Source organism: Vitis riparia, chromosome 13 (genome assembly GCF_004353265.1).
Source record: "Vitis riparia cultivar Riparia Gloire de Montpellier isolate 1030 chromosome 13, EGFV_Vit.rip_1.0, whole genome shotgun sequence".
NCBI classification, from domain to species: domain Eukaryota; kingdom Viridiplantae; phylum Streptophyta; class Magnoliopsida; order Vitales; family Vitaceae; genus Vitis; species Vitis riparia.
In genome coordinates this window covers 22,050,929-22,111,876 of record NC_048443.1, presented here as the reverse complement: position 1 = coordinate 22,111,876, position 60,948 = coordinate 22,050,929, and the positions used below count along the sequence as shown (strand labels likewise).

General features: G+C 33.5%; 6 protein-coding genes across 11 annotated transcripts in view; 1 reads left to right on the top strand and 5 right to left on the bottom strand.

Moving 5' to 3' along the window:
• Window positions 1-3,361: 3,361 nt before the first annotated feature.
• On the bottom strand, window positions 3,362-13,972 carry LOC117927971 (glycine-rich RNA-binding protein RZ1C-like). 3 transcript variants are annotated; one of them, XM_034847709.1, is made up of 4 exons: window positions 13,862-13,972; window positions 13,662-13,788; window positions 4,001-4,488; window positions 3,362-3,831 (listed from the first exon to the last, which is right to left on the bottom strand). In XM_034847709.1, the coding sequence occupies exons 2-4, from the start codon at window positions 13,770-13,772 to the stop codon at window positions 3,594-3,596; spliced, it is 837 nt and encodes a 278-aa protein (XP_034703600.1). In that variant the 5' UTR covers window positions 13,773-13,788; window positions 13,862-13,972; the 3' UTR covers window positions 3,362-3,593. The 3 variants fall into 3 exon arrangements, with proteins under 3 accessions (XP_034703600.1, XP_034703601.1, XP_034703602.1); XM_034847710.1 differs by lacking the exon at window positions 13,862-13,972 and adding an exon at window positions 6,101-8,090 and having other exon boundaries at window positions 13,662-13,750; XM_034847711.1 differs by lacking the exons at window positions 13,662-13,788; window positions 13,862-13,972 and adding an exon at window positions 5,739-6,094.
• Window positions 13,973-14,769: 797 nt separating this feature from the next.
• On the bottom strand, window positions 14,770-20,063 carry LOC117929132 (uncharacterized protein ycf45). The gene is made up of 9 exons (XM_034849350.1): window positions 19,384-20,063; window positions 18,834-19,048; window positions 18,164-18,314; window positions 17,863-18,054; window positions 17,419-17,581; window positions 17,095-17,324; window positions 16,561-16,737; window positions 16,317-16,478; window positions 14,770-15,223 (listed from the first exon to the last, which is right to left on the bottom strand). Exons 1-9 carry the CDS (start codon window positions 19,858-19,860, stop codon window positions 14,927-14,929), a joined length of 2,064 nt encoding a protein of 687 aa, XP_034705241.1. The 5' UTR covers window positions 19,861-20,063; the 3' UTR covers window positions 14,770-14,926.
• Window positions 20,064-20,758: 695 nt separating this feature from the next.
• Window positions 20,759-25,856, bottom strand: LOC117927654 (ACT domain-containing protein ACR10-like). Its single transcript, XM_034847283.1, has 6 exons — window positions 25,424-25,856; window positions 24,828-25,052; window positions 23,942-24,047; window positions 22,311-22,647; window positions 21,641-21,925; window positions 20,759-21,516 (listed from the first exon to the last, which is right to left on the bottom strand). Exons 1-6 carry the CDS (start codon window positions 25,581-25,583, stop codon window positions 21,379-21,381), a joined length of 1,251 nt encoding a protein of 416 aa, XP_034703174.1. The 5' UTR covers window positions 25,584-25,856; the 3' UTR covers window positions 20,759-21,378.
• Window positions 25,857-41,383: 15,527 nt separating this feature from the next.
• On the bottom strand, window positions 41,384-46,194 carry LOC117929288 (ACT domain-containing protein ACR10-like). Its single transcript, XM_034849561.1, has 6 exons — window positions 45,807-46,194; window positions 44,972-45,196; window positions 44,430-44,535; window positions 42,384-42,720; window positions 41,855-42,139; window positions 41,384-41,765 (listed from the first exon to the last, which is right to left on the bottom strand). Exons 1-6 carry the CDS (start codon window positions 45,964-45,966, stop codon window positions 41,628-41,630), a joined length of 1,251 nt encoding a protein of 416 aa, XP_034705452.1. The 5' UTR covers window positions 45,967-46,194; the 3' UTR covers window positions 41,384-41,627.
• Window positions 46,195-57,386: 11,192 nt separating this feature from the next.
• Window positions 57,387-58,992, top strand: LOC117928429 (probable cysteine protease RD19D). The gene is made up of 4 exons (XM_034848315.1): window positions 57,387-57,878; window positions 58,002-58,121; window positions 58,281-58,524; window positions 58,606-58,992. The coding sequence occupies exons 1-4, from the start codon at window positions 57,387-57,389 to the stop codon at window positions 58,875-58,877; spliced, it is 1,128 nt and encodes a 375-aa protein (XP_034704206.1). The 3' UTR covers window positions 58,878-58,992.
• A 1,911-nt stretch (window positions 58,993-60,903) lies between these two features.
• LOC117929176 (serine carboxypeptidase-like) overlaps window positions 60,904-60,948 on the bottom strand; it is a 7,741-nt gene continuing 7,696 nt past the window's right edge. For all 4 annotated transcript variants that reach the window (XM_034849406.1, XM_034849407.1, XM_034849408.1 and 1 more), the window contains one exon: window positions 60,904-60,948. This exon is cut by the window's right edge and continues 349 nt beyond it. The gene's annotated coding sequence lies outside the window, so the exon portion shown is untranslated.

Below are 60,948 nucleotides of genomic sequence, written 5' to 3'. Positions count from 1 at the left end.
TGCCCATGGTGGCACTTATTAAAAATAAATATAAAAAAAAAAAGGCAAAAAAGAAAAAGAAAAGTAGAAGCAGAAGAAGTGCTTTGATAATGAGTATTCATGAATGTGATATCAGAAAATGATGTAAGCTGGTGACTCCATATAAGTGAACAAAATTGGTTGCTTTCTTCTTAACCCTTGGTCAAATAAATGCAACAGTTTGGCTATCATCCACCACCCCATTTTTCCTGCTGTTTTCATTCTAATATATGTATGGTTTGCATCATTCTACTTATAGAAAAACCCAATCATTGACTTTCAAAAGCATTGCTGTAGAGAAGAAAAACAAAGCATACAATATGTAAAGAAATTGAAAATATTATTAATCGGTACATCCTGTTCACAAGTCACAACTAGCTAATTAGAAAAAGTGGGATTTCTTTGTTGAATTTTGCATTCAATCAGCATCATGTAATTAATCAATCTTTTTTTTTTAATTAACAACATGCATGATGTCACTATTCAATGGTTGAATTTTCCTTATTTTCTGGACCCACCCATTTGTCATCAGGACCACCTAAGCCAAAAATAAATAGACAAATACAGTAAAATATCTAGTCAAGTATCAGAGTGTGATTGAAATCATCTATGAGTACTTGAATAAACTTTACCCATGTTTCCACATGAATAAACTTTAGGGTTTTAATGGTTTGAATGATTCATCACAACCCCCAGATCATTCACTCCCAAATCAATTAACAAGAGTGCTGACTTGAACAAGCTCCATGTGATGGGCTCATCCCAACCCACTTCCCGTTCCAGAATAATTGGAATATCAACTCCACATAATGGCATTTTAAACAATCTTAATTCATTTTTTAACAAAAAAATGTGTCATATGAGCAAGTGGTGATATAAGCCACTGTGCTTAATACTAAATAATATAAGAAACCCCCAAGAAAAACCATGCTGGATTATCATCTACTTTACGTAGGGTTTTGGTTCTTGTTGACCAAATTGTTCTTTAATCACACAATGCATGTGCACGCGTCTCACATGTCTGCAACACTTTTCTGGAAGAGACTTTGATATATGTATATTAATATGTCATTAGTATGATCGTTTGAAGTTAGTTTCCTCAGTTGCATTATTATATTAAGAATGAAATGGCTAAGTTAACCGAACATGGGTGATAAGTTTTCAAATTCAAAGGAGGAGGTAACTGCCTTTGATTGCAGTATAAGGAATGGATCTATTGAAAATGAGCACTCCAAAGGATGGGGGTACTGTGGGCTTTGGATGAGAGGGAATAAGAGTCAACCCCGCGTGATTCTTAAGAGTGATGTCCCACCATCATGGGGCTTTTCCCTTTTGGCTGGGCAGATGGGTGTGAAGGGCTACATTTATTCTATGAACATGAGCGTTGGGTCAACTGAATATCGAGGAAAATTTGGGGTATAGGCATCTGTAGAGACCACATGCAGTGAGTGGAGCCATGCACCAAGAATTTAAAAAAAAAAAATCAGGAACCCAGTTGGAGATGCCAGAAATCCCAAGATTTATGGACCTAACAGACAATACCACATGCTTTTCCAGCTGATATTTCTTTCCTGGTTGGTCTTGGCCTACCAGAGGTTATGAATTTTGGTCAGTATGCTAGAAATCATAGATGCCTATATATTTTAGGCGGTGACCAGAGCCAATCACTAGCCAACTACAGCCTGCAAACCCCCAAGCAGATCAACATCAGTGAGGATATGGGACTGGCAAGAGATCGAAGGACATCAACCTCAGCAAGAGTGGTTCTTTTGGGGGTGTAAGTTGTCAGTATCCAAAAAGATAGGACTGCTATCTACCATTCTATATATGGATTCTTATTTATTGGGCTGAAGAAATTAGCTAGCGGTGTAATGAAAATTTTAGATGTGGGTTTGTCCTTAAACTCCAAAATTAGGCTCTTTCACTATATGCATTTGCGGATCATACGATACAAGTCCAATGAAGGCTAGGAGTGAATTTGACAATGAGAACAAGGGTTCCTTGGGAAAGCAATAAAATACGGTTCCCCCATTAATACGATGCTTTAGATGACGCAGAGGAGGGATCAGAGTCAATCCATAGCGCATCGACTAGGGGGGTTTGAAGATTCAAAGAATATTATATTTTAAAGGTTGAGGGACCAGCAAGATTTGGAACTACATCACCCACTTGCAAGTTGGAAAAGAACTAGTGTTTTCTTCCCAACTGATTAAGGCAGAGACATCTTTTGAATGTTCTCACTTGTGATATTAAGTTCACTACCAATGGTCCAGGGTCTAGGGTCCGGCCAACCCTGGAAATATATTCCTCCATTTTGCCCACACTTGCTACGTTGCCGTCTATAATTTCCCTCTTTGTCAACACCCAGGGATGTCCGGCACTGTAATTCAAAAGTTTGCTTTATTGCAAGAAAGAAAAAGGAGGAGATGGGGACGTAAGGAGGGGAGAAAAGCAAGTCAAACATTACTTTGGAGTCCAGCCTTCTCAAGCAAGCGTGACCTCCTTGGTCCATCTGTTTACACTGGGACGATATTTAAAAATTAAGCGAACCCCACGAGTAACCCTATAAAAGAAAGGTCAATTCCTTATTTTGGGTCGTTGGATTGGCTAAAATTTGACTAGAGGTGCGGTTGTCGATCCTCTCCTAGGCGTGATCAGACAATCATAAAGTTGATTTAGATGTGTTGGTCCATGGAAATTGGTGTAACATATGATTCTAGAACCCTTTTTTTTTTTGTCTAATTTTTGTGTGGCTTGTATTGTTTATGGGAGACGGGGTCGGATGGGCATTGGCGTCTACTTATCGTGTATCAGTCCAATACGTAGATGACAAAATATAATTGACAAAACACAGAATATGGTAGACTTCAATGACATTCATTTGTCATAATTCCAAAGATTAATCAAAACGCGAATTTTAGGCATCCTAGGGAAAAGTGGTGATCCACTAGAAGTCATCGCATACCATTGCCTAATTATCCAATTACATGTCAAGTCGACGGTTGATTCGCTGGGTCTTTTCATTTTCATTTCTATTAGACGTGACACATCCAACCCCAAGAGCCACCAGCACAGTGGGCAAAAATAAGAAAAATCGAATTCCCAGTAATGATTTTACAATTCAATTGAGATTTGCTGAACTTAAGGCTATTTTAGCAAGTGTTAAAACCAATCAAAAGCTGAGATTATTCAAAGGCAGCTCTTGCTGCTCTCTCCACCCAGAGAAACCTGTGACCTGTTCCTAGCCAAAGAGTATATTGGAAAAGGATTTTTAAAAAAGGGTTGGTGGAAGGAGGGAAGGAAAGAGTGTCAAATCTTGACACCACAATTCCAAACCAAAATATTTGAAGATTCCCAATTTCCCTTTCCATTGCTCCATGTAAATTTGAAGGATCCATTGGATGTCAACCAGGAAAAAGGGAGCAAACTGGCAATAATAAATCAAGACTGCAACTATCAATCCTGCTGCTCGTTACAACTGCATCATCCTACATAAACAGACATCCAAAAACAGGGTACCTAGCATATACTTATGTCAAGAAGTTTCTTGTTAACACAAAGCAGTCTTCGAATGTCTAATAGCGGTCGAATGATGAGGGGCGCCCTCCCCTGTTAGGGCGGTCATAAGGACCTGGCCTGTTCCTGTAGCTCCTACCCTCATTACGTGCTGAACCCCCACCTGCATACCTGTCCCCACCCCCTCTTGGGGCAGCATCCCGATCATAGCCTCTGTCTTTGCCATAACCATTTTGAGGGTAACGATCTGAACCACCATACCTATCGCCTGAGAATCGATCTCCACTGGGTGCATACCTGCATGGTTTCAAATAGCTGTTACAGTGGTCTGTTGCTAAAAGCTAAGTATAACGAGACCAATTGCTTTATGTGGGCGGTTGACATCACAAAATGGCAGCCATGTCTAAAAATAATGTAACAAAGTCATTCCAATGTCATGACCATGGCATTATAACCAAACGGGTACCTGTCATTGACATAGCGATCACGGGTGCCATATTTGTTGTCTCTGCTCTCAAAACGATCTCTATCTCCATAGCGTCCCCCATCATAACGATCCTCCATGTACCGATCCCGTTCCCCGCCAAAGCGGTCCCCACGACCACCACTAAACCTAGAACGTGAAGGAAACGGAGCACCACCTCTACCTCGGCCACCACCTGATGAAGGGCAGTCCCTTGCCCAATGCCCAGGGCGACCACACTTGAAGCAGTCATCTTGGCCTGCAGATCTATCTCCTCCCCCATAGCTTCCCCTGCCACCTGATGAGTAACCTCCATTGTAGCCATGGTCTGGATCCTCCCCCATTTTGGGTTGGGCCTTGTTCACTGAAATGATCCGATCACCAAAATCCCGTCCATGCATCTCTCTGATTGCATCTTCCATTCCCCTACGGTCTGCATAGGTAATAAACCCAAATCCACGTGGCCGGCCTGTATCTCTTTCCAACATAATCTACATGAACACCAGACTTGAGAAGCTGATGCACTAATGCAACACTAATAAATGGACATTTAGAAATTTAGATTTAGAAAGATTTAACATGAATATAAAAGGATAAAGTGCCACAAACTCCGAAGTTGCTGCAGTTAATGTAACGTAAAACTATTTTGAGAAAACACCATAACAGATTCAACATGAATGCTAAAAAACAAAATTAGCATTATGGCACCCTACATAAGAATTTAAAACACCAACAAAAAATAACACCAGTCATGCCCCAAATCCTATTGCCTATTGAAGAACTAAGAAAAACACAGTTTATATACAAAATTTGGGGGCTCCAAATACGACCAATGAATGCCAACAATTTGACTCTTTTCTTTTCCAAAGAACATGGGTTCAATAGAAAAAAAACTGCATCACCCTCTTACAAGCCATAGACATTGCAAAAAAAATTCCCAAAACACTCTCATGTTGAACTTTGAAAACAAATAATAGCACCATGGTAACTGCTTCATCATATGACCAGATAGAATCAGGGCCTATAAATTGATATTTTGGAACAGCTTGAACTTGCTGGTGCCAATACCACAAAAAGTTGACAAGGGAGAATCCTTACAAGAGGCCAGAACATCATCTAATTCTCAGAATTGAAATACCAGTTACATTTGCTAGTTGATAATACCATAGAATCACTTTCCAGTCACATGGGTTTAGTTCATAGAAGCTCCAAACCTATCTTGTCAATTTTTATTTTTATTTTTGATAAATAAGAAAATATATTTAAAGTGCCAAAAGAACTAGCAAACCTGTCTTGTCATATTTTATGCAGGCAAAACAAAATGCTATGCAAGATTGGATGCCTTATTTGTTTTTTCACATTCTTAAGCCAGGAAAAGGCAATGCAAGATCAGAGATAACATGCATATAAGAAACTCTAAATGGTGTGCCGTGTCCCAAAACCATATTGCTAAGACAGGGAAGTAGCAAGTAAATATTAATGTCAGTTTTCAAGAAGCAGCATGAGACAACACAACATGATATAGAATGGAAAAACCAAAAAGAAAATACTTTCAAACATCAATAGAACAAAGGAAAATTTTATTTTAAAGATAACTCATTGGCCAAAACAGTAGAAAGTAAAACATAGACACTAAGATTCCATCTGCATGACACATTTCAAAACAGGAAAGCAATACGCTGATTAAAATAACTTAAAAAAAGAACAAAAGCAAAAACAAGCACGCAAAGAGATAACTTACAATCTCTTCATCATTCAATGTAAATTGAATATGGGAAATCTTGAGGCATGATACTTTCAGCAACAATACAAATAATGCACCATCACATTTTGATATTGCAAAATCTCTTACTTAAAGCAGAAGAATATGGCAAACTGCATGTATGTTGCCCGACATAATATGCAATAGCTGGCTTCAGTTATCCATGGAATCCACTTATCAATTCAAGCATAAAGCAGTACATACCCACCACACAGGAAATTCCTCTAATCTGTCTTAATGTAATTATAACATGCCACTTGAATTAATCTTCTTTAATAGCATTCTATTCAATAGCTATGTTTTGATCAATAGGTCAGTAAATCTTATCAATGAATAATTACCAAGACATATTGGAACCCAGACAGGATATATCTTGCAGTTGGGCAGCTCAGCAACCAAGCAGAGAAGACCAAATGGGGAAGATCATGTGAAATCAATCTTCACAAAGTTCAAGATTTTTACTTTTTCTGTCTCCTTCAGGGACTCATTGACCCAGTCAGCACAGTAGGAATTGGCTTCACATCTAATCATGAAATGATAAGTTTGTCCATACATTTGGTCAGACCAGCAGACTGATTCATAATCAAGGCAATTCCATCCAACAAAAAAACTTGGCTGATATGCATCCTATATAGGTGAAATTCATCCTCTGAGATATAAGCTAAAACGGAAAATTTTCAAGCCAGAGCCCATCTATTATGAAGTACTACCAAAAAGCATGCCACAGAGAATAATCTAGAAAGATAGAAAGTAGGGGATGAAAGAGTTTGACCAGATACCAGCATAAAATATCCAGTCTCTGAATCCAATATTCTAACAATTCAGAGTTTTAGTTAGCGAAAAGAAAGTCTCTTCCACCATAACTTTTCTTTAAAGTTCTCAAGGTAATGATCCAACTTCTAAGCACCAAAATTCAAAATGTAATAAAAATATTAAATTAGTGTTGTTGATACAGTAATATTTCTGCCCTCGGCCTTGCAGAATATAGTTCTCCAAAATTGTAGAGTTGGATAAAATTTCCATCACAGTCTGACATTAATACAGTTTCTGGCACCTGAGGTTTCCAACAGACACAAGTAAATGTGGATGAATAAAAAAAATTTCCCTGAATTGGTTCATCCTAAAGTTTCCTGAATATCACAATCTGAAATGAGATGGCCAGAAAGCAGAAATGCAGTTTAAGCCTCTACAGATGATTTGAAGTTACTTAAGCTGGTTTAGAATGTTAAGAGGAAAAGGTATGATCCAAGCAACCGTATCCACACTCTGGAAGCAGTAACAAAACTTTTCCTGATCATATTTACCAACTATAGCCAGCAGTACTAGCTTGATCATTTTGACAACTTCAAAGAAACAAAATCTCTAGGAGACAGAAAAGCAGGAGCCTTGGAGATGAAGAACCAGTCATCTAAACTTTCTTCAATCTTGAGACCATTATCGATGTGCTTTCTTGCGCAAAAACAAAACACACAAAATCAAACCGGATTCATGCAGACTCTTTTACTTGAAGAACAAGCACCGTTTCTGCAAGTCAACCTAAAGAGTACTTGTTAAATCAACAAACGTTACTATGCAGCAGCCTTTAAGAAGAGACCGCACCATATAAAATGATACTTTAACAGCACTAGATGAACTCTCAGGATTCTGTGAGAAGGGAAATCACATGAAATTAGACCAGCATTTACCCCCACGTCCATAGAACACCAACAAGGATTCACCATCAAGCTTAATAGTTTTTCTCGCATAACCAACATGCAAAACCTTTACCACCATGTTTCAGTCGGACAATACAAAATTAGAATTCTGCTTGAAACACTAGCAAGGTTTCATTTAAAATAATAAACAAAATAAATTCGTCAAGTAAATGAACAATGATATCATCTGATCAAATGCAGATCGGTTTAGACTCTTCAATTCCTTAGATAATCCAAACAGCACATCTGTGAGCTGTAAAAACCAGTAAATTTCCCTACAAAGAAAGCTTCTCAAATTTTTCTAAATCGTGTGACCCATTGATTATTCAACCTTTTTCACAACATTGGATCACATTCCAAACTTATGATTAGGCTTTTATTGTGAACCCGAAAACCATCTCATTTCATCAATGATAACTCTTTCCACGAAATAGCAGATTCCACAAACACCAGGCATCTAAATCTAGCTGCCTTCTGTGAACCAGACTCCACATACCCAGACACCATCTGTTTATGTGAATACTTCCTGGCTTGAGAATCTCAAAACAACCATCTGAATGTTATAAAATCACACAAATGACATTGAGCTTCAGCAACTCGATGCATCAATCTGACCAAAAATTTCTCACACTCAAATCTACGGATCTCAAAAGATATAACCAGCATTCCAAAAAGACAACAAAACAGATAAAGGGCATTAATATGATGAAAAGGAAAAATTGAACAAATAAGAAGATAACTAATACTGTCACAAATTTGTAGGATGAAGACAAAGTTATTGAAAAATACAGAATGTAAAGCAACAAGATCAACAACTACAGATAAGCAACAGTCCACATGTCAGTTAACAATAAAATCTTTCTTAAAAGAGCAACTCTTTTTCCCTTTTATTGTCCTCTTTTAGACAGATACACCTCAGAGAGCAACCAATTGGTGATTGCCTGCAACAAGGCATGTGATGTCCTGGAATATTACTTGGCAGTGAAGGCATTGCCTAAAATGTGAATGATAATTGACACATCAAATAGTGATGGCAATGACCTAACAAATAAGTAGGCAGCATCCTTTTTCCCTGATAATGTTAACCAAGGTCCCAGCAGTGTCTCATTGATATAAAAACTGATTTATATTTAACATATTAAAAACCATCCATAAACTGTGGTTTTAAGTTTCAGCTGTGGTATCAAAGATCTTTGAGGTAGCTAGGTCAAAGATGATACAATAGGTAAGATACTAAGATGAGTTTAAAAGGCCAGATAAAGATTGTTTCACATAGTCAATATTGTATGGGTTCCTCCTAGAGGCATAGCAAAGATGATGGGAATCTCCTTTAAGGGCGGCTTTAGAACCCTTCCAAAATGGAAGACTCTTTGGTAAGTGGTTGTCTTATCCTTAACATGGTTTATTTGGCTGGAAAGGAATGCAAGGATTTTTAAGGACAGATGGAAATATGAGAATTCCATGTGAGCATTGATTTACTTTCCTTCCTTTGGGCCTCAATCACCAAGCCTTTTGCAAATATTCTTTTGTTTCTTTTAATGCTAGACTAGAAGAGTGCTTGCTACTCAAACAAGTTGAAGAAAGCCATGATTGGTTGATCAACCCCTTAAGTAGTTTCGTAAAGTTAAACATTGATGGATGTTTCTGGGGAATCCTGGTCATATGGATATCGATGGTGTGATCATAGATGACTCAGGTACAATGTTGAGAACCTACTCTAAGCAAACAGGTGAGGAGTTGACTATCAAGGCAGAGATATTGCCATTGTTGGAGGTTTAACTGCAGGCCAAAAGCTTTAGACCTTTCCAATCTAATTGTAGAGGGAGATTCTACAACTTTAATATCTTGGGTGAATAAGAAAAGAGTTTCATGGAAGTTTGACAATTGAATGCGCAAAATCATCGAGGTAGCTAGTGAGTTGGGTTACCTATTCAGCCAACCAAGTCACATATCAGTTAGCCAAATAAGGAGCTAAGCTTTTGGCCCCCTTTTGTTAGAGATTCTTGTCCCCCCCTTGAGTGTACAATATTTCTCATTGTGTACCTTCGAGTTTTTTCTTGGTGAGGATGTGCTAGTTTTTATGGGGCTTGACAGCAGTTAATTTCTAACCATTTTTTTGTACATCTTTGAAGATTGTTCATCCTTCTTATATTTATCTTCAAAGACGAATGAACATGTTTGTTTCTCTTTTCAAAAATGACAAAAGGCCAGATAAAGAGGAACTCAGAAAATAATGTTGCAAAAAGAACCTACTATTTGTTTTGTGGAAATATATCTGACACATCCCAAAAATCTAGATATGTTGACACCATGGTATGTGTTGTGTGAGTGTAATGTACCATAATGAAACATACCTATTAGTCCTATTCAACTCTGTGTTAAGGAATTATTTTATCTATTAGCACCAAAAAGGGGTGACCCCCTGATAAACAAGTGAGTCATAATATACATAATACTTTTATGATTGAGCATTATTGGATCATTTCACTTCTCCTTTAACTAGAAATGAGAAATTCATGGGATCATAGATTATAATAGAACTTCTAACAGAAGGAATAATGTAAAAGCTTCAAACATTTGTAAGCAAATAAAGATATATATATATTGATAGGTAAAATCCGGGTAGTATGTATAAAAAGAGAAGAACGCCCAAAAATATGACATGTAATTTTACATAAATTCAAGTTCCTCTTAACATACTCCTTTTTTTAATAAATAAGGATATCATTGAGTAAAAGAAGAGGAATCAACTATAAACAAAGGTATTCTATCTATTCTCCATGTTCAGTGTATCTTGGATGTTGCCTTCCTTTGTCATGGAATCCCTTATCAACTGGCAAGATTATGCAGTGTGGCAATGTAAGATCATTAAATTTCCATCACTTTAGAATTTTCTTTGGTTGTAGGATGTCTTGAAAGGGTTAAGAATTAAAATTATGGATAACCACTCTGAAAATAAGCTCAGTAGAGGCTGAAAACTCTCAATAAATTCTAACAATTTCCAAAGACAGCATAGGTCTATATGGACTTATTTCTAATGTGAATACACTCTTTGCTAGCACAAATACAAATACCAATTCAAAGCTAAAAGAACTACAAATTTGACAAAAAATAAACTACTAAAGCCAATCCTAATAAAATGAATACTCCAAATAAAACCATGGGCTGCCAGTCCAATTCATGCCAATAATGTGGAAATTCATAAACTATCATTGCTGAAACAAACATACACAAAGACTTAAATTAACTATATAAGTTCGCAAGAGGAGCTTAAATCTTCATTTGTGTTCCAAATTAAGCTTTGGGAATTGAAACCATTCTTTCATCTACTAAGGGTGTCAATGTTGCTCCCCATTAAGGACAGAGAAGAATAGAAGCTTGGAAGGCCACACACACTGCCTCTTTTCTGGTACATCTGGAAGGAACTTGATAGGATAATTTTTTATGAGGTGATGCAGATACTTAAGTTGAAAGACATTCTTCTCAGGTTTTTTATTTTCTTAGTCAAATGATTCTCTTGAGAAAAGGAGGTGATCCTTCCTAGATTTCATTGATAGGTTGGTCATAGCCAAGGCTTGTAGTATTAGTTTGGTTTTGGTTTCCCATGACAATGCAGAAAGAGGTTGTGACTAGATTCTGTGAACTTATTATACATAAAATACCAATCAAAAATCCATCCATTTCTAGCAATCAAAGGATCCAAAGTCAAGCATGCCCTCATCCAAGTATGAACCCACTTTTCTGACAGAAAGAGAACCACAATCCATACCATTTACCAACATCAGATTTGTCAGAAAATAAATCAACACTTCTTTGCCAAACCATCCCCTTGTACTATTTGATCAACTGCATAACAGCAGCTCAAAAAAAAAAAAAAAAAAAAACAAACAAAACAAAAATGAGATGCTCTGAAACTCATAATTCTGGAGTTTCACTAACAGTCACATTCCACATCATCAGATCCCAGGGCACTACACATCATCTTCCACCCAAGCACTTTTATCCACAACAATCCAAGAAAGATCTGAATGTTCCTTCACAAATGGAAATTCCACACACCACACAGCTTCCCAAGGTTCACAAACTTACAGTCCTTTGCTTTCATCCCTACCCCCTTCAAAAAGAACCAAAATATTTGTAATCGCCTTTTAGAAACCTACTGCACTGCATAAATAATATTATCAAGTTACTCTTTTCCATAAACAGAACCCCACAGGAAAATCTTCAACCCATTTCTTCAAGAAACACTGTTCCATCAAATACAATGATACAAAGCCAACCCGCTCGTCTAGGTAAAGAAACCACATTCCAATCCACAAAATGATATTTTAACCCACTTCCATATATGCTCCTATTAATCTTATACCACCAGAATGATGATCTCAGAATGAAACATAACTCGCATAAGCTTGCCAGATGGCTCTAGATCAAAGTTTAGCTTCCATAATCAAAGTTAAGCCTCCATATTCAAAGATATCTCTTCCACATTCTTAATCTCTTATTGGACCTCCTTTTCACTGAAATCTATATTGCCCTATCCTTAAAGAAGCACCCCAAAGGCAACCTGGGTAAAAAGAAAATGATGCAGGAGGATGAATTTGAAAAGAAAATGGAATTTAAGATGAATTTGATACTTGGAAATCATGAAAAAGAATAATCATCTCAAAAACTGAGAGCCATTATGATACTGATTGGGCACAAATATTCTTCCACATTTCATGGCCACTAATATAAGGTGCAGATTGAACATCATAATTTCACGCCAAAAACAAAATTTCTGAAAATAATAGGACACAGACAATGAGGAGACATCCATATGGGACAACTGATAAACTTTTTTTTATTGGGAAGTGTTAAATTGGGCGGAAGAGGATGGGGGGAAGGCAAAGAGTGGAAGAAGGAAATAGAAACCATGATTGACTTATGAGGCACACCTTTTATAGCAAACAATATATGCATTTTAGATGTAAATCTATACTCGGAGTTATTTCCAAACTTGCATGAATTTTGGGACAGACTGGTAGCTTCTTGGGAGGTGGGAGTGCTCCCCTGAGGGCATGTATCTTGGCTTGTGCAACTATTTGAGAAAAGATTCTTACTTTAACTATCTCATGAGAAGATGATGGCCTTCACTAAACATGTGTAGTTTGCACAGTAGTACAGAGGAGATAACCAACCATATACTCATCCATTGTGCCTAGACCCCTACTTTTTGCAGGATTTCCAGATTGCCTTACTTTGGGTTTCAGTTGGTGTTACTGCAGTCTGCTAAGAAGCTTATGCTGTGTTGGCATGATAGGGATTAGATAAACAGCAGAGGAAGGTATGGAACATGGCTCCTCTTGCTTATTTTGGTGCATCTAAATTAGAGCATAATTTAGCGCATCCAGACAGATGCAAAATGGCTGAATCTTTGAGGAGGAGGAGCTTTCTAACCAGAGATTGAAAGACTTCTTTCTGAAATCTCTTCTGGATTGGTCTAGACTTCACTTGGGAATTTGAACCGTTCTATGTCGAGTTTCATTACGGTTTGGTATAGAGTTAAGGGCTAGCCCACATTGCTCTGCTATTTTTCTTTTCTTTTTCCATGTGGAGCTCTTAGTATACTCCCGGCTTACATGATTGTGGTGTACACAGTTGCACCAGTTTTTATTAGGCACCCTTAAATATAATTTCCTCTCTGCCTAATTAGGGTAAAAAAAAGGAGTGGGGGAGGGGACAGGACAGATTAGACATAAACATTATTCAATGGATTCTCTAACAAAATTCACCACCACCCTAATGCGAGGACTAGGTACCTTATTTAACAAGACATTTCTAGAAAACAATTCCATACCATGTTTCAATACATTCCGCTTGGATTTAGCCCTTACCTCTAGATAAAGGGAACATTCCTTCATGGGGGCAAACAAGCGGAATGGAGTGCTCTATCAAATACAAACACTAGTGTGCAGAGCACAAGTTCATAAAATTAGGTTGAGATCAATACTGATGTACTGGAAAAGAAAGGCTTGGAGTGACAAGCAGACATCACAAAAATCAAATCCTCCGCAATTATCAGGTAAACGAGAAAACTACCCAAACAAATATTTCGGAAACCGAATCAACATGACCCAAAGATCTCATTTTTTTAATATTTCCCTATACGTTCTAGGGTACCAAACAAAGGTCTACGAAATAAGAAAAGAAATAGTAATCAAAACCCTACCTGAGATTCAATAATTTTGCCGAAACGGCTGAAAGTGTTTTCCAGCTGTCGTTCGGTGACGTCCCACGACAACCCTCCAACAAATATACGGTTCTCTTCTTTCCCAGCCATTACAATTCCAAATTTTCTGAGGAAACAAACAGTCAATAACGAATTGGAGATCCAAACCCTAGAAAACAAGAGAGAGAGAGAGAGAATACCTTCTCTGGATTTCTCTGTCGATCGTATTGTGATTTGTGATTTGTGATTTGTGATTTGTGACTTGTGACTTTGAGTTATGCGGAAAACCCTAGAATTTAGGCTGTGAAGTGAGTGAGTGCCGCTCCATGGGGTTGTACTCTTTGGGCTTAGTGTACACATCAAGGACCATGTACAATATGGGCCAGATTAGGCCCATTAAATGAATATCTTCAGATGGGCAGGGCCCAATTACTTAAAAGATTGTAGCGGCACATGTTAATACGTGCCATGAACGAAACGTTTCTGTTCCCTTTGTGTCTCTATCTATAACACAATACTCTTTTAAAAATAAAAAAAAAATTAAATTAATTTACTAATCAATGGAGAATTTTATTGAGAATTACTAGGAGCAGGATCAGTGTTTAATCCATTGATACGAGTAAAATATTGGAATGATTATCGCCTTTTATCACTATTTGTGCTCGGCTATTAATCAAGGTTGAAACTCAACCCCTCCAACCCGTGCCCAATCCAATTTTTAAGTCGATGTAGACAAAGTTTATGTTCATTAGGATTGGGTTGGAAAATTATTAACCCGAAAATTTTAAGCTTGACATGGGTTAAAAGTATGAACAAGATAGAAATGTGTGTGTGTGGCTTTGGGGGGGTGGGGGTGCCCTTTAACTTCATCTTTAGAGTGCATTTGACAATGATTCCAAAAAACATTTCTAGATTAGAAGCGCTTTCTAAAATCTTATCGAACGTGTTTTTAGTCTTGTTATCATTTTTACTTTGCGTAAGTATTAAAAAATATAATAATCAAATCTTTGAAAGGATTGCTCTTCCAAGACAACATGAGGATATCCAAGTAACTGCCATGGCAATAGGACGGAGGTATACTACGTTTCTAAACCAACTTCAACCATACTTTTGATGCAGCAAGGAGATTTATCATTCCACTGAGAAAGAAATCAATACATGGTTTAAATCATAAGAGAATCATAATTTTCAATGACTGTACATCATATGGTACACTTATCAATCAACCAAGGATCGGAGCATGTTACAAAGGAGACATGGTTAAGTCATTCAGGTAAAAGGGGGAGACGAGCAACACTGGTGCCACCACCGCCGCTAGTTAGTGGTTTAACGTTTGTTTCCTTTTGTAAACTGGATTTGGAAGATTTATTAGTAGTCTTCTTGTTCGACCTCAGAGGAAGGATCTGCAACCTGGGGTTCAGTTCAGTACCTGAATTCTCCACTGCCAGCTGATAGCTTTCTACAAGCTCAAGTTGCCGAGCAATTATGTCTGAGCGTCTGGGGAGAAGTTCTACTGGCTCCCCACCAGGAATCACAATATACTCAATTGCAAGGCGAACCTCCTGTCAAAAACAAAGTGAGAAAGAGCTTCATTTTCAGTGGTTGCAAGAGATTTCACATGCCATCTTCGCTAAATCGAATGGAATGTGCACTTTAAAAGCGAAGAGCCAAGACAAGATGCAACATTATGATGAAGGGTTGATGAAACTAATAAATCTTGAAAAACATGGATTAAGAAAAAAAGAAGAGGAAGGGCACGGTATTTGATATTGTTTGCCCACAACTAGAAGGCTATGATCAACTGCTACCACCTAAGAACAGTCAGAGCAACTTACATGTCGCAGATTTTATTTGTCATCTGGAATCAGAACTACAGATGAAATTACCGTCTCCATCCCTATATTTTACACTAGGCATATATCTGATTGGGATGTTGGATTACTGCAAAGAAAATTTTGTATATATATTCATGCCGTTGATCTGAACTAACATGATGTTGATGGTGATGATCATAATGATCAAAAATGGACAAATCAAGTGGATCAAGAGAAAAAACATTAACGAAATGGACATGCAGGAAGCTATTTTTATTAATTACAACTAAATTCCACTAAATAATGCATTTAACACAACAGTGAACTTTGTCATAGTAATTATTGAATAGCCACTGCAATGTCATTGTAATTATTAAACGGATGCTGTAATCATAATTTGCCTCCAGTATCCTAATAGTCAAGAGTGTAGAGTGGCTCCCTTCTCCCGAATGTAGGTAAGCTAAATAATTCTATTTATCGATTATTTGCTTTCATAAGTGCGTCTTACATGATTCTCAACACCAAACAGAAGATTCATGACATCAGAACTATATAAAATTTTAGAAGAATCATACTCATTAACATAACAATCAAGATAGTTTTTTTGTTCCAATCAGAAGGCTAATGTGTGTTACTAATGCTAATGACTCCCAAATGCAAGCTTTTCTGTAGCACTGGAAAGCTGGATTTGTCCATGATTTTAAAATTCATGAGGTATTGGTTTCTGAAAACTACACTCTGACCCATATTAACTCACAAATAGTTCATGGATCATCTGCATTCATATGGATAGTAATGAAAAAAACCAAAAACCAAAATTTAGAAGGGAAAAGAGTTGCACCTCCAAGGCATCAATCTCTTCCAATGAGGGTTTTCGTTTTGGTGCATCATCTTCGACTTCAATGTCAAAAGAACTTTTCAGTGGCTTCTTCGGTTTTGAACCAAAAGATTCTATTCCAAGAATCATGCGGACTGCCTTCACCATTTGCGCCATGGTATTTGACTGCAGTTTCATAGGAGAATATCTAATTGAGAAACCATAAATTAACAGTATTAGTTCAAAAACAGAAAAAGAAAGAGGATACCTTAATAACAAACACTGGCAACTGATGGAATTTAGCTACACCACGGATCCATGGGTATTGTTTCAGTTCAGAACTAGATGCTAGAATTGCATCCGCTGTTCCAATGTCATCAGTTACATCTATTTCGTCCTCAAGCCCCATCACTTTTGCTACTTGTAGAAGATCAGCTTCTAGGATCTGAAAATACATCCAAATCAATAGAAATGCCATTGATTAAGTTTTTTCAGCCTTTACTAGCAGATTAAAATACTGCTAACTCATTAAGGATATTGTGAAAATTTCATAAAAGTTTGGATGATGCCCAGAATATGCACTGCATTTCATTAAGCATATGTAACCCAAACACATTAGGTATACATCAATAATTTGTGAATCATAAACTATTTTAATAAATCCCAAAATGTTTAGACATAAGATATCTATTTAGACGTGAGAATTTTTCTATCTCAGTGCATGCCTGACTGGTGACTAGCAAATAGTGGAAAAAAAATAGAGAGAAAGAGAATAGTAAGGATGGAAATCCAAGTAGTTTACCTTGTAGGTATAAACACACACCGCTGAGCTCTGCTTGCTCACTGGTTTATCAGTGCTCCATGGGTTGGAACGACTGGGAGAATGATGTACATGTTTCTCATCAGATTCTACTACTTCACTTTTAGTCATCCTAGATTCTTCTAGAAGTTTCTTTTCAGATGCCAGCGTAGGCTTCTGGGAAATGTTAGCTTCAGCATCCATGTGACGAAGTTCAAACAGAGGAGATTTTCCTATTTTCACAAAAAGCTTCAAATTAACATAAACTGCAATCCAGAACCATTGTTCCTTTTTTAAGTATTCAGAAATTACAAAAGTCTGGAATACCTGCCAGTATTGCATCTACTGTAGCATCCAATCTGTGATGAACACGACAATGGGTTCTAGATATCATCTCAACAGCACATGTAAATGTAGGAGGTCCTTTTCTCTCAAGAATTGTCTTCTGCACCTTCCTTTTTCTTGCTTCCTCATCGCCAAGAGTCACACTCTGTGTTCGAATGAGAGAACAGGTTTCAATCAATCCTCTAAACTTCTAATAAGAACAAGCTTTAGATGACAAAATCCTAAAACACTTATATGTAAATTGCAGTCCAATCTATGAATTTATTCCAAACATGACACTGACAGCCCAGATTAACTTGCATCTGGTTTCTAAGGAATTAATGAAGAAACAAAGCCCAAAAAGAGAATAGGTTTAACCAAAATATATACAAGACACCAGTCTGTATGAATAAATAAACAGAGAAATACAAGGGAGTTGCTTTGCACCTCTATGCCACCAACAAGGATCTGCAGAGAGGGGTTCTTCATTATGTTGTCAATAGTCATTCCATGTGCTGTTCCAACTAGCTGAACTCCTCTTTGAGCGATCGTACTGGCAGCTAATGCTTCAAGCTCTGTTCCAATTTCATCAATTATAATGGCTTCAGGCATATGATTTTCAACCGCTTCAATCATGACCTGCAGCAATTAAACAAAAGAGAAAAAAATTCAATGACAAATGGCTGCAACCATCCAAACTGAGAGAAATAACAATGAAGAAAGTAAAAGGCTTGAAATCAAAGCTAACATTATGCTGCATATTAACATTGGGAACTTGCATCCTCCTTGCACGACCTATTCCAGAATGAGGAACATCTCCATCACCTCCAATTTCATTTGATGTATCTACAATCACAACCCGTTTCATATGCTCATCTGCCAGCATTCTAGCTATTTCTCTGCACAGAAAAATCCTCTGCGTATTTAGTATCTTTGTATGATAATGAAGCATGTGCAGTCTTGACACTAGAAGTCAAGAGGCAGAATCATGCTAAGCTTTAGTTGATCAAGAAGTCGAACAATTAAATTCTCTCCATTGCCCACCTCTTAGCCTTTGCATACTTACAATGAAATCTCATAGAATTAGAGTCATAAAAAGCATATAAAATAACTTATAAAAAAAGAAAAGCACATTCAAAGTTAGTGAGTTTAACAATAGACAGAAACGGGTAAGAACACAACACCTGGCAGTAGAGAATTCCTCCTAACAAGATAAAAAAACTAATAGAAGCCATTGCAGGGCATAAGAAACCATAGGGTCCACAATAGCAGATCTAACTTTCCAGAGGCATATAAAGAAATTCATGATTATTTGTTCAAAAGAGAATATAGGATTATCAGGTAAATCCATATACAAACTTTCAATCAGTTGATGCAAAACCATTACTAGGTCTTACAAAATATCAAATAGTAAATACCTGATTAAAGTAGTTTTGCCAACTCCAGGAGGCCCTATGACCAATATAGAACCTCCCCCCTCAACCAAGTCACGTACTATCTCAGCACTTCCTGACACAGATCGACCCACCCGACAAGTGAGGCCAATGATTTGCATTTTACGGTTTCTAATAGCACTTATACGGTGTAGGGAGTGATTAATGCCCGAACGATTGTCATCCGAAAACTCACCAACCTGAAAAGAAGGTAACTCACTCCCCATAAAACTTCATTTTAAAACCATGCATATCCACTTAAACAGTGATTTAGTATAAAATGCTATTCAGTCTTTATCAACCATCACCAACTCCGGATCACATAAAAATCCAACGTTGTCCACCCAATAAACTATCACACCAAAAGGTGACTTCATATAAACAATTAGTATTTCTCAGTCCTATTCTCAATCTTCCAATCAGACAATACCAAACTACATCTCTCGCTTATGTAAGCATAAACTCATATTCAATGGATATGGTACCATGATCACCCGTTAAAGTGCTAAATATTTGTAGGGTTCACCTAGATTACCTTGGATATTGCATGCTGTAGATCTTCGAGCTTCACGATCTGCTCTGATATCAGCCAATCGCCGGAAGGAAACCTCGCAAGAGGCTTCCTTCCTAAATCCATCACCACTTCAATCAAATCCCCAATCTCGGCGTGCCCGAACAGCTCCTTCCTCATCCTCAAAGGCACCAATTCAAGAAACATGTCCAATTCAGAAACCGCCTCCGATCTCGACGTGGAAGGCGAATTTGGAGAATTGGAGGTCGACCCATTTCCCGGCGAGAACCTTTCTACTGGGCGGCGAATTCCGGGGGACCTAATTAATGGGATGGAAGACTTCGCGGAAGCGATCCCACGTGTTCGACGAAATGACGAAGAGACGGAGGAGATGAAGCCGGTGTTTTGAAGGAAAGCGACGGTTGAAATGGGTATATGATTGGCGGAGTGCCATGAAGAGTGAAGATCAATGACCACAAAGCCTGAACTCAAGGATCTCATTTTCTCTCCCCACTGGCCTTGGTCGATTGTGTGAAGCAATTGAGAATAAGAAGATGATGATGAAGGTGAAGTAGATTCGGAGGGATCTGCTATGGGATTGGTGGGGAGTGGGGCCGCCAAGAGGAAGGAAACAAACAGTTATCAACCGTTGAGGCTGAGGACCGGAGGCGCCACGTGGGGGCTGCTGCTAACCACATACATGTTAAAATCCTACTTCAACTGTTTCAAGACTTTTCCAAGCTCTCTTCTTCCGAAGTTGTTGGGGTTCGGCGCAACACACTCTTCTTTTTCCACAAATTTAGGTATGCAATATGCATGCATTTTCACAAATGGATGCAACCCATGTTCAAATCCTACCAGATTCTTTGTGACCTGTTTGTGCCACTAGGCCGCATTTGAAAGCAATTATGGTAAAAATCATGGCCTTTAGTCAATGGCATTTTTTATTTTTTATTTTTAACAAAACGGTTTCTAAAAAAATGTTCTTAGTATTCATATAAGTAAAAAATAATTTTATGATATAACATAATAAGTGAATTTTAGAAATTCTTATGTTATAAATATACAAAAATAGAAAAAAATGAAAATATAAAATAAATTTAAAATTAATAAATTGTTTTGATACTCGGGAAGGTATTTGAGTCTATCCTCAACCATAAGGGTTCTATTTGTTTGGAATTACAATCTCGGGAGACATAAGTCAAAAGGGAACTCTATTTATTTGGTTCTGTAAAGGATGCTTATTTGTTTGGTGTTGCAATCTTGTAAAATAGAACGACAAAAAAGATACGAAAAAAGTTTCTAACACCCTTTGTAGTAACACTTAAAACATGTATACCATTGTAAGGCTCACACGAAGGTGGTAATGGATACTATCTATATGGGTGGAATTTTCACGTTACACAAAACAACTAATTCTTATTACATTCAATGTTGCTTAGATATGAGTTAAGCAAAAGTATTAAATTATTCAACATTGACCTCCATTAGATATTTATTCGAAACAAGAAAAAAAATGGACGCGAATCCATCTTTCTGGATCACTTGGGAGAATGTTCATAAGTGGACAGCAAAGCCTAAACTGAGACCACCAGCCCCTAAAACACTGCCTTCAGAACAGGGCTCACACCACAGAAAGATAGGCTGATGGGTAAGCATGGATGGACTAATTCAAATAGGCCAAGCAGGCGTATTCCGTAGAGCTCATGAGATCTAAGCAAATGCCGTCCAAGCAACAACAGAATTCGGCCCCACTTACGAAAGCAAATGAGAGGAATATGAGAAAGGAATATGAGAATATTCCAAGATCTCTATGCAATTCACAGCAAGAAGGGAATAACCCAGCGGAGATCCATAAGAGTGAAGGGGAGTGAAGATGGAGGTGGAATAAAACAGCTTGCCATTTCACAAACCCACCTCAGGATTTACTTGTAATATCTACATTAGGCGTGCTGAGACAAGTAAGCTGTACAGTGATAAAAAGAAGCAAAAACTAATGCGGTAATCCAACACTGGATTCTAGTACCAACCCATCAACTTCTTTCTAACACCCTCCTCAATCTTGTTCCTTGACACACAAGAACCTTCCTCTTCATCCAGTAGGATTCTATATACTTCCCACTCCCGATCCTGGATCATGTGTCTCCCTATCTCCACCTGGGTAAACAGATACAAATAAAAGGCAGAGGCTCGGTTAGATCATTTAGACAACATATATATATATATATATATATATATATATATATATATATAAGACACTTCATGAGTTAAGAGTTGTTACCGAAAATATTTGTATCTTGAGAATCTTTAGGGCAAGAGTAATATCATAGAAAACAAGAGGCCGGCCCCTGCCACACAGCTCAACAGGGTTTGCGACCAGCAGCTCAGTATCAGGCCCCCTGCTCTCCACAGCCACTCTAAGGGGACAGAAAAGCTCCATTTTGAGGCGAGAGGACAGGGCATTTTGCTTATTTGGGTCAACCAGTTTCTTACCATCGGCTTGCATCACGAGTAAGTCTGCTTCAAAGATTCCCTTTGCGTTTGCAAAGAATCGCCCATAAGAGGTCTGACAAACAACAGATTTTTAAATATAAAACTATCAGAAACAAATGGGAAAATCACCCATAAAAAAGGCAGCATATAGAGAAATTTTGATAGTAAGAAAGCCTACATCTCCCAAACAAAATAAAGAAGCAAAAAATGATCACTTTGCAACAATTTTCCAGCTAAAAACCACAATGTTTTGAGGTATCTTCAGAGCTTTCCCAGTTTTCATAACAAACAGGGGATATATTGATAAAAATATTGGGAAAAGAGAAGACCAATTTGTGAATATGGTGCCCTGCCTGTTCCTCAAAAAGACTATCAGTAGGAAGGGGAAGACCGCAATTAATTGGTATAATTGGGAAAAAATAATGAACAAGTTCTCACTAGTTTTAAACCATATATACCTGGATGTTGTAATCCTTTAGGGTTCTCATGATATCATAAATGCGACCTTTTTGATCCTGACAAATGATATGAACATGTGTGTGAGACGGGCTGAGGGAATTGTCCATTGTAACAATTAAGGTGTTTGAGGCAGGAGATCCATTTTGGTGTCCATCGGGCAATTCTAAACTGAAGATTTCTTCTGTGATTGCAGGAGGAAGAAATGAAGAACCCTGTGAACATCCAGTAACTTCTGGGCCAGCCAACTCAATCTCACAGCTTATCATGGCATCCCCTAACACATCTTTCAAATGATAGATTGCTTCATCCCGTCTCTCCTGAGTATGAAGTTCATTTCTGTAGCAAAAGAGAACCTAAATTAAATACCAGAAGCAAAATCCATAACTGTCTCAATGAAAAGAGGGATACTCTCCCAGTTTTCTTGCAGAAGGCCCGGAATTTCTTCCAAAAATCTGCCTCAAAAATATTTTTTTTTTTAAATGAACAAGGTCTTATATGCCATAATGCCAGGCAATAGCCTTCATTGTTAAGACTACTACATATTTTCTGCAATTCAGATAATAAACAAAGAACAGCTTGAAATTAAATTCGGACAACTGAAGTACTCTTAGTTGTGATTCCATACCAACTGCAAGTTCAAATTCTCTTCTACATGGACATTTTTCACATATTTCACATAAGATTATCTCAAAATCTGAGTAGACAAATGAAGTGAAAAACCAAACATCCAATCTTAACCAGAAAAAATCCAAAGCAACATTGTTCTACTAAGATCACGGAGAAATCATACAATAACAGTAGTTTAAACAAGTGTGGGTGGAAACATTTGTAATTATTAAATACCATAACTTTGAAGAAAAGCGAGCTATTCGTACAACAGGGTTTCAAGTTGCAAGCAATCATATGAAGTTCCACTGTTTTACTTCTTGATTCAGATGAAATTTGGACAAATTTCTACCTTTCTCAATAATGAATGCTGTAGACAAAGATCCCCACTAATTGTAAAACTGGTAATCAAATGTTAAATGTTGCCTCAGTTTATTTGACTCTTCTGAAGAAGCCCATTAAGGAAACAGGATCACCCACTTCGAATTTCTGTTATGCCCTTCTGAGGTTCTGATTGATTTAATAACCTCAGTCAGCAGCACATAGAAAATATGACAGCAGGCAAAAATGATTCATTTCCCCCAAGCCCTGCAAGCTGCCTTTCTCTGTTGTCTCAAAATAACAGTACCAGTCCCGATCATTTGAAAGTCATATGATGTTAAATGCCAGACTTAGCCTTGCACCCCAGAAATCCATCCAAAATGCTTTCTTTTAGGCATGAGGTCATCCATAATGTTATTACATTTTAAACATTCCCTCACCTATTTCCATCACAAAGCACATGTCATGCACCATAAGTCATCAATGACTATAATTTCACCAATTCTTTGTTTGGTTGCCATGAAAATAGGAAAAGAAAAGGCCATCTTGGAATCTCAGTAACATGTCACTCCACTCACAGTTGGGTAATAAGTCTCCAAATCCCATTTTCATTGTCTATAAGAATCCAATAAACATAGGAAGAAAAAAAGAGGAAAAGAGAATCAGAAATCTAGCAGTACAGTTGATGTCAAGAATGACAAACCTGGTGTCCGTGACGAAAAAGAGATCCATCACTCTCCCATCTGGGGCAGTGGATACCTTCACTCTCTTTATTGTAAGCTCTAGCTCACAAAGAGCCTCGGTTATATCTGTTGAAAATAAATAAGTACATATAAATTAGTATAAAATATTGGAGGTTAAATCAAATATGTGGCTCTAAATTCCATCATCTCCACTTACACCCAAACATCTATAGAACCAAATGCATTAGGGAAAGAGGGTGAAAATATACATAAACATTATCCAAATAAAAACATCGATAGAACCAAATGTATTAGGGATAGAGGGTGAAAATATACATAAACATTATCCAAATAATAGTAGTAGTAATAATAACGTCCCGACCCACTCCCTTTTATGTAGTGATTGTCAGCTCTGAAGAACCCACTACCTCCCAGGTACATATTATCTGCTCTGGATTCTGAGCCTTCACAACTTTAAAAACTGTTTACATGGTTAGTTTTCTCCTCTATCCAATTTTGTGTCCCATGATACATATTCTATAACAACCCCCTCTCAAATAGATCTTGTCTCCCATGGAGATCTTATCTAGACCTAACATACCCTCATGCCTTTAAAACATGTGTATGTGGTTAAGAGAAATTCACTAAATATGTAGTGTTAGGAACTTCTTTCTCTTATCGGATGCAGGACATCACAAAAAATAATAGCAATAACAGTATATACATCAAGATTGCTTTATCCCCATTGAGATGCCCATAACCTTTGTCCTTACGCCCATGACCTTTCACCTTCATTTCAAAACACAACAGACTTCTTCCCAACTTCTTTAACTAGTTTGACTAGAGATGGATAAAGAATTAATCTATCATTTTAAAAAGAAAATGAACTAGAAAATAAGAAATTACCATGTAGTAGACCTTTCCAGTCATAGTAACACCAGAACTTCAAGAGGAACACATCCGGAGGCTTTGGCTGTTGCTGAAATTCTGGCTTGTAAAAGCTAATCCCTGAAGCGGAGGAACACGAAGGACACACCTCCAATAGTCTCCTATGCAACAGATTCCACCTTGTATTTGGTTTTCCCACCACCCAGAATAATATGTAGCACCATTTCCCATCAGTTGAAGAATCTTTAACACCAAAAAGATCAAGGAAGGAAAAAACATCAGTAAGATTAAAAGGGGAAAAAAAATTGGATCACAAGCGAAATGTTGTTGTTTTAAGAATTAGAATTCACACAATAAATGCTTATGATGTTGGAACAAAATGAGGAATCAGAAGAGCCGCTGCATAGATCAATGCACACCAAAAGAAAAAGAAAAAAAAAGAAGAGGAAAATTAAAATTTCATGGAAAATGAAAGAAATCAGGACATCCCATGCCTTGTTTTGATAGGGAAGTCCCACAAAATGAACTTTAGGAAGGATGGGTATTCCTTTTTTTTTCTTCCAATTTTCTGCAACAAAACTCAAAGAAAACAAAATAAAGCAAATGATGCTAACCTCCTCTGGAAATGCTCAACCCAAAGCGCAATATAATTCTACACAAATCACAGCCCAGGCCAATCTTGTCCGGGCAATTGACAGTAATCTCAGTGGGGTCACCCGGCTTCTCAGCTTGCCTGATGAGCACCACATCCTCATAATCATAAAGAATGCCCATTTGATCTCACTCCCTCCCTCACTCTCCACCTACTCTTTGGTTCTGTCTGTTCTGTTCTTTTCTTTTATTTTTGGGGGGGGGCGGGGGGCGGGCGGCTTCAAAGACTCAGAAGATGAGCAGAACTCAATCCATATGGGTTTTCTCCCTTCTTTTGTTTTTTGGATTGTTTGGGGCTTGCTCTATTTGGCAGAGACAGCCAGAGATTCTGCTGTAGCAATTTCGGGTACCAACTCCGATAACAATAGATCATGGGATCCTCCTCCTCTGTTTTCTCACTCGTTTTCTCCTACTTTCTCTTCCCCTTTCCCGGAATCTTCAATTTCTCGTCCATGTCAATTTATGGGAAATTTAAAAACAAAAAAAAAAAACAAAACAAAAAAGAACCGCAGTGATCCAGTGGGTTGAAGTCCATGCAAGTTAAAAGTACGTAAAGTTCTATTTTTGACCTTTCGGATCCCAAATTCCAAGGGCATCCATGCACTTCAAGGTATATATATATATTAAACCAGAAAATAATTTTTACAATTTTTAAATTTTAAGGAATTAATAAATTTTCATTTCTATATATTTTTAAAATTTTGAAAAAAATATTTTTTTTATATTTTATATAGGATTGTTTAGTTTTTAAAAACTAATTTTATTTTATCCTCTTTGAGCAACATTTTCATGGTATTCAATTATAATTTTTTTTTTCTTTCCATTTTTTTTTCTCCATACTTAGAAATCCTCACTATTTCCAAGGATTCAAATATAATTAAAATATTTTAGAGCATATAAAAATAAAAGGAAATAAAATAACTAATGAAAATAATCTTCTTATGTCTCAATGTTTTGAAAAACATATTAAAAAAAATCAAAGAATAAATGGGAGAAAAATCCTCTTAAAAAAGTTAGGGTACGTTCTCTATTTTCTAGGAAAAAAAAAAGTTTGGCCTGCAAAGAAAACTATTTTCTATTTTTTATTTTTAAAAATAAAAAATATGATATTTTCAAAGAATATCTTTTAATTATTTTTGTTAAGAGCTATTTTAAAAAATAATTATATAAATATGTAAAATAATTAAAAATAAAACAGTAAATATAAATATTATTTTTTAAATATATTTAAAAATATTAAAAGCATGTTAAAAAAAATTTAATTTCTAAATAGATTTTTATTTACAAAATATCAAAAACAATTTTAAAAAATTATTTTCAAAAACTGTTTTTCAAACAAGCCCTAACAACAATATAACCTATAGTTTCATAAAAGAATTACATCCTTGGAATTTATGATTTTCATACTATCATCACATAAAGGTATAATAATATTTCAACAACAAATTATTAGAGTAGGTTCAATTGAGGGACAAGCCCAAATCCAAATTAATTCATATTTTATTTGAAATTATTTTATTATAAGATTTGATTTTCATATTACAATGGTTACTACGGTTCAAATCCATTTAAGTTACTTTACCATTTCAGTTAAATTTCTTATCATTTAGGGTTTTTTTTTTTTGGGGTTTTCCCTGATTCGGCCTTCACTCCTTCATCCACTCCATCTTTGGTTTTTTTTTTTTTTGTTTTTTTGAAATTTGAAATATTCTAACTTATTTTCTATGTTTTTAAATCTTTTTAAAAAATTATTTTCTTCTTAGTGTTTTATACTTGATCATTTTTCATATTATATGATTATTTAGAAAACAATCCCGAGAAAATAAGTTCAAACAACTAAAATATGATTTCCCAAAACACCATATTTTATTGTTTTAACTTTTAAGAATAAAAAAATTGTTTTTTTATTTTTTGTTTTGACAAATATATTTTCCAATTATTTTTTTTATTAAAAACAACTTCCAAACAAACATATCCGAAGTATCTTATTTTATGTGTTAAAAATAAAAACCCATTTTCTATTTTTAGTTGACAACTATATGTTGATATTATTATGTGAAGGCAATGATTTTCTTTGACGGTTTATTTTAGATGAATTCATTTCAAATATGACATAAAATGCATAATATAATTTAATATTCATTAGAGAAATGAAAGATTAATGATAAAATTCATTGAATTGTTTTCCATTAGGTATTTGCCAAACATCAACACATGTACAAAGTCAAACTTGTATCCAATTTTGATTGGACTTCCTAGGTTTCCTTAAAAAATTGATTAGTCGTTTATATAACTTATGAGACCTTTGACATAGTATATTTCGAAACAAACAAATACATCGATTTATGTTTTATTAGTATTGGATAAAAATAAAATTATATTCCAAATAAATGATTGTGGAATATCAAGGATATTTGTAATTTAAATTATATTATCTAATAAGATTATGTTTAATTTGTTAGGAAGTGTCCAAATTACTAATTAGTATGGATTCTTTTTTTGTAAAGAATATTTTACAAAATATTTATAGATTGATATATTATTATAATATTAGACTTCCTTATAGAATAATGAAGGTTGTTGGAAATATCTCTACAAATATTGTAGGTCATAAGGGGAAAAAGTCATAAGATGTAAATGAACTTGTAGAGACTATACGAGGTGGATAGAGATGTGAGGAAGAACAGGAGGTACTCTGTGGAGCGAGAGGGCTCGTAGTAGGGTATGGATACAAGGAATTGGGAAACATGTGATGTTTCGGGAACCCAATAGTTGTATTTGGTTTTATCCTTTATAATATTCTCTATTGTATAGTGGAATCATTCTCTTTCATCCGTGGACGTAGGCATAGTTGGCAGAACCACGTTAAAACCCCGTGTATCGTACGTGTGATTGTTTTATCTTTGTGTTCTTAAACTAATATTATTGGCATCCAAACTTTCGTTAGCATAACATGATTCTGAAATAAAAATAAAATGATAAGAAAAATGATTTTTTTTTCATGTTTGATTATACCATGAAAAATATCAAAGAAAATAAATTATAATTCAAAATTTATAAATTTTCAAATTGTTTAAGTTTTACATTAGTGCCGCCTTAAATAACTGAAATAGGTTTGAATTAGTAAATAAAAATAAAATTCTTTTATTTTAAATTTATTTTTTATTTTTCTTCTCTATTTTCCTTTCCTTATATTTTCCCTCAAATTTTTCAAAACCAAACATAGTCTAATGATTAATAGTCTTTCTTTCAAAGAAACTATATACCAAGAAACATCAAGAGAAAAATAATAATAATAACAAAGATACAGAGAAGTTCAAATCATTTGAAAAATGATTATTAGACTCTTTAGTTATGTGCTAGCGAAAACTTTAATACAAATAATGTTATATCAAGAATACAAAGATAAAATGATCAGTACAATAGTGTACAAAGTTTATTGTAGTTTGACCAACTATGTCTATATTCACGGATAAGAGAGAATTTTTTCACTATACCAAAAGAATATTATAGAGAAAAGAACCAAATACAACTATTGAGTTTCAAAATATCAATATTTCTTCACTTCTTGTATCTACACTTTAAACCACGAGTCCTCTTGCTTATCAAATATCTATTGTTCTTCCTCTTATCTATTTATCAATTCAATTGATTTAATTTTTATATTTTCTAATTGAATAAGTTAAATTTTAAAATTGTTTAATATTCATTAGAGAGATGAAAGATTAATGATAAAATTCATTGAATTGTATCCCATTAGGTATTTTCCAAACATCAAGATATGTACAAGTCAAACTTGTATCCAATTTTGATTAGACTTACTAAATTTCCTAAAAAATTGACAAGTCGTTTATATAATCTAAATAAATCGTATTATTTATAGACAGATATATTAGTGAATATTAAGAATTAAAAAAAATAGAGAATTATGTTAATTTTATTATTCATCAATTTAATTTAAAAATAAATTTTAAATTTCATGGAATTCAGGTGAGTTTTTTTTTTTAAAAAAAAAAAAATTGTTTAAATTCGAACATATAGGGAAAGGAAATTTTATTTAGGATATGATAAAATTTGAGAAACTAACTTCTTGAGATGTTGTGTAGCACGTGCAATGATGAAAAAAGGGAATTTTATTCAGGATTTGATCAAAGTTTAGAAACAAACTTCTTGTCATATTTGCAGCACGTGCAATAATGATAAAAGGGAAGTTGAATGAAAGACTACAACTCATATCTTATATAATCTGTTTTTAATTTTTTTTTTAAATATTTCAAATAGTTATAATTTAAATTTTATTTTTGATATTTTATTTTTATAAAAATCAATTTTAAAATAATTTGTTATAAAAATAAATTAATTTTAGCAACAAATTTAATTAATTTTTTTATTTTAATTAATTTTTAAAATAATTGAATATTGTTTTAAAAGCTAGTTTTTAAGAATGAATTTTGAATACTTATTCGAATAGATTATATATATATTTTTTAATCATGGACTCAATGAATAATAGAAGTGAAATCAAAGAGTCATATTTTAAAAATTATTATTATTGTGTTATTATAGATAAATTTATCGTTTACGGATAAGTTGGCATGAGATATTTACAATATTTTTCTCACGATAAATTGATAGCATATTTAAATATTCCTTTTAATGTATCACCGCCCGACCATCTTTCTTATCCATGAAGCAATCCCCACGTGATTATTGTGTTCCCATGTCCTTCGCACGTGCCTTTACCCAATATGCAACCTTTTTTTTAAATTCATTTCGTATAACAGCCAATAAAAAAATACCACGTCATAATTGCTTCCACGTGGACATTATGTATGCTCAACCAAGCATATTATATTCCAAAAATATGAGGAAAAAAAATTATAAAATTCTTCCCACATACTTTATTAAGAAGTTAAAAATATTTAGTAGTTATTATGACAAAAAGACAATACAAATGATGCATTTAATGATTAATTTAATATTTATAAATACTAGTAAATTGAAATCATGCAAAAGGATAAGACAATTAATTAATTTTTTTAATTTGAAAATTCTATTAATATAATGTAACTAATTTCTACTCTAAATTCAAATATTCAATGAACTAAATGCATGCTCCTAGTGGAATTTGTAATATTTTTTAATTGCATTATTTATTTATTCTTGATTTGTCACCAATTTTCATTCTTACTTACTTTAAGGCACCAGGAGAGCCGAGGGTCAAGGCATTAGGCGAGTCGGGGATTGAGGCACCATACGTGACAAGGGCCGAGGCACCATGGGAGCCGGGGGCCGAGGAGGTTTTTCCATATTATATTTAGATGTGTCTTTCTTTATATTTTATAAGTTTTTCAATTATGAAAAAAATTTAATTTGTGCAAATGAAGCTTTATTTTGCTTATCGTGCTTAATTATACCATATGTGCTTAACCATTCCCTAATAAACCCAACATTGATATGCCCTCCCCCAAGAAGTGGTATTAGAATTACGTTGCCTTTAAGTTTATTTTTGAGTTGGATGGAAATGAAAGGAAACTTTATCATCAATAGTTTACGATAAGAGATTTTCTCATCATTAAAGACTTACAAGATATTTTAGAAGGTGGAAGAATGAGTGTTATATGTACAAGAAAGCATGGGGAAGCATAATGGTGTTCTAAATCTTATAGGTGGATGATAATCTATTCATTAGTAATGATTCACGACTATTATCATCAATCGTGATCTGGTTGTCTACTTAAAGGGATGCAATATTATTAGGGTTAAGGTCTTTTTAAGTGTTATAAGAATAAAAAAATTATGCTATGTCAAGCAACCTAAATTGACAAAATTTTGTCCAAGTGCACAATGTAGGACTCCAAGAAGGGTTTATTATCTTTGGGGTCCTAATGGTCTCATATTAAGGTCATATTCGTTGATGGCAAGGATTAAAATATTGGTAAATATGGATATATCCGTACTTAGATTTTACCAGATATATTAGAAATATTAGAGAAATATTGATGAATATTTTGACAAAAATATATGAGACGAAAATTATTCAAAATTCACAAAAATGCTTGAAAAAACTATAAAAAAAATATGATAAAATAAGTAAGTAATGCTAATTTTTTTTTTATAAAAAGTTGATAAATATTATCTTTAATCGTATATATAATATTTATCAAATTTTTATAAAAAAATTAGCATAAATTCCTTTAATATATTTATATTCATTTATTTTAAAAATTAAAATACTTTGATTAAAACATATTTTATTACATTTTAAATAAAAAATTAAATTGATTTATATACAATATTTTATTTGAGATTTGATTTCTAAAAATTTATTATAAGTGACAATTAGGACTTCATTAATTTTTTTATATTGTAGCAATTTTTGAGTAAAATTATATTTTTAATATTTTGAAATAAAAACATTTAAAATTAAATAAAATTAAACAAATAAAAAAAAGAATGAAGTGATAGTAATTTTTTAAAATAACATTAATAAGATAAATATAAAAAGTAGTTAAAAATAAAATGATAATATAGATTTAAAATAAAAATAAATTAAAAATGAATAATTAAAAAATAAAAAAGGATAAATATTTTAAAAAAAAAACTTTCAAAAATATTTCCAATACTTCCCAGATATATATTGCCAATATATCTAATATATTCACCGACATATCTTATATATCGACTATATATCTTCAATATTTTGAGATATCATCAATATTTTGACAAGTTTCCTCCTACTCGCTTCACATTTAATTTTTTTGCGGATTTATCGATTCCTAACAAACCGATATTTTGGCGATTTTCTCGATATTTCCCGTTCGATAATTGGTACTCAATATCCTTTCAGGGCCGCCCGATATATTGACGAAATATAGTCTATAAAAACCGATTTTTCAATCCATGATTGATGGTACGTTTTATAAGAATTGTATGAACTCTTAGTTCACTTATTAATATAAAAACATTTTAATAAATATGTAAGGTTGCACGTAAGTTAGTAAATAGTCTTTCTAAATTTGACTAATTAAACAATTGGAGTCTAATTAAGAAGATTGCATGCATCTAACGAGATCTAGGGTTAAAAATCAAAGTAATCTTGTTTCCCTTCAAGTACGCTCCTGATGAGATTCTTCCTTTCTAAGAAAACTTTCATGCTTGGACTAATTTGTCGTGTTCGAATGAAATGGGGTTGTCACGAGATCTTATAGCAAGTGAGATATCTTTGAAATTCCTAGTACACCTGACAGTGTTGCAAAGCCGGTGCTACATGTACATGTGTCCCAATTCAAGCATGCACATGTGTCCCAATTCACAAATTTTCAATTTTTTGTCTGCCCACAATAATATCTCCCCGTTGAGTAGGGCCGCGTGGGGCAATCATCACAGCTCTTGCCTCCTAAAATCTGACCATTCGAGCCGTTAGGTTGGGCTATAAAAGGCCATCCAAAGAAGAAGAAGTCCCATCGATTTGATTCCTATCTTTCTATTTGTCTTGTCTCTAACTTAACCATTAGTGCTGGAATTCAACCCTCTTTTTATCCCCATGGGCAAAACTTATACTATGATTTGAAAGCGCACATAAAATGGATGATAGGTAGGATAGCAACGGATTGGGCTTGAGACTGACCGTCACCATTCCACCCCTATCTCATTTATTTAAAATAATTCTCGATCCCCGCCTCCTCTCAATTAACTTTTATTTTTAAATTATATTAAAATAAATATATTTTATAAATAATTAAAATATTATAATTTATTATAACTTATTTTATTATTATTATTATATTAAACATACAAATAAAAAATTAATTTAAATTAATTTTATACATAATCGAGTCATGACAGGACAAAATATATCCGAACCTACCTCGGGTTTCAAAAAAGTCCAAAATCCACCTAAACCAATTTATTTAAATTTCAAACTTGTCTCATTAAAGGTAACACGGGATATGTACTTGAAAATGTTCGTCTCATTATCTTTCATATTAATAAGTGAACACAAGATTTGGCAACAGAAATAGAGTAAAAATAAAATGAAAAATTTAACTAATAATTGTTTTTCCTTATTCTCCAACCTCATTTCACTTTTAGATGTGGAATGAAGCTAAAAAAATTGTAAGTCTTACATAATTTTTATTATATTTTATTTCTTAATTTTGATTTGAGGTTTCTTTCTATTCTTTTTCTCCTTAATTTACTTCTTATCCTCTAAAATTGCAATCACAAATAGATGCTGTTCCCTCAAATTTTTTGTTAGTATCAATCCCATAAAACTTCAATTGAAAAAATGAGAGAAAGAAAAAAAAAATAAAAAAAAAGAAAGAAAAAAGATAAAAGAAAAAATTTAGGACATATTTGATAACTATTTTTTAAAATAATTTTCTATTTTCCAAAATAAAATAATTAGAAAAATACATTTGTCAATTAGAAACTGTTCTAAATAAAAAACATGGTGTTTTTATATAACATCTTTTTATTATTTTTCTTGTTTTTTAGGTTTGCTTAAAAAATAATTATACAAATATGTAGAATGATTAAAAATAAAACATTTGATATAAATTTACTTTTAAAGCATATTTAAAAATAGGTTAAAAACATTTTTGGTTTTCAAATAGACTTTTATTTTACAAAATATTAAAAAATAAATTTCAAAAATTGTATTAAAAAACTATTTTTCAAAATTGTTTTTGAAATTAGTTACTGTGGGAGTCTTCCTTCCACGTGTCCTTCCCAAACTCAAGACCCTTTGATCGTCCAAGGTAAGCAAATGACCTGTCTGGACCAAGATAAGCTCCGTCTGGCGCAAAAGGTGAGAGATTTCCTTCTTCCTCAATGCTAGATGGAGTGGATAGACTAAGCCGACTGAGACTTCTAGACAGACAAACCAACCCAACCGAAGTTTTTAGGCATTGAACAGATGGTTAATCACACCCGATACCTAAGTGACAGACTAAACGACATTTACACCCAAAAATCAATGTCGATTAGTCATTACACGCAATTAGCGACATTGACAAATGTAAATGCATAGTCAACTACATGGTTCGAGATTTTTGCATGACAACCAACAAATGACATTAGTCAGCAACTCTTGCTTGGTATAATTGCCCAATCTGTGTTGAGATGAAAGCGTAACTGTCTTATTAAGGCTTGTAATCCGCCCTGATGACAATCATCATTGCAAGAAAGGCAGGAATGCATAATCAACGTTGTGACGATGGTGTCATTTGTTTTATAAAAACCCCTCGAGAAGTATGAAAAATGTACGTACATACATAGCCATTCAAAACAATTGGATTCATCCTTTCTAATTTTTTACTTAAGCTTTGGAGAGGCGTGTCCGGACCACCTGTCCGAACATTCTTCTGTGCAAGGAAGAAGTTTGTTTGGCTCTAGTAAAGCTAGACGGACCTATATCCAGTTGGCACAACACCAACATTGATGTCATTTGTGGGAACAATTAAGGATGTCAACACCCTCCAGAAACCAATCATTAGTTATGGGTGAGAAAGACTATTTTTCCTGGCGTGAAAGAATGGAGAAACGCCAACGAGAAAATGAGTGGTAGATGCAAACTCTGCTATGCCAAACGAAATGACTCAAAGAAAAGAATGAAGAGTTGTGGGCTCAAATGTCAACAACGGGCCCCTCTCAAAGTCGGCACACTCAGAGCCGACAAACAACCTTAAAACGGACTATTGAGGCATCTTTTCCCCGGAGCACGAAGTTCTCCTCTAACAACTACTCGAGACGATTCAAAGAGGAGTCTTCGCTAGCTCACCAAACATAACCGGACGAAGGCATCAACTCTACCCAGACATCAAGGAAAATGAGACACGGTAGAAGGTCACATTTGTCTAATGCAATGTGAGCTCAACCAGGACCCGAAGCACCAAGCGTGAATGGGTAACCACACATGTCAAAGAACCTGAGGGCACGTCTGGAATAGCCAGCCACAGAAACTACATTCGGATGACTTTCTCAACCACCAAAGCAGCAATAGGCAGAAACACCAATGACGCGAGTCCCGCCCAACTCTATCAGCCAACGACTGGATGACATGTTCTCCACATTGTTCAACCCCCATATCATTAACTACGAATCACTCAGAGGGTTCATAGTGCCCAAGTTCACAATATACAATGGAACGAGCGACCCATTTGACCACATCATGCACTTCAGGAATCTCATGACCTTTGATATAGGGAATGATGCACTGATGTGCAAGGTCTTTCCAGTCAGCCTACACGACCAAGTTATGTCTTGGTTCCATCACCTCCTGCAGAATTCCATAAACACTTTTCGAAATGTCTCAAAAGCCTTTGTAGTCCACTACCTATGTTCCACTAGCCAAAAGCAGAACATAAGCACCTTATAGAACATCAAGTTGCAGGAGAATGAGTCGCTAAGGGACTTCATGAAGCGGTTCGGGCAAGCAGTGCTCTAAGTTGAATCTTGTAGTAGAGACGCCATCTTGCAGATCTTCTAACGGAGCATCTACTCGGGCACACCATTTTTTGAGTCTCTCACAAAGAAGCCACCTGTAATGATGGATGACCTGTTCAGCGAGTGGACAAGTATTCTATATTCAAAGACGATGTCCGAACAACTTCTCAATAGGTCTTGGTCACTAATTATCTGACCAAGAATGATAAAGTGGGGAGTTATAAGCCCTCAAACCAATTGAGGCATGCTAACAAGAGGTGAAACAGTCGGCAACAACAACAAATGATACTCACTCCCCTCAGCATCTCCTATGAGAGACTCCTCCCACAAATTTGTGACCTGTCAGACTTCAAATGGTCGAAGTCAATCAAGACAGATCCGGATAGACGAGATTGGAACAGAAAGTGTTCCTATCATAAGGATCACGACCACACCATCGAATAATGCAAGAATCTGCATTACTTGATAGAGAAACTTATCAAGGTCGGACACTTAAAATAGTATGTTCGCACAACCATTGAGCAAAGAGAGACGGAACAAGAGTCAACCGTCCAAGCCCTTGCATCTCCAATAGTTCCTAGAGTTGTCATTAACTACATATATGGAGGTCTAATAGACGATAAGCACAACTCTAAGCGGAAAAGGCGAAGGTTGTTCCATATAGCCTTTGTAAGAACACATATTAACACCGTTCAACGCACCTTCATAGAAGGAAGCGTGTGTCCAGTCGACAACACAATTACCTTCCCTCCAGCAGATGTCAATTAGGTATTGCAATCGCACGAAGATGCTCTGATCCTAACACTTGGAGTAGGCGGATTTGACGTGAGGAGAATCCTAATTGACCCGGGTAGTTTAGCTAACCTCTTACAAATGTCGATCTACAAGCAAATGGGTTACTTGCCATCCACCCTAAAGAACCCAGGACGTCTGTTGTCCGGATTCAATGGAGCTACAACAACCTCCCTAGGTGATGTTGTGTTGCTTGTCCAAGCCGACCCGATCACATTAAACGTGCGATTCTCGGTGGTCGATGATTTGTCTCCATGCAATGCCATTATAAGACATGCATGGCTTCATAGAATGAAAACCATTCCTTCTACGTACCATCAAATGGTAAGTTACCTCATGGGAATGAAAGTCATTCCCATTCAATCAGGACACCAACTAGATGGTTCGGTTTGAGGCGCCCGACTCTAATATTTTTTTCGTCCACCCTACTAAGGCCTTCCACTGGTAGAAATAACTTCTCCTCTTTCCATAAAACTAAGTAGATCTAGGCCGTGTGGAAACCTATATGAATCAACGTAGTTATCAGAACCAATCACTCAACCCATTTGTTGTTCAACATTGCCTCAACAATATATGAATAAACCTAGACGATCTATAGTCCAAGCCTACACAGATTTGGCTACGAAAACTTACAAAACAAGCTCTTTTGCTGACGATAGAGAAAAAATTGTGCACATCGCACCATTGTGACGACAACAAAAAGAATGGGTTGATGACATAAATACAATGATGACACAGGAGCAAGTGGGAAGACTGAAAAGACCCAATTCTAGACATTAACACGTTCATCTCTTTCCTAAACAAACAAAAAGAATGAACAACGAAATCGAGAAACCCTAAATCTAGACAATGATATGTCCATTTTCTCTCTAAACAAGCAAGACCAACACAATCCAAGGAACAATAACAAACACAACAAAGAAATGAGTAGGCAATAGAAAGCTTACCAAAGTTAAGACTAAAACGCTCTCTAGCGTAAAAGAAATCCTCTGATAGCAAACCAATTGTCGGCGATGATGATGACAAAGGAGAGTAACTGGTGGAAAACGTAGTGACAACGAAAAAACAATGGAGGAAAAAGAACTCTAAACAAGAGAAAGCCAAAAGGTGACCTAAATGTGTGGAACCTTGCTATTTATAGGGATTAAAAACCTAGGTAGCCCAAGAGACACGCCGCATGGCAGCACTTACCAAAGCTAATGAAGGGACACGACGTCTGATAACCTACTTCAATCAATTTGACCCATCATTAAAGTTCCAAGAGACACGCATTCCTTGACGCCCAAAAACTTGAAAAAACAGATAATTTGTTATACCTCAGCCTGTCAACTACTTTACTGGATAGAGACAGACAGATTAGGGGGCATTGTGGGAGGCTTTCCTCCACGTGTCTTTCCCAAACTCAAGACCCTTTGGTTGTCCAAGGTAAGTAGATAATCCTTTTGGGATCAATCCGTTTGGACCAAGATAAGGTCTGTCTGGTGTAAGAGGTGAAATTTTATTCTTCCTCAATGTCAGATGAAGTGGACAGACCAAGCCGAGTGGGACTTCCAGACAGACAAACCAACTAAACCAAAGTTTCCAGGCATTGAATGCATGATTAATCACACCCGATGCTTGAGCGACAAACTAGACAACATTTACACCCAAAAATTAGTGTCAATTAGTTGTTACATGCAATTAGCAACATTGACAAATGTAAATGCACAGTGAACTACATGGTCTAAGATTTTTGCACGACAACCAATAAATGACACTAGTCAATAGCTCTTGTTTGGTATGATTACCCAATTCGCGTTAAGGTGAAGGCGTTGACCGTCTTATTAAGACTTGTAATTCGCCCTAATGAAAATAATCATTGTAAGAAAGGTATGAATGCACAATCAACGTTGTGACGATGGTGTCTATAAAAACCCATCGAGAAGTATGAAAAAGGTATGTGTGTACATAGCCATCCAAAATAGTTGGATTCATCCTTGCTAATTTCTGACTTAAGCTTTGGATAGGCGTGTCCTTTTGTGCAAGAAAGAAGTTTGTTTGGTTCCAATGAAGCTAGACAGATCTGTATCCAATTGGCACAACACCAGCGATTATCAAACAGATCCTTGGGTTTTATTTTACAATTGTTTCTAAAAATCATTTCAAAAAATAATATTTGAGAATAATTTTAAAATTGTACTTTGATATTTTGTAAAACAAAAACTGGTTTAAAAACATAAAATATTTTTAATTTGTTTTTAAATATATTTTTAAAATAATTTTTATATTTAATGTTTTATTTTTAAACATTCTTCATATTTATATAATTAATTTTTAAAATAATCCTTAAAAAATAAAAACAACTAAATGTTATCTAAAAAAAATCATATTTTATACTAATAACAAAAAAAATATATAAAAATATTTTCCCATTTTAAAAATAAAAACACGAAAATGTTTTCCGATTACCAGACATTTTTCTGGAATACTCCACAGGGTGGCGCCGCGCGTGATCGCCCATGCGGTCTATGCGCTCTATTCGAGTGAGGTCTCGGGTCTCAAAGAGTTTCACCTCCGGCCTTATCTGCTACTCCCTGTCGGTACGGCGGGAGAGAAGATGGAGACGAGTCTGAGCCAGTGGTGGGCCTCGATGGAGGTCTCTCCGTTTGTGCCCGGATGTGTGGAATAGAGACGAGGTGGAACTGTGATACCGCAATCATTCTCTCCATTTCTCTCCCGAATCCGTTTCTATGATTCCTCGTCTGGGCATTAGCCGCGTGTCAGCTGAGGCCTAAGGGTAGGGACAAGATGTGGTTGGATTTGACGTTTCACTTGCATGACAATTGATATGTGATTTTTTGCTACGATATTTGAAATTTACCCTTTTTTTGCCCAAGATATTAAAAAAATCACCAGATATTTGAAAAGTCTTATATTTTTAGTTATGAAAAATAATAAAATATAACTAAAAAAATACTTGAAATAAAGAGTTCAACGGGCATGATGACTTAAAGTGAGTTTTTCTCATAAAAAAAATATTAAAAGTTATTTTTTATTTTTTAAAAAAATATTTTTAAAATTTTATAAAAATAATTAATCACTCTCAATCATATAAATATTATCTGTTCTAAATAAAAAACGTTCCAATCGGATAAATATTATCTGACCAAGAGGCTTTCACGATTTTAAATAACGTTAGAAACTCTCTTTTATTCCATATAAAATATTACAATCACCCCTCATGTATATCCTTATTCTATCCCGATAGATTGTGAGGTCAAATGTTCCTAAAAATTCTTATTTGTATTGGACCATTTGTACCTATATGCACAAGGGTCCAAATAAAATTTTTTCAAAACTTCTCACGGGATTAAACAAAGCACTATATCGGAATAGAGTTCGACTTTGATACTATTTGTGAAGACCTGCTCCTAATCATATAAATATTATCCTAATTTAGACCCAAGAGACCTTCACCACTTTAAAAGATATTTATATGATAGATCTTCGTAACTTTAAAAAATATCTACATGATTAGAAGAAACTTATACTTATATAGTGTTAAAAACCGATGCAAATGAATATAAAGACCTCTGTTTATTGCATTTTATCTTAGAGTATCTTATTACAAATTTGGCATTATTATTTCTGATTCCATCTTAAGATAGATACGATGAGGCAAATTTGGTTTTCGTGGATCCATGAGTTGGCATTGATTTCTTTGATTTGAACACATCCTCCGCTGGGTTGCTCTATTTTATTTGAACACTCCATCCTTCGATTCCCATGCTTTATTTCCTTTTCTGCACAGCTTCTCCTCTTTTTCCTAATCTTTACAACTTTGTGCGGGTTGAAAGGTGTCTATCGACGCATCCGATTCGCGTCCAATGGAATACTTGGTTCATATTGAAAACTATCCATCCACGTCCCAACCATTCAGATTCTCACGGGTTTCCACTGATTATTAAATAAAAAAATAAGTTAAAATAGAATTTCCTAATACATGAAATATTAGTTCAAAACCAAAAAATATAAACTATATTATAAAATTAAAATTAAAAACTAAATACTTTTTTAATTATAAAATATATTATAAGATATCAAAATTTAAGACTGTTTGATAACCGTTTTCGAAAATAATTCTAAAAAATTAAAAAACCGTTATTTAAAAACATTCTATTTTCAATATAAAACCATTATAAAAAACTATTATCAAATCATTAAATTTCCATATTAAAGTAAAGTTTAGACTTTACTTTATTTGTAATATGGGGAAAGAACTCTTTTGGTATTGGAAGATCAATACCAAATTGCTTAGGGACAAAACTAGAATGTCGCCTTTTTATGAAAGCAAAAGCGTGTGGTCCAAACAAGCCATTTTCACTTTTAAGGGTAGCTGGATCAGTAACGGAAGGCAAGTAGACTGTTCAAGGTTGACCTCCTTGAGATATTTACTCAGAAAGGGAAAGAGACTTCCAACAACCCTTCTCTCTGGATTGTGATACCTTGACAGATGATTTCAACAACTCAATACTGGTTATGATATTCCAAGCAGGGGCCCTGAAACTTGGTCTGATTCTCATCTTTAAGTCTCAAACTCAATTGGGGTTGGAGCTGAATCATTTGTTTCTTAATTCAGGTTGAGCTCGAATTAACAATCGACCGTGACAGTCATAAGTCGAAGATATAATACGTATATGCAATTTGTGGAAAGAAGAAAGCAAGAACCATTGGAGATGATGACAGTAAATACTAAATACAACATGAAATGGATGGGGTGGGGGGGAAGGGGATTAAACAGCCCACTATTTCACAGACGCAACTCATGATTTACATGTGATATGATATCTACACATTAGCTGAGAGCTACACTAAACCCGCTAACCACAGTAAGCTGTACAGTGATAGAAGGAAGCGAGCACTAACATGATAATCTAGTATTGGATTCTACTCCCAACCCATCAACTTCTTTCTCACACCCTCCTCAATCTTGTTTCTTGACACACAAAAACCATCCCCTTCATCCAGTAGGATTCTGTATACTTCCCACTCCCGATCCTGGATCATGTGTCTCGCTATCTCCACCTGAGGAAATGAAAAAGGTCCAGTTAGATTGGGTAGGATAGCATAATATTTCATGTAAGACGATTAATGAATTAGATCAGAGTTGGTACCGAAAATATTTGGATGTTGAGAAGCTTTAGAGCAAGAGTGATGTCGTAAAAAACAAGCGGCCTGCCCCTGCCAGACAGTTCAACAGGGTTTGCTACCAGCAGCTCAGTATCAGGCCCCCTGCTCCGCACAGCCACTCTAAGAGGACGGAAGAGCTCCATTCTCAACCGAGAGGATAGAGCATTTCGCTTATTTGGATCGACTATCTTCTTCCCATCCACTTGCATCACAAGCAAGTCTGCTTCACACATACCCTTTGCATTTGCAGAGAATCGCCCATAAGAAGTCTGACCAACCACATATTTTGAACATGAAAATTATCAGAAACAAATTGGAAAATCACCGAGAGAAAAAAAGGGGCAGTACATAGGGAACTTTTACAGTAAGCAAAACCCGCACAATCTTCAAAAACCGATCACACAGCATAATGCACTGCCTATTCCTCGAAAAGATGATCGCTTATGCAAATAATTGGTATAATTGATAAAAAAAATTAATGAACAAGTTCTATCTAGTTTAAAGTCTATATACCTGGATGTTATAATCCTTCAGGGTTCTCATGATATCATAAATGAGACCTTTGTGATCCTGACAGATGATTTGAATGAGTGTGTGAGAGGGACTGAGGGAATTGTCCATTGTAACAGATAAACTGTTGGAGGCAGCAGATCCATTCGAGCGTTCATTAGGCAACTCTAAACTGAAGATTTCTTCAGTGATCGCAGGAGGAAGAAATGAAGAGCCCTGTGAACATGCAGTAACCTCTGGGCCAGACAATTCAATCTCAACACTCATCATGGCATCCCCTAACACAGCTTTCAGACGATGGATTGTATCTTCCTGTCTCTTCTTAGTATGAAGTTCATTTCTATAATCAAGTGCAAAACAGAATCTGAATTAAATATCAGAAGCAAAATCCAATAACTGTTGATTTTATACATGGTTATCTCAAAATCTGAGTGTAAGAAATCAAACATCTAACCTTTTAAGAAAAAAAAAAATCAAAGCAATTATTGTCATATTAAAGATTGTGATGAAATTTGGACAAAGTTTGACCTTTCTCAACAAATGTCTGGAATCCCGGTGACACTTAACTATGTTTGGTTTCTAGAAAGTTCTAAGAAAAGGAAAAATAAATAACAATAAGCAAAATAATTTTATCATGTTTGGTTTACCATGGAAAATACGAAAGAAGATTAAATATAAGTAAAATTAGATAGAAACTTATGTATTTTCAAATTATTTAATCATTATATAGAAGAAAAAGAAGTTAAATGAGCTTGAAGAAGCATACAAAAATAATTTATCAAGTTTAAATTTATTTTTCATTTTCCTCACCTTTTATTTCCTTCTATTTTTTTCTCTCCATTTTCTTTCTCTTGTATTTTCACTCGAATTTTCTAAGAAACAAACATAGGATAAGTTAAAAGCTTATGGATATCAAGAGATACGAGTAAAATTTAATCTAGAATTGATATTGGTGTCACAAGTGTAATTTAGGGTGTGCTAGGAAGCAAGTGCATCCAATAATGATCCCCAGTTGTCTATAAATCCTTGCACCAACATAATCAAAAGCAGTCCCCCAGTGCATGCGGGCTGCCACTACATACTTGGACTGCAGTTGAAAACTCCCCACCAATCATAAAATTGGCAATCGGATTATTAAATGTTTTGCCTCAGTTTATTGACTATTCTAACAACCCATTATGGAAATAATCGGATTATTTCCTTCTATTTTTTTCTCTCCATTTTCTTTCCCTTGTATTTTCACTCGAATTTTCTAAGAAACAAACATAGGATAAGTTAAAAGCTTATGGATATCAAGAGATACGAGTAAAATTTAATCTAGAATTGATATTGGTGTCACAAGTGTAATTTAGGGTGTGCTAGGAAGCAAGTGCATCCAATAATGATCCCCAGTTGTCTATAAATCCTTGCACCAACATAATCAAAAGCAGTCCCCCAGTGCATGCGGGCTGCCACTACATACTTGGACTGCAGTTGAAAACTCCCCACCAATCATAAAATTGGCAATCAGATTATTAAATGTTTTGCCTCAGTTTATTGACTATTCTAACAACCCATTATGGAAATGGGATCTCCCACTTTGGATTTGCCTTATGCCCTTGCCCCAAGCGTCAATGGTCAAATTATTTAACTCCTCAACTTGCCTTTCTCTACTGTCTCCAATTACCTGAACCAGTCCCAATCATTTGGTCATATAAGCTTTGTACTCTAGAGATGAGATGCATCAAGATTTTTTTGTTATAGGCATGAGGTGATCCACAATGTTACTATATTTTACCATTGCCTCACCCATTGCCATCACAAAGCACATGTCATGCACCAGTAGCGATCATTAGCATTAATTTCACCAATACTTTGCTTGGTTGCCATGACAACAAGAAAAGAAAGGCCAACTTGGAATCCCATAACTTGTCACTCTGCACAAAGTTAGGTAACTAGGTTCCAAAGTCTCTTTTCATTGCCCATAAATCAAACACACAAATAGGAAAGAGAAAAGGGAAAAGAGAAGCAGAAACGTAGCACTACAGTTACATGTCAAGAACGACAAACCTGGTGTCTGTGACGAAAAAGAGGTCCATCACTCTCCCATCTGGGGCAGTTGATACCTTCACTCTCTTTATTGTAAGCTCCAGCTCACAAAGAACCTCGGTTACATCTACCGGAGGGGGAAAAAAGAAGTTCAAATCAAATATGTAACTCTAATTTTCATAATCATCAACATCAGAACCGAGTGTACTAGGAAATTGAGATGACGAAAAATTTACCAGAAATAAAAAATATTATCCTGATAATAGTAATACTAATAATAGTACATGCATCACAACTTCATCCCTGCAGGCATGTCCATGCCCTTTCTCCTTGTCCATAACCTTTCACTTTCAACTCAAAAGAAAACAGACATCATCCCAACTCCTTTAGCGAGGGGACCATGTCCATTTTTATAGTCAATTGGATTCCAAGATAAGTATGCAAAAGATTAAGCATGTTCCGATGTATTTGAAAATTAGCAATGAGAAAGACTCAAACCTAATTATTTAAAAACACTCAAACCTAATTATTTTGGCGAGAATTACCGGAAAAGAAAAAATTACCATGTAATAGACCTTTCCGGTCATAAAAACACCAGAACTTCAAGAGGAACACATCCGGTGGCTTTGGTTGCTGCTGAAATTCTGGTTTGTAATAGCTAATCCCTGAGGCAGAGGAACACGAAGGACAGACCTCCATCAGTCTCTTGTGCAACAAATTCCACCTTGTGTTTGGTTTTCCAACCACCCAGAATAATATGTAGCACCATTTTCCATCAGTTGAAACATCTTTAGCACACAAAAAGGGAAGAAATATCAGTCAGATATTTAAAAAAATGATAATAATTGTAGAGAAATCGCAAGCCAAATGTTGTGTTGGGAATCTAATTCCCAAAACAAAAGTGTATGATATTTGAACGAAATGAGAAATCAGACTGCATAGATCGGTTCACACAAAGAATAAAAAAATAAAAACTAAAAAATGTGGAAAATCAAAGAAATCGGGATTGATAGCCCAGACCTTGTTTTGATAAGGATCCCTTGCCCCACAAAATGAACTATAGGAAATTGAAGGAAAAAAAATATATAGCAACAGCAATCTCTTACTTCGTCAGAAATCTAATATTTCCCCCCAAAAAAAGTTATAGAAAATATAGCTCATCCCTGCAACGATTCTCAAAACCCACAACAGGAATGCCAAAAAACCGAACAAAGATGCAAGATTCAGAACGATCCATGTCCGGTTTTTCTAGGAATCTAATATCCTACCCAAAAAATTCAGAAAAAAAAAAATAAAAAAAAAAATCGATCCATGATGTTTTCCCCCCTCTCTCTTCTCCATTTTCCTGCAACAAAACTTGAAAAAGTAAAATAAAAGTACCGAATGAAAGAAACTGACCTCCTCTGGTAATGCTTAACCCAAACTGCAATATAATCCTGCACAAATCGCACCCCAGCCCAGTCTTGTCCGGGCAATTGACAGTAATCTCGGCGGGGTCACCTGGCTTCTCAGCTTGCCGGATGAGCACCACATCCTCATAGTCATATAGAATGCCCATTTGATCTCACTCCCTCCGTCACTCTCCGCCCACTCTTGTTTTTGCTCTGTTCTTGTTGGCTTCAATGACTCAGAAAGTGATGATGATAAAGCACGCAATCCAGATGGGTATTTTTTTGTTTGGTGCTTGTTCAATTCAGCACAGACACTCGGAGAGATTCCGTTGAAGCAATATCAGATACCAACTACGACAATAGATCATGGGCTCCTCCTCCTCCTCTGCTTTCTCACTCGTTTTCTCCACTTTATCTTTCTCTTTTCTTTTCTTTTCTTTTCCTCTCCCGGAATTTCAATTTCTCGTCCTTTTCAAAATATAGGAAATTTGAAAAAATCGTGGTAATCCAGTGTGTCCAAGTCCAACTTGGTTTCACAGCTGCGCCCAACGTTAATGGCCTACCCGTTGAAAAGTCAAAGTTTTAGCTTTTGACCCGTCTAACCTGTATGATCAACGGTTAGAAACTTAGAAAGCATTAATTCATTTGGATAATCCCAAATTAAAAAGAAAATGGAAAATACTCATAAATTTGATTGATCTAGATATATAAAAGGAAAAAAAAAATTTGTCCTCAATAAAAAATTAAAAAGCTTTATATATTATTTAAATAATTTATCATCCACTTTAATTCAAGAATGTCTTTCTAATAATTACTTTATTCTTAAATATATTTTTTATTTATTTCATAAAACCTTATTTTACCTTATGCAAGTTGCATCTAACATCCCCACAAATCTTTGCCCAAATTAATGATTTCCATATGGGCCATTTTTTCATAAAATATCCAAATTGAGATCCTTTTGCTTTATTAGGATTGCATTTAATCGAGGCATGATGCCTAATTTAGATTGTACATATGTAATCGATCCATACTACACCCCTGCTCGGAGGTTAGAGATCAACTTTGATACAATGTATAACAATATATACCCAATCATATTTAAATTTTATGTTCGGAGGGGTTCTCACGACCTTAAAACGCATCTACAATATTAAGAGGAACTTATATTTATATAACGTTAATAATTTTCTCTCATATCTGATGTGAGACATTACACAATGTTCAAATATTATAATAAACAAATTATTGTTAATATTGTCATTATACAAGAAGAATGCAATGAATAATTTACATTATCATTTTACATGTGGAGTAATTATTATTTTGTTTTATTACACATGAATTAATTATTATTATTGTTTTGAAATTAAATTTGAGAAAAAAAAAGGTAGAATTTTCTCATGTCCATTAATAGTGGAGTTTGAATGGTGACGAAAAGCTATGGTTATATGTAATATTACTTTAAATTTGGTACAATTCATTGGGTGCCACTTTGACTTTTAGTTGCACTAATTGATATTCTTTATTAAAAAAAGACATTAGGGTTCATTGGTTTAAAGGATATGAAAGTTATAAGATGTAGGAGGTGAAGGGGAGTTCTTAAAGTCAAAGATTTTAATGCATGAGTTTAGATGTTTAAAGCAATCAAATGCATATTAGAAAAACAAAATTTTCGTGGAAAACCTTCACACAATAACATATGATTGTAAACTTACAATCCACTAAATATAAAAATGAAATATATAATCATACTATCGTGTTTCGTGTTGAAGGTAATGATTTAAAAGTTTATTGTTAAACATATATTTATATATAAGAGAAAATTTAGTGCATTTGGAATCATTTCATAAATCATATTTTATCAAAACAATAATTTAAAATTTTAATGAATTTAGCATAATTTGGAAATATTTTTCTTTTAAAATTTAAATATTTTTATAAATATATATATATATTTAAAATATTAATTTAATTTTTTTTCAAATTAATTTTATTTCAATTTTTCATAAGTTAGGTCTATATCAAAGAGTGTAAACATAGGAAAGTATGACCAAAATCAATGATTTTAAGTTAAGTTTTCCTATTCAACTTAAATCCTATTGGAGCTTACTAATTAATGGCGAAAATGGTCACATTTTTTTTTTTTTTCACATTTTTCATGTTGATAAAAAGACCCAAATTGCATTGACATAAAACATGAAAAAATTAATCTTTACTAAGAATATATATATATATATTTTAAATTTTGGATCATATTTGTAAAGCAACATACTTAATGTCAAGATTTGACATCAATGATAATTATATCCTCCTCATTATTAGAATCATGAAAGTAAAACCCTTTCATGGTGAGTCGGTGACAACTCCAAGTATTTTTTTAATGATTTATTTTAAATGTATATATATATAATTCATAAATATAATAATTACATATTGAATTACTATTTTTGTTTTAAAAGTCTATAAAATAATAAATGTTTTTAAATCATATTGCACGTGTAGAAGTTTGAAAAATAACAACCTACTCTTATCTCAAATATGGTATTCAATCAATTTAATGATAATGATTGTTTTTTGACTTTTTTTAATTCAGTTAAAAATAAAAATAATATGTTGATATTAATTAATAGAACTAAACTATATCTATTAATAATAAGTTCAATTTAATTATATTAATTAATGTCAAAGATTATTTTTAATTGAGTATAAAAAGCTAAGACCTGTTTGACAATATTTTTCAGAATAGTTTGTTTTTTTTTTAGAATAAAAAAACTAAAAAACATGTTTGACAACTAGAAAACCTTTTTCTACTTTCTATTATCAAAAATAAAAAGTATGATGTTTTTAGAAAACATCTTTTAGTTGTTTTTAATTGTTTTAATTTGGTTTTTTAGAGTTGTTTAAAAAAATAATTATACAAACATCTATTATGATTAAAAATAAAGCTTTAAACATAAAAATTATTTTTAAAGTATATTTAAAAATATTGAAAATGAGTTTAAAATATTTTAGGCTCTCAAACAGATTTTTTTTTTTAAATATAATAAAATGGTTTTCTAAAATTATTTTCAAAAATTATATTTTGTTTTAAAAACAGTAACAATAAGCCTTTGATATTTTCTATTCATTAAAAAAACAAACACTACCTACGTACTTAATGATAATAATTTCTAATAATTTTGGTTTTAAAATATATGAAATAATAAATATTTTTTAATCATATCATTAAATTGAAATATGAAAAAATAAAAAAATAAAAAATTAAAGGACATTAAAACGCACATATCCCTAAGTTAAGCCAGGCAACTGCCGACTCTCCAGTCGTAAGTGAGAAATCCTTGTGAGCCATAAATAAATAAATAAAAAAGAAAAAAAACCCAAAATATCATCATATTATCGTTTGCGGATAAGTTGGGAGGAGGTATTTGATTTTATCACGATATGTTTGATCCTGTTAATTTATCACCAACCGCCCATCTTTCTTGTCCATCAAGCAATAGCCACGTGGTTGTTGTCTCCCCAAATTCTTCGCACGTGCTTTCTCTCACTGTTGAACAACCTTTTCAATTAATTTTTTTGTAACTGCCAATTACAACTGCGCGTCTTTATTAGCCTTTCTGATGGAGTTTTTGGTAATTTCCTAAAATACGCGCTTAACCAATCAAATCACATTTCCGAAATAATAAAAAAATAAAAAATATATATTATATTTATAAATTTAGCCGTTATTAATAATTAATTCAAGATTTACAGTAATGGGAAATTGAAATTGTATACAAGGTAGGATCATAGGACAATAATTTAGTTATTTTTCCCGGGAAACAATCACGTGTCATCATTTTATATTGGGAATTTTTTAGGTTTAGTAAAAGTTTTAGGTTTGAAAATTTTCACCGACCGTTTGAAATTTGTTATTATTATAATTAATTATGTTGTAAATTGGACTAAACAAAAAATATATTTTAATTTTAATTTTATATTTATTGGTTGCCCTATTATTTTTTTTTTCATATTTAATTGTCAGTCGTTTTCATTATATTATTTTACTTTATTTTTATTTATTAAGTTATTTTATACATCAATTTAAATTGACTTTAAGTTATTTTATATTTAAATTATTAACTTAAAAATTATTACTTAATTTTTATATTAAGTATTAAGGTTGTTTGATAACATTGACTTAAAATATATTTTAAATCATCAAATTAATATATTTATTATTATAAATTATAATTAGGATAAATAAAGTTGAGTAATAGTGGAGGGTGTGGATCATAAAAGGAATTAGGATAAATAAAAGGTAAAAATGGTAAAATAAAGATATGAATTTGGGAATAAGTTCATTATTTTTATTTATTACTTAAAATTATTTTTTATTTTAAGTTATTTTATAAAACATACTTAATTCACTTAATGAATTAAATAAAATTATTAATTTAAAGTTGGTTTAAAAAACCTCATTTAAATATTTGTTTAAAAAAATATTTTACATCGGAGGCATCCAATATTTTTAACTATTAAAATTATAATAATTAAACATTTGTTTATATTTATTTATTTATTTTGATGTTTTAAAATTAAAAACTTCAATAAAAATAAAAATCTTATAAAAAAAATTATCTTATTTATCTTTAAAAATTATTTTAAATTTGAGGTTTAAAATAATTTTTAAAATCAATATTCTTTTATATAAATATCTAAGACTATTATTAATTTTTTTATTGTAAAAGAATTGCTTCAAAAATATTTAGAAGCTTGTTCTTCCAAATATTTTTTAAAATAAATATTTCTTAAAATTTTCGTGATGTTTTATTTATTTTTTAATATTTCGAATCTATTTTGAAAATTTTAATATAATTGTCAAAATCATTGACATATGAGGTTTTTTTATTAAATACAAAAAAAATATGTATAAAACTTCGTACTCCTGGATTTTAGGAATTATTTATTTATTACTTAAGAAATTTTCGAACAAGTTTGATTTTGATTCCATTTGTAAGAGGGTCCAAGAGTCTACTCGTGGTGACATGGAATTTCCATGAAACCGGCAAAATGATGACGTCATTAGATGACGAAAGACTTGCGGAGGGCGCACACTTGTCCGCCCACAACCAACTTTTATCTAACTCCACCAACCTGGTAGGTTAAACCAACTGCGAGAACTTTTAGTGTAAATTTCTTTTATATCCTTTTAAAACGTAAGCAAAAACCTTTATTATACACTATTCACCGACCCTTTTATCAATTGAACACATTTTTTTGCAAGTTTGAATAAAATATAAATGAGTTCGGATCAAATTTGTATGGATCTGTATAGCTTATTTAAGAATCAATTTATATGATACGAATTCGATCCACATGGACTTATTTAAAAATCCTGTTATTAACTTAATTTATATTTTTAAACCATTTAATTTATATTTAAGTTATTGCAAAATTTATTTTTAAGTAAATAATTAATTGATTTTTAAATATGTTTAGTTGAGACATAGACATATACAAAACCTACTTCAACCTAATTATTAAATGAGATTTGATTATTGAATGAATTATATAATGTGTTGTTTATTTAATAACTATATAATATTCGAGTTTATGTTTTTGACACAACTATTATTCGTGTTGAGCTTGGGTTGAACCATGTAATAAAATATATAGGCTTTGATACGACACGACATGAATAAGGCCCATCGACACGAATTGTGACCCCTAATTTTTAGAAATAGTTTATTAGTAAAAAAAAAACCTAAAAATTAATGTGAAATGATAAAATCGAGGAAAAAAAATTAAAATATCGAATCGATATCTACACATGATATCTATGAATAACATCAAGGTAAAAAGAAAATGAGATATAATATTTATTACATATAAAATTAAGATAAAAAATGACGAGATAAATAAAATATGGAATCATACCATTCGTATTACATACGTTACACTACCTTATTGATGATGCCTTTTTATATGTTTGGGCAATGAAGTGGGAAGTGGGAACTAAAGTCGATGAATTTGAAGTTGTTGATTCACGTGGTCAACATTTGGTGAAGATAATTTATAATTGAAGAGGAGGTTGCGCATATTTAAATAGGGGGGATAGGTGGCTGGTTGCTTCGTGGGATGGCAGACTTTGGACTTTGCACTACCTTTTACACTAAGTTTTGGGTTTGTTCATGTAATATGCTTTTGAAAAAGGTATATTCCACTTCAATCTTCCCATTAGATTCTTTTTTTATACATATTTGGGTGCTAATTGATTTGAAATGTGTTGACTGGGGGTTTGGACCCGGAATTTGTTTTGTTTGTTGGCCTTGTCTGGCTGCTTAATTGGGGCCTAGGCCGTCTATTTGCTTTGCACATGGAACCCCACCAACTCGGCTACTAAGGGAAGGGTTTTTAACTTTTTATACGACATCCCCGCAATAATCCACAACATTGAGTACACGTTTCTGACTTTTCTAATATTTAAAAATTTTTACCATTCAGAATCAATAGTAGAAATACTATAAATATTTTTTAAAATCACAATCAAACACAGTCTAGGATCGAGTTTTTATGTATAGTGTTTTCGTAAAAACGTTTTCTATTTTTTAAAGAATCATTTATTAAATGTTTCTCCAAAAAATAATATAAGATTATGTTTTTGGTTTTTAGAAAATTTGAGAAAAACTAAAAGAGAAAGAAAATAGAAAAGAAAAGTAGAAGAAAAAAAAAGAAAAAATAAATAAATTTAAAGTCAATAAATTATTTTTATTTGCTACTTCAAATTCATTTATTTTATTTTAACTCATCGATATAAATATTAAATAATTTAAAAATGTATAAGTTTTTTTTACGAGTTTTAATTATATTTTATTTACTTTTATATCTTTCGTACGATAGTCAAACATGAGAAAATAATTTTTCTTAGTATTTTTTTTAGTACCTTTTGAAAACCAAACATAACCTAAGTGGTTTTTTTAATACTAGAAGTGATTTTTTACATTCTAAATTTTATTAAACACCTATTTTTTTTTTTCAAAAATACTTTTTAGATTAAAAACATTTTCTAAAATAACTTCTGATTCTAAATAAATTATCACATAATTAATAAAAATGGTCCTAATTTCATTTCCTTTTCTTTTTTACCTTAATCTAATTACTAGTATAATTTTTTTCTTTGAGCCATCTTTATTTATTTCTATTTTTTCACTAATTTTATGCTGTTGTATTTATATTAATATTTTATTTTTATTAAGCATTAAAAAAATGAAAAAAAACCAATATGTTAATTTTTTATTTTAAAAAAATCAAATATTTTAATTTTTTCTATTCAATAAAAATTTATAATAAGTCATAAAAAAAATGGAAAAATAAATAATTTAAAATTTAAAAACAAACTACTTTTAACACAAAACTAAAAAAACAAACACCCTCAAAGTTAAAAATTGATCATAGTATAAAATCTATTTTCATATAAGAAAAAGTTAGAAAAATAGACTTATTATTTTTAATTTCTAGATTTAATAAGATTTTCTTCCAGATTTCCTAATTTCTAGGTTTTTTTTTTTTTTTTTTTTGGGTTTTTCAATAGAGTTTTGTGTGAGTTCTGACTACTGAAGTGAGCCATTGAGTTTTGGGTCAAAAGGGCCTTTTGGGCCAAGTATATAGACTATGGCCCCGTTTGAATTTGCCTTCCAAGCGGCATCTTTGTTGCCATGTAGAGTCACGTAATAATCTTATTATTATTTTTTAAAATTCACATTTAAATAATGTTTTTATTTTTATTTTTTATTTTATGTAAATATCGAAAAACGTAAGATCACATGTCCACAAATGCGACTTTAGTATTAAATTTGTAAAACCGCATTTCAGTACTGCGGGTTCTATATAAACTATGTATAAGTGCACAGGGATAATGTGACTCCAATTGAAATTCATATTTTTTTGGAACTTTTTTCAATTATATTGTAAATCTATAATTAATTTTTTAAATATTATATTTATCTTTTTTAGTCATTTTTTTTAAATATATTTTAATTTTTTTTGCATATTCTAGTGCGAACATTATCATCAATCCTATAAATTAATAAACTCCTCATTATCTTCATTATCCATATATCATTAAAAAAAAAAAAATTGAAAAAAAAAACAAGTCAATTCTCAGTTGGTTTCCACTATTTCAAAATTTTTAGTTTTCATACATTATTTTTGTTATTTTATACTATCATATTTAAGTTGTTATTTTATTAAAATTATTAATTCAAGGACAAAATAGGATGATAACATAAAATTATTGTGTCGGCATAAACTTTAATGCAAACAATGTTAGTTTAAGAATATAAAGATAAAATAATCTATACAATGGTATATGGGGTTTTAACATGGTTTGACCAATCATGTTTATATTCACACATGAAAGACAATAATTTCACTCTATCATAAAAAATATTATAGATGACAAAATTATATATAACTATAGAGTTCCCGAAACATCCTATATTTCTTCACTTCTTGTATCCACATTCTAAACCATGAACTTCTTCACTCCACTGGTTTGTCATATTCTTTCTAACATCTCTATCTCATAACTTTTTCTAATTTAGAATATTTATAAAGATATTCCTAATAACTTTCCTTATTCTATAAAAAAAATTTAATATTATAATAACATATTAACTTATGAAATATTTTATAAAATATTCTTTACGAAAAGTAATCAATACTAATTAAGAATTTATGATACTTTAAAAAAATGAATAAAATTAATATTTAAAATATTATGAAGAAGAAATTATAATATTTTTAATTATATATTTATTCAACTACTAACCCACAATTCCAACATCAAAGAGGAACTCCTTCTAACTCAATTGAATGAATAAATGATAAGATAATTACATGATGTTGTATGTAAGTAATTCGTGTTGGTGAGTGGTGTTTGTATCATACCATAGGTCAAACATTCTATCGAAATATGTCATGAATAATAATTGGGTAACAAATATAATCCAAAATACTATCTAATTATTAAACATATAACACATGATATAACTCATTTAACTCACTCAATAATTTAGTGTTAGGTGAAGAACTTCAAATCATATTGAAGTTCAATTGCCTTACTACTAGGCACCTTCGTTACCCCAAAAAATGTAAGGAACTAGGATAACTTCTACAAGTAGCCAGGTTATATCATTTCAAGGTCAAGTGTTAGAAGGAAAGGGGGCAAGTGTCAATTAGAGTTTTGCACCAACCCTAACAAAATCGAAGGACAACACCATTTTGGTGGAAGGTATGATTTTAGTCTATACGATTTGGGTGCATGTTTTGTTTGATATGAGTGCAACACATTCTTTTTTCTCTGCATCTTATGCATATGCATTGAGGTTGAAAATAGAAAAGGTAGAAAACCCGTTGTACATTAAGTCCCCTATGGACATGAATTCTAGAGTTGACAGTGTTATGATACAACCTTTAAAAGCATAATATGATATAACAAATTTAAAATTCATCATTTATTTAATAATATTTCGGATTTTCTTTTATCAATCCTTATTCCATATATTATACTTTTTAGGCATTCTCACTTAACATCTCTTGCATTGTATATGACTTAGGTGCATTAGGAGTTACACGAAGATCTAAGTCATGAGTTTCTTGCAAATAAATAATTTGTTTACAGTCAGTTTATAGACTTAGACAATTCATTAGAGATTGTAGTATACTACTTTCCAATTGGATGGATAACTGGTCTTAACCATTGGGATGAATTTCTTGTGGTGAGTGCACTTATGTATATGATTATACATTAGATAGGACCTACAGAGAGTCATGACGTAAGACTATTGAGTAGTTATGATTTCACTAAGCTGCTATGTTGTGTTTTCTCTTAACCTTGAGAGAATATTGAGGTTGTGCTAAAATTCGCAATAACTTTGACCTATGGGTGAGATCCTAAAGTGATCATATATTCTATATGGATTAAGTCATTATTAATGGAAACCAGAAGCAATAGGTATTTTCAATATAGACATCATGATATCTCATGAGATTAAAACAATATGTCCCCTTAGGTGATCCTAAGGATGTCTATTTGGGTAATATATGGTCATAGTAGTTCTTTAAGTGGAACTTAACATTAGCTCTAACGAGCTAAGATATGTTAATTGACCATAGTATAAGAGGATTTGAAACTCAAGAAGTAGAAGTAATTTTGAAATGATAGTAATTTTTACCTTGTTAAATTATGAACATTAATTCATGGAAAGATTGTATAAAATGGATAGCAGATCATGGACCTAAACACTTATGTTGTAATATATATATATATATATATATATATATATATATATATATATATATAAGATATTAGAGTGCAATTAATTATTTATAGTGAGTTGTTGAGTTAACTTTAAAATTGAATTTTTGAGAGAGTCATACTATCTTATGGGTCCTAATGGCCTTCATTCAAGCTCATATACATTGTTGACATGTTTTATGAGAGTTGGATAAACTTTAAATTCACTTATGTGCATAAGGGAATTTTGGTAATTACACAATGTTGCACTTGGGTTAGTGAACGACATCTTTACATTGAGCTAATTGACTAATTAGTCCTACAAGATTATCTAATTAATCAATTATGACTTTTTATGGACTAAATTAAATGACCCAAGTCTATGTGAACTCAAGTCACTTGAATCCAGTTAAGAACCTTATAAATACCCCTTATAGGTTAGGGTTTCATTCTTCCATTCTCCTTTCTCATGTTCTTAAGAGAGCCCTAGCCTCCACCTTTAAAGATTTCCACCATCTTTTTGCCAAAGCTTAAGGATGAGCCATCGGGTAAAAGATCTCTAGCTAGGTCTATGAGATCGTCTTCAATACTTGAAATTTAAGGTTTAGAACATCTCAACCTAAAGATCATTTTTTTTAAACAAATATATTCAATAGATATTAATATGAAAATACATTACTGAATTGCCAATTGTGTATTCAATATATTTTTTTTGAACACCATTTATAAGGGATAATTACATTACATATACCCGTACAAAATCATCACAATGGGACACTAAGTTATCCAACTCTTCATCACCTTCCAATTCTTTGATGATTTTGGGATCAAATTTGAGTGTGTAGTAGAACTTCTTTCCATCAAGGGAAATATTCAATTTCTCTAATTAACATCGAATTCCTCATAAAGTTATGATAATGCATTCATATGCCATCTATGCAAAATCAAATATTCACTTGATTTTATTAAAAATCCCAAACTTTACATTTTTTATTTTTCAAAGCATCATTATATATATTAATAAATAATGTTTATATTTTTATTAAAAAATATTTTAAATATAAATAAATATATATTCCTAGCACCACTGTACACGTGTACAGAGACTGATGCCACCCTACAGCCACGCGTTCCTCATGCAACACAAAGCTTCTGCATGGGTCACACACACATCCTCACTTGGAAGGGCCTTTTCTAAACCACAATGACTATTATGCCCATATGTACTTCTGAAAAGGATTTAAATGGGGACAAAATCGTAATTGCAGCCCGGTGAAGCAGAGCTCAAGGAGGAGGGGAGGGACGATGGGAGGAGGTCTAACCGGTGCCCTTGGAGTCGCGGCACTCCTAACCTGCGCACTCGCAGCCTCTGCAATTTCACTCCACGAACACGATACCCCATGGGACCCGAAAATAGTCCAAGTAACAGACGGTCACAGCCACAGAAAATTCGGTGTAGATGGTGTATTGGGCACAGAGAAAGAGTTCAGAATGTTCATGGAGAAGTACGGGAAAGAGTACAGTAGCAGAGAGGAGTACGTGCACCGCCTAGGGATATTCGCGAAGAACATGGTGAGGGCGGCGGAGCACCAGGCGCTTGACCCAACGGCGTTACACGGCGTCACGCCCTTCTCCGATCTCTCCGAGGAGGAGTTCGAGAGGATGTTCACGGGAGTGGTGGGTGGGCCTCACATGAAGGGAGGAGTTGCGGAGACTGCAGCGGCCTTGGAGGTGGATGGGTTGCCGGAGAGTTTTGACTGGAGGGAGAAAGGAGCTGTCACTGAGGTGAAGATGCAGGTAATTGGTTCAGTATTTCTTCACTCATTTTTGCTAATTGATATTTAAATTCCTTCTTCAGCTGGGCTGAAGGCCCCATATATATATTAGTCAAAAGCAAAGGAGCTTGTAACATTGATGCAGGGCACATGTGGATCATGCTGGGCTTTTAGCACCACAGGAGCAGTGGAAGGAGCCCATTTCATTTCAACAAAGAAACTTCTCACTCTAAGTGAGCAACAACTTGTAGACTGTGATCACATGGTAATTATAAGCTTAATTGTGTTTGGATTCTTCTTCCGAGTCTTTCATCTGGACTTTGGTCATAATGAACCTAAAAGCTTTTGGAGGGTTTGTTATAATGAACATTTCTGATCATGCACAAATCCAATTAATACTTGTTTCTGTTATATTTTTCTCAAGTGCGATATAAGGGACAAGGCCGCATGTGACAGTGGTTGCGAGGGAGGCCTTATGACAAATGCTTACAAGTATTTGATTGAGGCAGGAGGGTTGGAGGAGGAAAGTTCATATCCTTACACCGGCAAGCATGGCGAATGCAAGTTTAAACCAGACAGAGTAGCAGTTAGAGTTGTGAATTTCACCGAAGTCCCCATCGATGAGAACCAGATCGCCGCCAATTTAGTCTGCCATGGTCCCCTTGCAGGTTAGTATCTTATGTACATCCATTGTCAAATAATAAGAAGACAACATGATTGAAAGTGGATTAATCAAAGACCTATTGCAGTTGGTTTGAATGCAATCTTCATGCAAACTTACATCGGTGGAGTGTCGTGTCCTCTCATATGCCCCAAGAGATGGATAAACCATGGCGTTTTGCTGGTGGGGTATGGTGCAAAGGGGTACTCCATCCTGAGGTTTGGCTACATGCCCTACTGGATCATTAAGAATTCATGGGGCAAGAGATGGGGAGAACACGGCTATTACCGGCTTTGCAGGGGCCATGGCATGTGTGGGATGAACACTATGGTCTCTGCAGTGGTGACTCAAACCTCCTAAAACTTTCTATTTTACCATGCTACTTCTGTTTGTGATATATATATACATGGATGGAAATGAGTAAACCAGGCCATGGTTGTTCCGCTTGTGAAATATTGGCTAGAAATGAATAATAAAAGGTCATATAACATAGTGCTTCAGCAAACCAGAGAGATTTTTTTTTTCTTTTCAGCAGTGGTCTCATAAGGATTAAAACCAATTGCCGGGAATACCCGGATTTCTCCATTCTTTGGCCCTGGTTCATATAGGGTGCATGCATCCACATCATAAGTTTTTTCTAGACCTAACGCAGCAGAAAGACTGTAGAACGTTCGTACCTGTGATGTAGATATTTCTATATCAATTTCTATCCCATGAAGATTCTAAAAGACTCTGAAATTGCAGTGGTCATTGTAGAACTCGATCTTTCCTTCTATGGGTCTTGGCACAAGAGAAGGGTGACTAGGTTCAAGTTTCAAAAAATACGAGAGGAAGAATGAATTCATAACCCTTTACGGGTTTATATAGGTTTTCATGTAGGTTTAAGTGACTTAGTCCATTTTTTTTTTAATTAACTTTTATTCTTTTATATTTTTATAGAAAAACTCCTGGTGTTTAAAATCTTTTATAATTTTCATATAATTTTGTTTAGAAAATCTAATAACATTCCCATTAAAAAATATATTTATTTAAATTTTCTTTGAGGTTTTTTTATACAAAGTTATAACAAATTTATTTATAATCATTTGTAAAGTTACATCTCATATAATATATATAAAATAGATTTACTTATTCATTATATATTAAAGTCTCATTTATTATTGATTATAATCATTAACATGGAGTTCATTTTTTAAGTTAGACCTAATCCAATCCAAATATAATCCAATGTTTGGATGAGTTTGGGTAATCATTTTCAATGTTCGAGTTGGATTTGAGTTATGTTTTTTCAATTTAAACTCAATCTAGGTTGAATTTTTGGGTTAAGATTTGGACAATCTAAGTTTAACTCAAATCAAAATCAATTTAATGTTTTTATAACGTATCTTATACTATATAATAATATTTATATTTTTTTTTTAATTTTAAGGAAAAAAAATCAAATTATATTATATAGAATGGCTTTCATTATTTTTAGAAAATATATAAATTTATGTTTTCTTTTATTGTTATTTTGAAATTTTGTTTTAGTTGTTTTTAAATTTTTATATAAATACATTAAAGTAACATCATAAATAGATTTTGAATTATACAACTCAATCAATCTGAGTTTTATCTGATCAATCCAAATTTAACTTGAATTATTCTACATTTAATATGAACTAAAAAAAATGAGGTTAAGTTAAGTACCCGGGTTAGAGTTTGGATTGGATTGAGTTTAGGTTAATTATTTCTTAATTCGAGTAGAGTTCGGATTAGTTAGCAACTCGATTCACCGTTATGGATTTTGAACCATTAATGAGTGGAACTGAAAGAGATCAAGGAGAAGTAAAGAAGCATCATCTTCTTCACCAAATCTTATAATGGCCCCGGACTACCACAATACATCTTCCAAATTGCATACCCAAATGAAAATTGGTACTTCCATTAAACCTTTAAATCTAAATCAAAGATTCAAGAGAACTAAGTCATCCAGCATGTTTTAATTAATATTTATCTTCATTAATTTGAACTTATATTTATTTCAGTTGATTTTAAATTATAAATTTATTTATAAAACATTTATATTTAAAGTATTATAAATGCATAAAATAATTATAAAATATTTATTATAAAAAACAAATCATAAATATAGAATTATAATTCTAAAACATATTCTCATTAATATGTACAAATAAGATAAAAAGAATTCAGAATTAAAAATAAATTAACTACTCTAATTTAATACTTAAAAATAAAAATAATTTTAAATTATAATACAAAATTATCTAACTAAATATATTTAATTTACTTAATGACTTAAATTAAGTTATTAGATCATAAGTCATTAAATTAATTTACCCAACACCCTCTATAACAAACAATAAGATTAGCCTACAACAAATAATAAGATAACAAGGGCACAGGCTGCATGCATTCTTATTCCCAAAAA

What these genes read in the sequence shown, in the direction of transcription:
- LOC117927971 (XM_034847709.1), bottom strand. Translation starts at nt 13,772, where the DNA reads ATGGCTGGGAAAGAAGAGAACCGTATATTTGTTGGAGGGTTGTCGTGG. An exon ending in GCAAAATTATTGAATCTCAG is followed by an intron (nt 4,489 to 13,661) that starts GTAGGGTTTTGA and finishes GTGTTCATGTAG; the next exon opens with ATTATGTTGGAAAGAGATAC. An exon ending in GATCGCTATGTCAATGACAG is followed by an intron (nt 3,832 to 4,000) that starts GTACCCGTTTGG and finishes GAAACCATGCAG; the next exon opens with GTATGCACCCAGTGGAGATC.
- LOC117927654 (XM_034847283.1), bottom strand. Translation starts at nt 25,583, where the DNA reads ATGGGCATTCTTTATGATTATGAGGATGTGGTGCTCATCAGGCAAGCT. An exon ending in CTGGAAAGGTCTACTACATG is followed by an intron (nt 24,048 to 24,827) that starts GTAATTTCTTAT and finishes TATTTTCAACAG; the next exon opens with ATATAACCGAGGCTCTTTGT. An exon ending in TAAAGGATTACAACATCCAG is followed by an intron (nt 21,926 to 22,310) that starts GTATATATGGTT and finishes GTTGTTTGTCAG; the next exon opens with ACCTCTTATGGGCGATTCTT.
- LOC117928429 (XM_034848315.1), top strand. Translation starts at nt 57,387, where the DNA reads ATGGGAGGAGGTCTAACCGGTGCCCTTGGAGTCGCGGCACTCCTAACC. An exon ending in TCACTGAGGTGAAGATGCAG is followed by an intron (nt 57,879 to 58,001) that starts GTAATTGGTTCA and finishes ACATTGATGCAG; the next exon opens with GGCACATGTGGATCATGCTG. An exon ending in CTGCCATGGTCCCCTTGCAG is followed by an intron (nt 58,525 to 58,605) that starts GTTAGTATCTTA and finishes GACCTATTGCAG; the next exon opens with TTGGTTTGAATGCAATCTTC.
- LOC117929132 (XM_034849350.1), bottom strand. Translation starts at nt 19,860, where the DNA reads ATGAGATCCTTGAGTTCAGGCTTTGTGGTCATTGATCTTCACTCTTCA. An exon ending in TGCCAGTGTTTGTTATTAAG is followed by an intron (nt 16,479 to 16,560) that starts GTATCCTCTTTC and finishes ATGAAACTGCAG; the next exon opens with TCAAATACCATGGCGCAAAT. An exon ending in AAGAGATTGATGCCTTGGAG is followed by an intron (nt 15,224 to 16,316) that starts GTGCAACTCTTT and finishes TGTTTTTGACAG; the next exon opens with GAGGTTCGCCTTGCAATTGA.
- LOC117929288 (XM_034849561.1), bottom strand. Translation starts at nt 45,966, where the DNA reads ATGGGCATTCTATATGACTATGAGGATGTGGTGCTCATCCGGCAAGCT. An exon ending in GTTAAGCATTACCAGAGGAG is followed by an intron (nt 45,197 to 45,806) that starts GTCAGTTTCTTT and finishes TGTGTGCTAAAG; the next exon opens with ATGTTTCAACTGATGGAAAA. An exon ending in TGAAGGATTATAACATCCAG is followed by an intron (nt 42,140 to 42,383) that starts GTATATAGACTT and finishes GTGGTTGGTCAG; the next exon opens with ACTTCTTATGGGCGATTCTC.